Genomic DNA, 58,603 nt, shown 5'->3' with positions numbered 1-58,603 from the left:
GTAGGGGGAAGATTCATAGCATGGAAAAGGTGGCAATTGCCTGCTACTGAGTCCAGAATTTAGCTCTTTAGCATTTCTCTTCTACATTTACCCTGTCCTGCAGGCAGGAGTAGAACACTCATTCTGGTAGTCATCAGGGCTGAACAAGAAAAACAACCATATCTTTATGTCAGCCAGAGCAAAATAAGTGGCTTTTCTCAGGAGACAATATAAAAATGAAATCTAGTAAAAGTTAAGATCAGCAAGGACGTTGTGTTACATGTGACGAGGTAGTGGAGAAACAGTAAGAAATATAGCCAGCACTGTGGAACAGGAATAAAGGGAGGAAAGCCAGAGAAAGGGAATTAGAGTAGTAAAACAGCTGGGAACTAAAATAAATGAAGATAACCCTTTGTCCAACAAGTACTGATTGAAATGGAACAGCTCTACTCTTTCCGTTAGTGCAAAATTTGAAAACTAAGAGTCTTCAATGAAAATTAAACTTTGGAGAGGGCATTGTATAGAAGGTTCTATTTTACTGTTCATGCTGGAGTTGAGGTTGATAAGTGAATTTATTTAATTTTTTAATCTGAAATATTTTGCGCAACTTGGAATTTCCAGAATTTCTAACTTGTTCCAATGTGATCCAAACACTTTTTCAAAACATATGTAGGCTCATTCTGTGAACTCCCATTAAGAACAGAAAAACCTTCACATTTCTGAGTATCAATTTTGACAAACAAATACTAGTCCATTAACCCAGTTTTGGTTATGAACATGATGCATGCAAAAACGTGCCTACAAAGTCCATTTTTCTTGCCTGGCGGTCTCAGCTCCACAAGACTAGTGGGTGTGTGTAGGGGGAAGATTCATAGCATGGAAAAGGTTCTTACCTGGCTAGTAGACTATCCTCTGCAAATACAGGAATGTTCCATGAAGTAGATAGTTTTTGTCAAATCTAAAATTACCTTTCTCAGACAATAAAGCCCTGAGACATCACGTAAAGCAATTGGACATATTTAATAATCTGGAAGTCTTGGCTAATATTATTTTCCAGCCATCCATAATTTTAGCTTGCCTAATTGTCCCAATTTCGCTTTAATAATTTCTTTTCTTCTGTATGAATACACTCCCTGTACTTTTTTGACAGTCTTCTTATCTCTAGGGTATCTAGCTTCCGTATGCATATATTCAGATTTATCCACCATCACCTCGTTTGTAGTAGTTTGGAGCATGTGTTTGTTTAACTGCACACATTTCCTGTGGTGGCATGGGCAGACTATAGAATCTAGGACTCCTAGGCTTGGTTCAGTGCATGTGGTATGAAGGCAGATGTTCTTTCCATCATGCATTTCAAAAACATCCATAGATTTCATGTGTAGGGATGTCTTCTCTCTACATCTCAGTTCTTTCCCACCCCAGATAAAAAGCATTGACATTTGGAGGTACGTTCAGCTGGGCATTATTTATCTTTAAACTTTTTTTCATGCTGTCTGGTTCCTGTTGTGCCTTTGTCAACTTTCTGACCTGCTTTTTTTAAGTCTTGCCTGCCTTGAAGTATCAAATCCTCTGCTGTAGGATGAGGTAGACTCATATAGCCCTGTAATGGATTTGTGTCACCTTCCATCAGCAGCGAATCCAACCTGTTCAGTCTAAAATTGTGTCCAGGTTGAGTATTTCAATTACAATCTCCCCAGAGAGGCACAATCTGGAAATAGCTCCTGCCAGATTTATTACATGATGCCACAAATAATGGCCAAATTTTGAGCAGCTTTTATGGCTTTCACAGCATATTGCAGACTTGTAACTTGATGTCTGAAAGACATAGATATTTATAGAAGCTTGCAAGGCGTTTCTGGGGAATACAGCAAGGTTTTGCACAAGTTATGAAGAAGTTTTCAAACCCTATCTCCTTAAATATCTTAACACATCTTCTGATGACAAGCTAGTCATACAACCCTAAGAGAACCAGTGAAAAAGCATATTACACAACAACCTTTTTTTAGTCCCAAGAGCAGAGACTTCTGGTAAAACCACTGGGAGACCAACAGAGATGTTATTTACCCCAATGAAGTAGGTATTTTTCATGTATTTTCTATGGTACTGATAATATATGTTTAAATAAACACGGAATTTGAGATTATCATGTTATTCTTCTGCTGCTTTGTAAAGCAAGGCTCTTAACAGTATTGTGTTAAGCTGTAAGAACCTTTTATTCTCTAGTCTTTAAGTTAGAGTATGGGAAGGGGTCAGTGTCTTGGAATTTCCTTTTAGAAGGTTAGAAATTTCCAGTGAAAAAATACTGTTACCTTTGTTAATCAGGGCAAAGGGGGAATTAAGTCATGATTAAATAATGACAATATGCTGAGGAAATGATTGCTCGGGCCTGTAAAACTAAAAGACAGAAGTTGGATTTTTTGGTTTGTTTGTTGTTGGGGGTATTTTGCCACAATTTCATAATGCAGTTGTAAACCACCTGTAATGAGGGTGCCTGGTGGTTAATTAGTAAAAGAATCACATTCAGTTTCCAGCTGGTTTCTTGCTCATTAGGTGGAAGAAGCTGAAAGCCTTTATAAGGTGATGCATGAATCTCCTGTGGGAGACACAAATAGGAAAGAACAGTCTTATGAAATGCAACTTACTTTGCCAGTAACCCAGTGAATCTCCAGGAGTAATAATACAGTCTGGTTTTGTTTTACTATATGAGTTTTCTGTCTCTCGGAGCACACCTCAGCACCATGGTGTTAGTTGTGATTAGTAAGTGAAACTGAAATATGCTGTCCTGGGTCAGATTTAATGCCCCAGATTTTCTGTTACAGGAGTCTGCTGCATACAGAGTAGGTGGCAAGTGTAAAAAGATATTTGCTTAAAGGATATTTTGGTGGTATGATCTTGTGCAGAGTGCTCCTTCACCTAAAATGCTGTCAGGGGATAGCTGGCCCTCCAGGACAGCCTGTGTTCTGCACTATCTTCCTCTGCTACAAAGAACAACTAGAGGCCTCAGCTGGTTTGAAGCTAGGTAAAGGGAGTAATACTTAGTGTCAAATGCTCTAACATATCCAGGGCGAAACCAACAGTATGTAGGGATGCATGACAGCTATGGGAAAAGGGCTGACTTCTGTACAGTAAATAAAAAAAAACCCACCAACCAAAAAATCCAACCAACTCAGCCCAGGTATGTTTTTAGCATCAGAGGTTTAAAATACAGTGGAAAAAGTACTAAGTTGAGAGAAAAATATGCCCAACTGCATATTCTGTATCTTTTCAATGATTTAAAGGTTGTGATATGTCATGACAGACAGTCCACCCTCTCCCAAAAATCATACTCTGCAAGCTAAGAACTGCTGCATACATATCTATTTAGTTATCTATATGCCACTATATGACACAAAAATGTTGATCGCTGCAGTATGATCTGGCCATGACCTTAATAATTAAAAACATAAAGTTTAACTCAAAGTTAAATAAAAATAGTTTAAACCTATTAAGTCTGGGAGAATGTTGTTGCCTGTCCTAGCTAAGACAAGCTGTGCTCTATCCATGCTGTACTCTCCAGTCAAGGGAGGAAGCAAAGAATTGTACAATGATTTCATTCTGAGCAAGTGGTGATAAGGCAGTTGCTACCATCTGAGCCTGTAATGATATCACTTGCACGCTCCCATCATGTCACCCTTCCCCTTTCTGAAGTAATTTATTTAGACTTCTAGAGTTTATTTGCATTTTACTAAAACAGTGGATATTTTTGACCACTAAAAGGTGGTCAAAAAACCTTCTTCGAAATCTTATAATTAGTTTAAACTTCAGTAATTTTAAAAGGACGCTCCAACAAGTATTTAGAATCATAGAATGGCATAGGCTGGAAGAGACCTTAGAGATGATCTAGTCCAACCTCCCTGTTTTGGGCAGGGATGCCACCTCTCAACTGTGACCTCTACTCCCTTCATCAACCTTCCTAACTGTGCATGATGTTTTACTGAAGATTTGGCTTTTAAGGCAGGCATTCACAGGGTACTAAACATTTCCCCCGTATATCAGAGCAACCATCCTCATTTGCACTGTTAAAAATTCCCACTTTCTTTATGCCTTTATATTCAGCAGCCATGCACATTTACAATCTGCGTAGCAAATACACAATCCAACTATGTGGTTTCTTCAGGGTTCCCATCGGATTTTAAGATACAGTTTTACCCAACTTTTTGAGTGTATTTTAAAACCAAGAAAAAATATTTTACCAAATCTTTAGCATATTGGTTGAAACCCAGGGCAATTTGCAGGGCAGCCATGAAAAAGCCACAGTGGCCACAATAAGACCCAGCCTTCCTCATCATGGCCAAGAGGCAAAGAGCAGCAGAGCCCCTGAACTTCCTCATGTGCAGCCAGCACAGGGGTTGCCACTGGTGTCATAAACAACAGGTCACCACCAGTGCTACAAGGACTGGAAAGGCAGGGCATGAAGCAAGCAAATGTTTCTGAAGTCAGCAGTTCAATCACCACAGTTGTCTGGGAAAAGTTTCCTGTTTTCTGTCTCTTTTCACAGCTGTGGTACATGCAACATTGGAAGCTTTCACAGGTTGTCTTGAAGGTAGTCAGGTTTAGTGGAGGTTCTGGAAACAGGAGTTGTAATGCTCCTCTGCTGTCTGCAGTTACATAAACCAGGGCTAAGGAGATATTAGAATAGTTATGTTAATGATGGCATTTAAAAACCATTTTGCACCATTTAATATTAGCACTTAGATGCTATGCAGAAAGAAATTGTTCCTCAATAAGAATTACCTTGTGTGGGTAATACTCATCTTACTTTGAAGAAGAGTAGAGAAACACATTTATACCTGTAAAAAAAATTGCAGTGTAACTGTACTTACTGCAAATGCTTTTCAACATTGAAGTCTGCAGGTACAGTGCAAACCAAGTGGGTAATAAGAAAAGCCACACCTGATTATGTGGGATCATTCAAGTGGTGATAGGTGTGACTCTCGTTCAGTGGTTTGGAAGCGCTTGTACTGAATTTTAGCACTGCTTCTTTGGAGCAGTATGCAATAACTCATCCTAGTAGAGATGAAGAGAAACTTCATGGCTGCTCTCATTCCTTTGGTCAGTCTGTGCCAAACTCATTGTACCCACAGGACAGTGGTGTCTGGAGGAGCTGGTGCTCCTGGGAGTACCCCTGGCCTAGGCAAACCTCCAGAGGAAGCAGCCTAGAAGAGCTCTCTGTCACAGCTGTCATTTTCTTCTCCCAGCTCTCCCCTCTCCTATAATCATTCAGTTATTTAGGTTGGAAAAGACATTTGAGATCATTGAGTCCAACCATTAACCTAGCAATGTCAGGTCTACCACCAGAGCATGTCCCTAAGCACAACATCAACACATCTTTTCAATTCCTCCAGGGACAGCGACTCCACCACTCCCCTGGGCAGCCTGTTCCAGTGCCTAGCAAACCATTTGGTGAAGAAATTTTCCCTAATATCCAATCTAAGCCTCCCCCTGCACAACTTGAGGCTGTTTCATCTTCTCCTAAAAGGTTCAGGATAAGTTTGCCATCCAGCTCGCTCTCCCTCATGCGAGACAGGAATGTACCAAAAATCAGAAATAAGAGGCAGAAAGCAGGAGGAGTGGAAATTGTTCAACGTTCCAGAATAATTGGTCTAAAAATAGTCACTTTCTACATGAAGGGAGGAAGAAGGAGAATAAGGCCAGTGTTTCTGCTAGGGTTTATTTATTAAATTTGTGTCTTTTCAGCATCTGGGTAATATGGCCATACAGTCTCTCTTTTTAACTAGCCAGTCTGGTTACCAAGGCCGACTCAAGGGCTCCCACGGGCTACATAGAATGACACCCTTCTCTAGAGGGGCGAATCAAAGAGCTATGTGAACTCCAATGCCCCCTTCTCAGTCTTCCTGTGCCCTGGTTTTAAGACACACAGGCAAAGTCCCAGATGGTTGTTGATTCAGTTAATGTGAATATTTGATTATTCTCTTTGAATATGTCATTAAATGGAAGCTTCAAAATTAATAAATAACAAAACCAAAAGGGATTAAATAGTATTAATAATATATAGATAAATAGACTACAGATGATAGGCAGCTGGACCATCATATGGTTTAAGGAGAATTGGATTTTCAACTGCTACTGCAGAATGCAACTCCTTATCCCACTAAATATTTATATATTTAGCTTCTTACTAGAAACTCTTAATATTTCTTCACACAGAAAAGCTCTGAATGGTCAAACTGTTAAAAGGAGGTATTACATTTAGTCATTTTGTGCTCATCATCCCTAACTCATTGATTTTCTGGTGTACACAGTGTACATGGTCTGCTTGAAAATAGGATTTCATGTATATACTTTTAAATATTATGAAATATTTAATATTATCTCATCCTTACCCTTGCTTGAATTTTTGGTAATTTCAGACTTCTTTTATTTGTTTTCTTATTTAAGTTTCTTTAATAATGTAATGTGCTCACATTTGATTTGTATTGTTTTAGTTGGAAGCATCCCAGAACTGTATCATAGAAATCACAGAATGGCATAGGCTGGAAGGCACCTTAGAGATCATCTAGTCCAACCTCCCTGTCATGGCCAGGGACGCCACCTCTCGACTAGATCAGGAAACACATGGGGACCGGGCGGGAATCGAACCCTCGACCTCGATGTTGTCATTGTTGTCAGCACCGCGCTCAAACCACTGAGCTAATCGACCCCCGACCTGTTAATTTACCTGTTAAGCAAAATTTTCCTTTCCATTCTTATGGAAGTCATAAAACAGTTGCAGGTTTGTAGCGGACTGATTCGTGGATTTTGCCTTAAACTTTTCTTGTCATTTTTACAACCCTCTACCACCAGTTTCTGGCCCTATGTGGCAAACTGATGGAATGTTGTAGAAGGGCAATCTGATAAGGCTACAGATGCCTCAAACAGTCCTGGTGCCGAATATGTATAGGTATTAGGAAATCTTGCGGAGGCAGGATGGCCTTGTCTCTAGTATATTTTCAAAGAGATAGGGCAATCACACATGTTAATGAGAATTACTGGAAACAATGAAGTGCCTTGATCCCCTATCTGACATTCTGCACATCCACACATAAAAAAGTGTGTATAAATGTGGGACAGTTGAGCAAAAGTCGAAGCAAGAGACAGAAGAAAGCAGACTGAAGAAGCATGTAGACTGAGATGAAGACACCAAGAAGAAAAGTGCAGGAGAAGAAGAAAAGATGACAACATCCTTGAACCCTTGCTGCGTTGGTGGCCAATGCAGGAACCCAGACTGGTGATCTCTGTCTCTCTCTCCTTCCTCCCCCTCCCCTCTCTTCCCCCCTCCCATTTTCCTTTCTTCTCTCTAAGTAACACAAGGCCTATCATACTGCTTGCTTAGTTTATACTTAGTTTCTGTCTTGTAATCAGAAGTATAATGCTGCCTATTAGAAGTTGTTATGTCTTTTTTTCCTTGTGATCATTAAGCAACATCAGCTTGCTGTAGTTTATTGCATAGTTGGTCTTTTCCTGGTTATCATTAAGTCATAATTTATTATCTGCCGTAATGTGTCTTGTAGCTATAACCAATTGTCATGAGTCCGATCTATATATTGTGATAAATTAATAAATGTTTGTGTATGGGCCTTGAGACTTGTCTCAACGTTGTCCACACCACTGGTGTATTACGAATCTAAAAATCACTGTCCTTTGTCCCCCTCTCCTGGGCAGGATGTGATGAGGTTAAACAAAAATGAACTCTTGGTGCATGTGGCAGGCTTTCCCAATATACTGGTGGTTATCTCTCACAGACATCCTTTCTGAGCAGGCTTTGCTTTACCTCATCTTGTGGTGTACTGAATGGCAACAACACCCATCTGTTCATATGCTCTTAGGACGGGTGCCCATGGAAAGTAAATCCTCACAGATAAGAAACTGCACCAAATCAGAGAACAGCCAAGTGAATGGAAAATAATACTACATCTGCTTTATCTTTGTTGCAAACTAAGTCAATACAGGACTGATGCCAGTAGCTGATGTCTATTAGCAAATGAGGGACAGCACTGCATGTGAAAGAGCTCCCCTTGTCCAACACAAATGCTTTTTTCTCATTTCATTCCTTGTTTTTTTTTCCTCTGCTTCTTGACAGAAAGCTACTCAAACATGCCCACTTTAGGGATAGGGTTAAATGTAAGAAAGGCCAAGGCTCCTGATGATAGCTTTCACAATAAAATGCACCCTGGACGCTTATTTCTTAGCTGGAGGATGGTCTAATATTTCACATTCAAAACAGACCTGTTCAAAAAAATTTCTTTTGCCTATAATTCACCATAGGTGTTATATGTTTTTCATATTTCAACCAATTCTATTCAGGATCATGAAACAGAAAAGCATAGTTCATCTTCTGGCAAGCGGGAGACACCTAATAGTTACATTTCTTTATTGAAACTTCAGAGGTTTGACCCCTAAAAATCCATATGCTGTTTAGCATACACCTTTTCATTACTTTTTCCAGCACCAGTGGGAAGGATTGCAAAACATACCACTATCCAGGTATACATATTTAGGGCAAACAGCTGCCCAACAATAGGAAAGAAATTTCCCAGGATTTGGTGGGAGTCGATCTTACCCCAAGTGCAGACTGCAGCATCAGGACTTAGCAGGCCCTGTGAACCTCTGTCCCCACACTCCATTTTAAATTCCCTTTATGCATAAATTTCATCAGGAGATAATTACAGCCCTTATTTGATTAATTCTCTCATCTCTAATTGAGGCATTAGCTGCCTCAATGCCTTTCTTTGGTGTTGGTTATCGCACATGTCATTTTGGCTACCCACCTTTGTGATGCTTTCCTTCTCACTTCTCAAATACAGAGAAGACAGCTCCTAAATCTTCTCATTTCCCTTCTTATGTGATATTTATTTGCAACAGAACAGCCTGCCCTCATTAAGAGGTGCAGATGCACAGACAGATATCAATTGTTAAGAGTCAATGATTAAAAATGTTCCAAAAGCCAGTTTACCTCAGATCGGTCAGGTTCTTGATCTGCTCTGGACTTGCCACATTACACAGGAGTGTTCAGTAGTGTAAAATGTTTAACAAAGAAGTCCATATATAACTAAGTCTACAAACGTCAGTTTTAGTACAGGTGTTGCAGCGGTTGGAGAAGCACTGCCAACATCCAAAACAACTTATTTTGCATAGCTACACTCCAGTAAAGTTTATGCAGCACTGTTGAAAAAATACTTTTTTTTCTAACTGCAGCATGGCTACAAAAATAAGGGATTTTTGTGTGTTCAAAGGCCTTTTCTACTGTGTTGCAAAATTTCATTGGGGAGCAATCAATTAGCTATCTTTTGGGAATCTTCCCAGCCCAACCTCATCTGAGTTACAAAGCTGGGGATTTCTAAATCAATAAACAAATAAATAAAAATCTATGCAGGAGACACAAAACAATAACCTCTTCATTAACAGTCTGGTTTATTGTGGCCTCAGCAGGTGCTGAAAATAGCTCCTGGCAGACTCATACTCTAGTTCCCTGTGTTGTGAGTTAGATCTTTGTTGTTACTGCTACCCAGATCAAATCTAACAAAGGTGTGCTTACCCCTAACCAAAGCTTTATTCGCTGTACAAATACCTTAAGATAAAAGAAACAAACTGCAGTGCCAGGGACTGGGTAAAACAAATCCCTGCCAAGTTGAAGGACTCATAGAGGAAGCTCTTATGTGGAGATCTGGGTTTCTGCCTGCATTTTCATCCCTTTCACACCCATAGCGCTCACTTCTCTCAGGAGCTGAGATGGTTTGTGGTGTATTCCTCCAAGAGATTTCCTCCATGAATGAATCCTTCTTGTAGCTTTACAGCATGTGTCACGCCTAAAGGCATATCCACAAGACCTGTCCACACAGCAATAATTTCATAGCCTGAAGGTGTCAAGAACCAAGACAAAATAAAGCAGCACACACCAGGTTGAATGTGGTTAACTAAGTTGCTTTTAGTTTATTAATTTTACCCATATACATAGTTGATTTTGAAAACACCACGTGAAAGAGCCAGGACAAAGTGTAACAAAATGGTACGGGAAAAGATTTCAATACCCAATGTGGCAGTGTACCTACTGTGTTTTATACATACTTTACATTGAAAACCAAAAACCTCACAGTTTTCAGAGGAAGTACACATTTTATTTTTGAGCTGGCAAATTTAGTTTATTAATATGTAAAAAAAAAAAATAATCTACAGTAGCAACAGTGCAAACACATCAGAACTTGCATGGCGTACAGAACACAAATGAATAAAAATTATTATACAGAGGGCCCAACGTTTCCTGTGGTACTGGCTGTGGCGTGTACAACAAACAACAGAGTGAGGAATAAACTGACACATAAACAGGAAGATGAGCTGCATATTACTGGTTCTGTCTTGTATGGTCTCTCTATTTCAGGGGGTAAAGCTGTCATGCCTTGGATCTGCAAGTAAAATAATAAAAAAATGATCATAGTTTTGTCACATAAGATTAGAAATCTGTATTTTGCTCTATAATTAGTTGGCAGTTTGTATGAGGCTCTTGTTAGGTTTGTGCTAGGGTTGTGACTCTTCCTGTGGAGACATCAAGCTCAGGAAAAGTATCAATATATTGCATGCCAAATGATCATTCAGTGCGCACATCCACTGTTTTCAGCTCAAGAACAGCTGTACACATGGCATCCTCACTGGTAAAGCAAGATTAGGCTTTCATTGATTTGTATGACCCTATTTTTGCTTTGTGGGATTGGTTGGTTGGTTTGGGTTTTGTTTTGATCTTTCTGGCAGATAAAAATTGAAGCGCTGGATGATATTTGAGCATGTTCATTTGTACATACAAGGCTTACACTCTCACATACAAAGCAGTTAATTGCGCACACTTTATTTCAGGGAATCACAAAATCACTGAGGCTGGAAAGGATCTCTGGAGGTCATCTGGCCCAATGTGCCTGCTCAAGCAAGGTCACCTACAGCAGTGTCATATGGTTATATACTGAGCTTTTTTTACTCTCTCCTTTGAACTCAGTGCTACTTTTACAACGTTGAACATAACTACCTGTCTGTCATGGTTTTGACATGAAATTAGAGGGATTTAGGTACACTGCCAGGTTATGCTTTTCCCAAATGTACTCCCTATATGTTAAAGAAAAGAAGCTCTGCAAAAACCAACCTCCTGGGCACCAACATTTTTGAAAGTTTGAATGCCCACTTGCACAGTATGTGCTTGCTTTGGGTTTTTCCCATGTTGCAATTATCCTGCACTGCAGGAAAAAAAAATAATCTAAATTTTGTCTTGATCTTAGCAAACAGAGCACAAAGCTAAAACTGATCAAGGGACCATCTCTACAGAAGGATGAAGGTATTCCCAACTCAATTCCTCTGCTTCAAGTTTTCTTCCTCTTCTTCTAACAACTCAATAATTGTTTGGCCATTTAGGTTAAATCTGTTCTTGATTTTGATGACGATGGCCTATTTAATGTAATATCACTAATAAGGGAAAGCAAAGGAAGGAGTCCTAATCTTAGCTTTGATGATGCCCTGCTCATAGGAAACTCTGATTAAAAGGAAGAACTAAGAGCTCCCAGTTCCAGTAAGCTCATTCTTTGACTATGTTCTTTAAGTCATAAGTATTGTTCCTTCATCCTGTAAGATAAAGGGGAACAGCATTTTCCAGGAAGCATACCATTTAAAACTAAAAGAAGCCTGTCCCCTCTCGACAGAATTTCTGTGTGCTTTTCATCATCTTAACTCGTCCTCTGATAAACCATCAGGCAAAGAGTGGCTACACAGCTGCTACTGGCCAACAGCTGCAAAAGTCAAGAAGTTTAACAAAAACTGGTGAGTAGTCACATGTGCTGTCAATAACTACTTCTCACAGAAGGTCTGCAGTGGGACAAATATTAGAAAAAACCAAAACCTCTTTAATTAATTATAGCACATGGTATTTCATTGACATCCCAAGGGCAGAACAGTCTGATTGATGTTGGAAAGACCTGCAAACGCTGTTGCAGGAAGGGAAGTTTCTCCACCACTTGAAAGCACTGCAGGACCTGCTATGAGGCAGCGTGGGCTGTACTGTGGGGTAAGGAGAATGAGGAAAAAGTCCTTTCCTAGGGAGAATTTCATCAGTAGTATCTCTTATCAGCTCTGTTAGGCTGGCCTAAAATCATGGTAGGAGTTAAAGCAGTACAGTGAGACATTCTCCCCTTCTGAGCACAAATGAAGTCTTGAATTTGAACTCTGTAAAAGGAATTCAAGGAGGAGTATATATTTTTCAGCATCTCCTTCAGGGATGATACTACATACACTAGTAGTTCTTTATAACCACATATCAACACTAAAGATGCCAGCATTTCCCAGAAGTCCTGTTAAAATACAAGCAGACACTCAGAATAGATAATAACTTACTGGGGAGTTACTTTTCATTCTCATCAAGAGAATTGTAAAGGAAAACTATAGAAGATAAAATCTTCCAAAGGTGCACAAAGGAAACAAACAATCCAAATGTACTTTTTTTGGCACAGTACTATACATGTGTCTAAGACAGAAGACCAGCAAAAAAAGTGAGAGATGCTGGAAGAGTATTTGTATAACTTCAGGTAGTCTAGACACCTGAGTTAAGAACTTAGATTCTTGAGACTTCCTTATGCAGTCAATAAGCTTCCCTCTACAGAGTGACTCAGAGAAGAAAAATTATTTAGGAATTTTGAATCAGTCATCACAAGACCCTAACGTAAGTGCCTGACAGTGAAGACGGTCAAGGGAAAACAGCTTTCTATCTTCGTCACCTGGTCTGGGCACATAGTTACTCTCTGAACAGGCCCAAACACAGTGAAAGACTTCACACACCTATTACTGCTCCCAAGTGATGATCAAAGCTGCCACTTTGCTGTTCTTCTTAAATACTTCTAGAATCTGAGTTGGGTGTAAGCATTGATGAAACATTCTCATCATTTGTTATTGCATGTAAATGTAATAGAGTTGTGTAAACGTTTTGAAGACATCTAACCAACTACTTATTCATATGCAATGAAGCACAGTAAATCACATTTGTTTCATGGCATTGTTGCCTTCTTTTAGACACTTAGACTTACCGACCATTCTGCATTATCTGTTTTTGAACATCTCACATTTACTGGCAGTTTTAGCACAAGATCATTATAGGAGAGACCTTCCGATCTGGACCATTTGAATTTGTTCATTGCATCCATAAAAGATAGGTTTTTATATTGCTTAGGACTCTTGATGATGAACGGCCAAGTCCTACAGAAAAATAAATAAACAGATTTTTAAAAAATAGATAAATACCATCAAGTTGGAGCCAACAAGGAAAAGCTTTTGGAGAATATTTTGGAGAATTTTTTGACTAACCTGATTTAGTGTAGGTAGTCCAACCCCTCACATGGCAGAGGGGTTGGAGCTAGTTGGGAAAAAAAAACCCAACAGAAAAACAAATGGATTATTAATATGTATATTGTGCTTAACTCACATTCTCAGCTAAGTTCTCTACTATGGAAAACTGATGCACTTTTATCAATTTTAACAGACTTATGAAAGTTTGCCAGCAGTTTAGGACTTGCTGCCAGATGCTTTCAGAAATGAAGGACTTCAAATTAAGAAAAATTATTACATTGCTGTTCTCTGATCTGTGAACTGAATACACAGACAACACAAAACAGATCTTCTGTTGTAACTTTTCAAAAAAACCAAAACAAAATGCCACACCCTCTACTAGGCTTGGTAGAGCTGCAAAGAAATGTTTGCCATTAGAGAGCTCCTTCCAGATGGCCCTGCCAAGCTCTGGTCATAACTCAGATAATCGGTCAAAACTCAGCCTAGCACAGGAGTTGTTCTAACGTGCATTGGTCAGCAGCAGTGCCAAAAAAGATTAAATGGGATTAACTCATGTTGTGGACATTGCCTTTTGGCATGCCCCTACATGCTGGCTGCAAGATGACTTTTGGTCAGGGGTGGCAAAGATACCTGCTGCTGTTCTGTGAGAGATCTGACTATTTGCCCATGTGTGGGAATCTTGCCCATGAAAAAGTGGGACCCATCCCATTCACCACCAGCAAAGATGTGGAAAGGGAAGGAATGAGATTTCCTGTCTTCTGTTTAGTAAAGAAAACTCAAAAACAATAACAAAGGAAAACTAAAAATAAATATCCTTTTTCCACTGTTCTTGCTTTCTTCTTGACTCTGCTAGGATGAATAGAAAAAACATGGTGGACAAGTCAACTTTTTAAAAACGAAGAATGGTGGAAGAATGAAAGTAGCTAAAATTTAATCAAAATAATGCAATTTATACTTTAGTTGGAGTGTGATTTATCTTTTCAAAAGCACTTTAGACAGATCTGTGTTAGCTTGCAGCAGGGTGCCTCCCACTTGCTTTGGGTAAAGTGCTGCCTATGCCAAAGCTCTTCTCTGCTCAACATCTAGGCACGCAGGACATAATCTTAATCAAGCACCGATTTTACACTATTGTGACCCAACAGCTTTCATTGCAGCTCCTCATGATTTATACCACTGTCTGTGCCACCAGACTGAGAGAAAAAAGAGTTTTAAAGTGAGCCACAGTGCCTTGATCCTGCTTCCAGCCTGCCTTCATGTGTAAGTCAAGAGAGACTTTAGAGGAGTCAGTGAAGCAATTCCAGTGTAAGATTGACACAAGAGAGATGAGTATCAGGTCATATATCCTTAGGCTGACAGAGCTTAATGAAACAAGAATTGTGGATTAGGTCATAAATACTACAGGCATTAATAATCTCTTCTTCTCATTATTATTCCATTTGCAGCAGACAGTCTGCATACTTACTCTATTCAAAACATCTTTATTTCCCCAGGCCAAATGTGCATTTTTTCCTTAAGTACAGTTATCATGAATGAACACTCAAGAGAGCATACATTTCTTAGAATATTTTCTTTCTAAGCTGAGAAAGACTCTTTTAGCTAGGACTAATTTAGAAACTGTTCTCTCTGCATTAAAAGAGAATGTAAATAGAAACAGTGTGGAAAATGAAGTAGACATTGATTGCATTGTGGCTTTCTTGAATCTTCTGTCTTGGAAATAATTTTCAGGACTAAGACTGATAAGCCTGTACATCAAATTAGTTTGCAATAATAGTTTTATACGGTTTTGTAAAGACAACCTGTATAAGGAAAGACAAATTTTAAAATGCAAATGTGATGACACACTATTAGTCTATCCATTTTATTTTAAAGTCTTACTATTACCTTAGTTTAGTGCAACTAACACTACAAGTGTAATTCATCATTCACCACTACTAGTGCATTCTACTTTCTATTGTTTATTTTTCTGCATTTCATTCATTTGGGAACTTTAATCTAATATTTTCACTCTGTTCCACTGCTGATCTTCTACTGAGATGCTTTAATTTTAAGCACTGTAAGGAACACTTGAAACTCAAAATATGCTTTTTACTGATTTTTATATTTTCACACATATTTATCCTGTGTAAGGTTGGCTTCTACCCATCTCCTACCAAAATTTAAACATTATGTTAGATTCTGGAAATCACTCTTGCTCCTAGTGAGCAAAATCATTGTGCAAGTCATTCCACTGGTATTAGGGGGCAGAAAAGCCAAATCCAGCAGCATACTGGGGAGCATTTTGTTCTTGCCAAGGACTCTCATGATGAAGGAGGACAAGGCTTCTGCTGACTTATCAAAGGAACACTAACACCTTGTTCAAAATTCACCAGCCTGTGGTTTATCCCAGCAGTCAGACGCTAGCTGAATTACACGGACCTTAATGGTGGCTGTAATATATCCTAATTTGCCGAAATGTCCTCACCTCCCTCTATTCACAGAGGGGATATTTGATATTTAATATTTGTGAAGCACTGAAGTAGGCAGATCTTGCAACAAAAATGCTGAGCAACAGGCAAATAATCAGATTGTCGTGAGCTTGTTGTGAGATTGCCAGATTGTTGTGATGAATGAGTTAGGGCTTTTTCTTCCTAACATGGACTTTCATCTCAAAAATGTGCAGTGTCCTTCTTCCCTGAACAGTAGGAGGCCAAGACTCAGGACACAGTGTCTTTGCACAGAATTTCAAGCCTCTGAAGCACCAGTTCACTTAAAAAGCTCTTTTCTTCCTCTTGGCTAGATTCCTACCACTAGCTCCATGTTCTTCTCTATACTCACCTCATGTATGCTCCTCTGACTTGCTATTCTTCCAAAGCCTCCATTCTCTCTTTCCTCTCCATCACTGTGCTTATTTGCCATTTATCTTTAACAATGAGCAGTTTAGTGTTCTCTCAATCCCTCCATTCCCTTTCTAACTTACAACTTCTTCTGCTTGTGTGCATTTTTATCAATGTCACTGAGACAGTGTAAAGCTCTATACATGAGCGACAATTCTAGGATCTGGTTGGACTGGCTGACTTTGGCAGAATTGCTGACAACAAATCTACACAGAGTAGTGTGCTCCCAAACTCCTTTTTCAAAATTACCTCTATATATGTGAAACACCAATATGTTTTAATAATCTAATATATTTGAAACATTGATATGACATTGATACATAATCTTTTTACAGATTGTTATGGTAAAAAAAAAGGTGCTGTGAGAAATATTAGTTCTTTAACAGAAGAAACTACTTCATTACAAAAAAAAAAAAAGATGTACAATAATTTCACAGGAGAAATAAGTAGCAGCATAGCATATTGACCAAAAGAAGTGGAATGCGTGAGCCTGCAACATGTTACACTAATAGAAAGAAATAAAGGTCATATAAAAATGACTCTGTAATGCCACAGACAGAAATAGAGGTGCTACACACATTCATAAATATTTTACTTGCCTGACTGGTCTATAGATTTCCTTAACACCGATGAACTGGAGCTGTTCCATTATATCTGGAATACTTGCACACCGGGTAAGGTTGATTCTTGGGTAATAGAGCAGATACGACAGGCACATTTCATTCCTGGTGCTCAGACCACCCTGAAAATGGGGTTTTTCTTTTAATCAAGAGAGCATTGGAATCCCACAGATAAAACTACTGATTAGCATTTATATGCTAATGAAACGTGTATCAGGAGGCCCAATTCAACACGTTTATCTTGCACATTTGGTTATGAAGTAGCAAAAAGCTATTACATAATTAATTATGAAATACGCTGCAAGCCCAAGCAATAGCTCCCGAGCTTAAAAGATGTCAGAAAGAACAACTATCAAAAAAACAAGACATCTATTATTAATAATCTGAGAAGTTCAGACTTATATTCAGCTGTCTCCATGGTGCTTATGTCTACCATGTTTTGGAAAAAGGGCCTCAAAGTCAATGAGAAAAAATCTGGCAGGATAAGTAGCATGCTTAATAAGAAACAAAATGAGCTCTGCCTAGTAAAAATGGAGGCCAGGATGGAATATGTATCTATATAGACTCTCCTTGCATGTACATAGGCAGATAAAGCGTAGAAGAGTTATTTAAGTTAATAGATAATGTTGACTCAAGAACAAAAGGGCATTAACTATGAAATAATTAATCAAGAGCAAGATTTTTAGCTACCAGAAGAAACAGACTCTTAAACAGTCTCCCATTAAGAACCATGGGGCAAACAACTAATGTAACATTAATCTTGGTAAACATGGACAAGATTATGAGTTGCACATTCCTAAGTCCTGTGTGGTAACAGTTCCCCAAACCTCTCAGAACCACAGGAATAGGAATGGAGAAGACAAAACATACAAATCATGGGCCAAGAACCAATGTGGTCACCACACAGGACAAAAACTCAAAAGCCTTCAGTCTCACTGTTTTGCTTTTCGTTATATCCCTACTGCATGTGCCTACATGCAAGCCGTGACTCGGGGAAGGGTGTCCCTGTGCTCTCTGGATGCCAGGAACAGGACTTCCTTGCAGAACAGAAACCTCTCAGGTCTCACTTCCTGGAGGTCTGGATCCAACCCCTCCCAAGGAAGTGGGATCAGCCCCTGGGAAAGGCTGGGTGCTGGCAGCTATGTCCCTCCCATAAACAGAGCGGGTCTGGCATCACTTTCTGGTTTAAAGGCCAGCTGGCACAGTCCAGATCCTGTTCCCAACAACCAGATTTTTTTCACCTCCAAAACCAAATGGCCACAAAGCAATGGCTGGTGTCCAGCTTCTGCTAATCTAAAAATGCTGCATTTGGGAGACCATGTGCTGCCATGTGCCAAACCCGAGCCTGACCTCCTGGATCCCCTAAGGTGATGCTCATCCTCAGGTCATGGCCCACTGCTCTTTGTGTCTTGGCTACAAGGGTGCACTGGTACAGCAAGGGCTCAGCCCCGGGGGCAGCAGTTCTCTAGGAGGATTCCTGTTGCTGGAAAAGTTATTGCCCCATAAGAAAGATAATCCATAGAGGAGGTGACTGCTCCTGGATTCTACATTAGGCACAAAAGCAAGTGGTCCCATCTTCATCACAGCATGAGTGAAAATCAATACGTAAGAACTGGCAATTACAACTTTGGGGAAAAATGTGTAACAAGATCATAGAAGTAATGCATTGGAATATGTGGAATTTGCATGTTAAAACATGTTATGAAGAAAGCACTCTTTATACTAACAAAGTCTGATTTTTAAAGATTGTTTATGAGCTGGCTTGCTTATTTTTATAAACTAGTCATATGAATGCCTTATGCAAAAGATAAGACTATGATCATAATAGTCCTGCTGACTTTAAAACTTAAGAAACTATGAACGGAAATATAATACATAATAACATGCATGCAGGCATTAGCAGGTAAGTTCACACTTTTTAATAGGATTTTACGAAAAATATTTTATTCCCCAATATTATGTACTTATGTTTACCCACTAGAAATTTTCTTACCCATGTCATACGATTTCGGTCCACAGTACTGTAGTGACATTCTGTGATTAAGTTATCCCCCTGAAACACATGATTGAGGAAATTCACAGGTCTGAATTTTATCAACACCAGCTTCAGGTAACCACAGATGACAGCAGACACTTAACAAATAAAGATCTCAGCAGTGGATATGACTTTCTGAAAGACCAAAGGATTAGGTAATTGGCGTGTGCTACGGCCTTGACACTTGGCATTCATATTATCCCAGATCCTCAGGGATCCCTCATTGATTTAAATGGAGCCTTATTAAGTGTCTTATCTGTTTTGTTGGATTTTTTTTAAAGAGCAGTGGAGGTCCCAGTTATAATCCTATTTTCAGGAAAATTATATATGTAGACAATGTATACACATGATTCTTCCTCCAAAACTCATCCACTGCTACTTTGGATAGCTTTCTCCAGGCTAATTTATCTTGCCAACTTCAGGAGGAATACTTGCCAAATCAGGAAAAGAAGGCTTTCCACATCACAATAACAACTATTTATCTGCCAAGCCTGGAGTAGAGGAGTGGCAGGCAAAGACTTAACTATATTGACAGATATGTATGGGAAAGAATGAATACTTGTCTTCTCAAGTACATACAGTTAACACTTTGCTGTCTTGACAAACTGATCTACAGTTTGATAGTACCTCTATTCCCTGTACCTAATCAAATACAAATCTCAAAATTACCATGATAATCCAGTGGAAATTAAAATATTAAAGAAGATAGCCAGGTGTCAAAAATATAGTATTTTCTGGGCAGTGTCGTACCACAAGGATGACAGAGGTTTATTTGCTTTGCTTCACTTTTTCTAGCTGTCTCATTGCCAGACCAATGCCAGCACCTGCTGTCCTCCAGGCTGCTGGAAGAAGGTGTGTCAGCCTCATGTCAGCCAAATGGGGATGAAGGTTTCTGAAGCAGCATGAACTGGCACCGCTTTGCTTCTCCCAGCAGGAATATGCTGGTTCCCACCAGCCAGGTCTCTGGCTTTCATGGCTTATGGACTGGATAACATTCACTGAAAGTGTCCTTTCTTTGATCTTTTGCTTCTGAATTCAGAAGACCATGCTAGTATGCAAAGAGAGCAAATAATCTGGGCTCCACAAACTAAAAGACGGGTACACACTTAGAAAGGTTTGCAGAAGGAGAGAATAACAAGAGCTTATATGAAAATTTTTAATATTACGAGTTAATTGATTAGACTGTGGTCTGAATTACACCAGATGATATATGTAAAGTTGAACTGGCAGTTTTGCATAAAATGAAAATAATAAAAGGCATGAAAAAAGGCTCACTTCAGAGAATTTCAGCTTCTACTTGAACTGTCTTTTTAAAGTTGCTGATACTATCAAATACCTCATTTAGTCTTTTTGCTGTCTACTTTCTTCTGTTCTTGACTTTTAAGAGGCCTTTCTCTATAATCTGCATGGATTTTCCTAAAAATATTACAGGCTTTCTCTGCAAACCTGTCATCTTCTGCCAGACCTCTTCCTAAACCCTTCAACACTTCTTTCCTGGAGGAGGTAACACCAGTTTGTCTTTGAAGTCCCTGTGGAGTAAAAGCAGTTGGACTTCAAAGATTAAATGCTGCACCTGAATATCCAGGTTTTGCTGTAGAAATTCAATTAGAAAGTTTGCATTTTAGTTTCTTGCCTTTAACGGACAAATATCCAAGTCTCCAGTGTGGGAGAAGAGGCATAAGAGAGAAAGGGACATGAAAAGAAGACTAGAAGTCTGAACTACGGGGCTCCTGACCATACTCAAAGTTCAGTCACTGCAATGGTGTTTTCACCTCCGTTTTCTTTACTGGCTTCAATGGTAAACAAAATCCAGCTGTGTGATACTTTGCATCTGACGGGCTTGTTCACACGCACCAGGACAAGCACATCTCCAGCTGCTCTGCTAGCCAGGTCTGGAGAAACCAGCCTCTGCAGCACTAAACTTTCTGTTCTCAGGCCAAAGCTTCAAAAACAGATGCCGTCTGGAACTAACAAAAGATGAGTGAATAATTTTTAAATGAGTGACTCATCCAAAAAAACACAGGCTCTTTTCATGCAATACCTATGGATAGCTACACTTTATAATATAACTGTAGCTGGGATTTTTCTTAAGGTTATATTATATTATTCTCCTAAGAACAGCAGGATTCTTCTTCCAAAGAACATCAGCAAGGAGTTTTACTCCCAACAATAAATAAAAATTTGAAAGAAACGGAAGACTTAGATGATTTGTAAACATGTTTGCAAGGCTGGATACTTGCTGTACGTAAATACTCAGGATGGGCTGCTTGGTTCCAACACGGAGACTTTAATTCTTCAGCTGGCTGGATGCACAAAGATGGCACAACCACCCACACATTTGATTTTATAATCTGCTTTGTTCAAACTTTTGCGGTAGTAAAGATCAAGTTGAATAACTGTAAACATGAAACACACCTAAAGAATAGTTGAATTGATGGCCCAAGCCATTTCTGTAGCAAACCGGATGGACATTCCTGAGACACTGCAACTTTAATGCATTAGTGTCTCTGCAATAAGTGGAAAAATTAATAACACATTCAAGAATTCTATGATTCTATGGTAAGAAAATCTGTAGCAAAATTAATCCTAAATGTGAGTAAATGTTAAGCATGCAATCTCTTAAACACTTTCAGGGAAAGAACTAAGAGTATTGTACCGGCAAGATGGTTCGTTCTTCTTTCAGATACTGAAACTCCTGGAAGTTGAAGTCAAACTCATCATCATAAGCAAGCAGCTTTTGCTCCTCGCCGTTGTGGAAGTGGCGCATCCTGATAGCTCTGCCAGCAAGATGAGCATGAAGAAGTACCGCAAACACATGAATCCCAGCAGGTCTCTCAGCACCTAGAGCCTGGCCAGGAGAAACTAGCAGCATCAGCATGCCCAGATGCAATGTTATGCACAAACAGAGTGCAAATAAATTAATAAATACACTTTATATTCCTCCAGTTTACCACAAAATTGCAGTCTAGACCAAAAACAAATCTGTATGTGAAATCAAGGTTTCATATACAAAAATGTTTTTTTTTTCTTTTATGCAAATCAACTGGACTGCCAATAATTCTCAATAGACTAAGACTTTCAAGGGAATAATACAAAAATCTGCACATTATTTTGGTGGTAACAGTTGATACTCATGAATGTGGATGTTTATTTTGATAAAATCTATATGCAGTTATGAATGAAATATTCATCGATATCATGCCAAGAGAAGCAATTTAAATTAAGAGGATGCAATTGTAATATGCTCTACTTCCCATTTTCAAGTCAACTGGTAGTGAAATACTCTAAGTACACATTTGAAACTTTTTCCAGGTCGGAAACATTTTAAAATAAACTTTTTCAAATCTACACAAATCTGACATCAATCCTATTGTACCCGAGATCTACAGATCCAAACTTCTGGTATGCTAAACCGTGATTTCTTGTTTAGAGTCCAAGCTAGAAATAACCTGTTATCACAATACCTTTCAAGTGCAGCCTTAAGGTCAGAAACTTCACAATAATAGACTACTCAAGTGGTTTTAAGCTGAAAAATGCTATGACAATATATGACATTTAACACCACCAAGAACAAATCTGAATTCCGTATCTAATTTGCCCTTCACTCTAAACTGCATCGTAACAAGCATTCATTCAACCAATCTTTGTAAATGACAGACAAAGTTTATGAGAACCTCCTGCAATACATTAATCACAGATTTTAGATAACACTTCCATTATCTGTAGAGATGTTTAAATTATCTTAATGAAGTCAAGCGTTTAATGAATGCATAATTGGGCCATACAACAAAACCTGTTCAGGTCTTTAATTTCTGTGGTTGGTCTAAGAACACCGTTCAGGCTTTCACTTCTCTGTTAGGAGCCTTTTGCACGTGCACAGTTCTTAATTAGTCTCTCTCAACACTTCTTCTGGGACAGCTATTCCAGGCTTTTAATAGCTTTACCACAGAAAGCAACATATACTTATAGACTGAACACACAATTAAAACATCGCAAGCCCTGTGTCATCCAGTATTACGCACATCAGTAAAGAGGCCTGAATACTGAGCACCCCAAATACCCAGATCAAAAAGACTTAACATTCTGAAGGGCAACATGTAGCAGATGTCTTTGTTCACTTGTCTTTAACTAGTAACTATCAATCTTCCCAAGAAGACAAAGTGGCTGTCCAAAACTATTTCTCAGAATGAAAACCAATGGATTCAGGCAGGAGACATACCTCTTCTAGACATTCCAGCGTGCAGTGACCCTCTGACACAAATTCAGGCATGCCCGGTGGAATATTGTGGAAGAGGCTGACCCAAAGACCGGCTTCAATAACCCCAGCATCGTATTTCCTTAAAACTGGAGTATAAATTAGCCTCAGACCAGAGTTATCTATCAAGCCTGCAACAAAAGAACACAGTCAGCCATGGCTGTAAATCAGTATTTTAAAGGAAAAAAAGAAAAAAAATTCCAATTGTTTCACACTTTTAAGGCTTGTTGTAAGTTTTCTACATGAAAATTGAGGAGTCAACCTCAGTAACCCGGAAATGAGTCACATATGCAGGAAGTAATAAATAGGGGCAGTCCACAGGACAGTAGTTAAACATCTGATATCTGCGGTGTTTAGATGTGAACAAGAAATATGTGCTGTTCATAACCTTCATGTCCCTTCTGCTAAGTTATCCAATATGGACCTCAGAGAAAAGAAGTTAGAAGAGAACTACAGAGGATTTTAATGCTGCACTCACTTCTGTTGCTTTCAAAAAAGTAGTTTAAAGAACCAAAGCTTGCTGTGAAATGGTTGAGTTGTTAGGAGTCAAAATTACATGAATGTATTTTGTTCACCTACATATTTAGCCATATGTGCTTGTTTGTGTTTCTGTTCACAATTTGTCTCTATCATCTAAGTGCTTATAATTATTTCTCTTCCATTAACTATTTTTATTAGGCAACATATAAGTAAAACCCAAAGATTGTGTTGCAAAAGCACTACACAGTTAATTCATTTGTTACTTCCTTCTTTGTTGTCCCTTTTCAAATTCCAGTTTTAAAAATTAAAAACACAGAAAACACATCAAGTGTCTCAGAGAAGGTAAGAGTCTTCCTCGTAACCCATATCAGTCTTCTAAAAAACGTAACTGACATAGCAGTGCCTGAAACCAAATTTTACATCAATATGAAATCAGCAGGCAATTTTAAGATAAGCAAATGACAAAGGGACAGAGCAGGAACTAAGCTACCTTGTCACTAAAAGACCTAAGAGTAGTATATAATTATTAAGGAACAAACAACATGAGCTATGCAAACTAAAATATGCATAGCAATAAAATATGAGATGTGTTGCAATATACAAAACATGACGTGTCAGGTGATGTCCCACAACATCCCAACTTTAAAGTGGCTGGGAATCCATACTCATTCCCTTTCTGAAGCTCTTTGTCCTCCAGATCACAATGTGAGGCTCACAGAGCAGCCTTCAACCACAGGACCTAAGCTAGGAAAACGCAGTTGCCAAAAGGCAAAGAGAAGATGACCCAGTATCCCATGCAAGCGTGCATGTTGAAGGGAGACAGTCTGTCATTAAAAAAACAATTTTGTGATAGTTCATCTAACAGAATGAAAAGAGATGGATTCCCAGTAAGACAGAACACCATAACCCACACAGAGGATTTTAATTTAGCAATGGGAGTGTAAAGAAAGGCCAACACACTGTGCTGCGCTGGATTTTATTCAGTTCAGATATATGGCAATCACCCGAATATTTGCAGGTGCAGTAGCTCAATAAACTTTTGTTTCAGAACAAAAAAATATATCTTTCTAAAAGTCAACTTCAAAGTTCCCTAGTTTTTCTGGGGCTCCCTAGTTGCTCCTTTCTGCTTCTTCTAAATAAAAATTAATCTTAGAAAAAGTATTAAAAAAACATAATTATAAATTAGAAGCTTATATTTTACAATAAACTGCTTTTACCCAGTGAATGGTCTAGCAACCTGAATCTTTACCTTCAGAAACTGTCCACAGTTCAGGTAGATGTCTTTAAAAAAATACTAAAAAAAATAAATTAATAAAAGGCTCATTCACTGTGCTCCTCTCTCTCAGTCTGACTGAATTTCCCAGCAAAATGAAAAGAAGAATGTAGTGATGGACATGTATTCATCTGGAGATATATTCTTTACGTATCTGAACCTCCCACTGACTTCAGGTTAAGCTTTTGAATGCAGCAAAAATAACACTGGGAACCAAGAACTATTGAGCAAGGAAAAATAAGCTCCAGCTTTATATTTGCTCTGATTGCCACGTGATGCAATGAGAAGCACTCGTGGCTAGTACATTTTCTAATCTTGCCCATTTTAAAGAGTATGAGGGTACAAACCTTCCGTGTATGATGGATTGTCATAATGCACCTCCATAAGAACGAACTGAGGGTCAGCTGCTGTGCCAATGGATAAGCCAACGTGAGGAGGATAGGTGAAGCCCTGGAAATGAACACACACACATACAGAGTTAAGGTATTTTTGACATGGTTAGGAGTTTAATTCTTTGTATTATATATAATTTATATTTTTTTTTGCAATGATACAATCATACTAATGAAAAAATTTACAGTGGTAACTTCTTTTTAAACTTTCTGAACATGGTATTATGAAGGAATAAATTTATTCTATACTCGAAGCACTAATTAATTATGTCAGTACACAATAGTAGGTCCAATGCTTGCTAGAGGATAAAGCCCTGAGCAAACTAGACGGACCTCACTGCTGACCCTGCTTTGAGTAGGAGGCTGGACTAGAGACTTCCTGAAATCCCTTCCAACCTGCATTATCCTATGATCTTATGATTATTAATTCTGTATTTATTGCTTGAGCGGAAAAAGAAAATTCCATTTAAATGTATAAAATTTGCATCATCAAGCAGTTTGTCCAGCAATAAAACCCTTATGAAAAAGTGAATCTGCATTTTAAATGTCCCCAGTTTCTAACAGCAGTAATTTCCAAGGAATACTGAAGTTGTCTGTTATTAGATTGTTTTTCCTGTACAAAATCACTGTATTCTAGGTAAAATTACTTGATCAGTAAAGATGATCTTCATGGCTACATTTACATTAGCAAGACATATACTGCAAAAGAAATAGCTCTGTACAGTGCAACAGCTTGTGCTGGAACCTCTGTCCCCAAATCATGTTCCTTTGGACATGCACTAAACCCCATTAATTGCTGGGAGGTGCTGGGTTTACTCCTGCACATTCAGTTTAGCTTCATCCCAAAGGGGGCTGTGCAAGTTCTCAAACCATTCATGATGATAAACAGAGCTTGATAAGTGGGGATGACTGGGAGATTTACTTCAAAAGCTTACTTCCGATTCAAACCAAAATAGCAGTATCTTCTAAGTGAATTCATTTACCAAATTCATTTTTATAGGAATTAATCTATATAATTTTAGAGTATATAGCTAATATTTTAATATGCAAATTGAAAATCTAACTTTCTGAAATGTGCTATTTGAGATCCCAACTTTCTGATGTTTGATGAACATTAACAAATAAATTATAGTATATAGCAATAAATATTATTACTTCAATTCTATCTAAGGGTACACTGAAGTAACCGAGTACTCCAGTGAACTTGAATGTAGCCCAAATGTGTCAGATTCCTCTCTGCAGATCTTTAACAACGGGATCATCCTTGCAAAAGCCTCCACAGTGCTTGTCAAATGATAACTTATTTATATGAAATTTTTATTTCACTTAGATTAGGACAGTTGAAAGTACAAATACTAGGTCAGAGCATAGCTGATGGCGAAAATTCACAAAGCATACATCAGCGATAATGTTCATAGTGGATTAAAATTCTTTTTATGGGTCTGTGTAGCAGTTCTGGCTTCCTCACACTGCAGCACTCAAAGAGGGTTTTGGACTGCAGGCTCCAGAAACTACTATCACCTCGGTCTCACTCTGTGCCCGCACCATCATTTGGTTGGGCACAAAGACAATCAAGGGAGTAAAGAAGAGAAGGGATTCTTTTAGCAGTAATGCTACCTCTTGTCAGCTGAAAGCACTAACTTCAGCCTAAATTAACATATGAAATAAACCGAAAACCCAGCCTGGGGTCAATATGGCATCAGAGACTGTCTTCTATAGATATGCCCCATTTCCACGAGCATAGAGGTCCTTATGCCAGCTCTGCACTGATATAGGATCACTCCTACACAAAAATGATGTCACTGAGCTGGGTAGAAAACTAGAACAGGGCTATGCTGTAACCAGGTCCTGGTGAGGCACAGAATTAATTAAACCTGTGTCTAACTTAGTTTGGAAAGTCTTGCCGCTCTGTCTTTTATGCAGTCACCTACAGAGACGGCTTTCCTTTCTTTCATTCTCTACAGGTAGCAATATCGGTCATTGCTGGAGGCAAAGTATTTTGCTATCAGATGGGACAAACCGATACAGTGACAGGCTTCCATGCTCCTAAGCCATGTTTCTACCCCTGAGGCATCAACTCTCTCTCTATTACTTTCATTACTTTTAGCTCATCACTCAGGATGATCATGGCATTTCATTCTTGAGATGACAACAAGAAGTTGAGGGCTTACTGGTGAGACATTTAGGGACTGTGACTGTGTACCCTTAAAACCAGCCAGATTAAGTAATCACTAATATACTAGGAAGAAGCTTCATTATGGTACACACCCTTCTAAAGCCCCATTGATGAGCCAGGCATGACAGCCATTCATCCTACCTCTCCTCCAATGGCCCAAGCAAAAATGACCGTCTCACATGTGAGGAAAGAGTCTGGCATGTTCGGGTGGTAGCATTCATGTCCATAGTCCAGTACACTGTCATTCAAATTGCTACTGCACTGGTAGAGCAGGATATGGTGCACCAGATTCTCATGGCCTTTCTGGATCAAGGGCTCAACCTGTCAATGTTAAAAAGAAAGAAAAAAACATTTCAGATGTGACTATTTCAATGCAGGTATGCAGGCAGAACTAAAAATTATGTGGCGCATTTATTTCTAAAGAGGAGACTGGGAACTAGACTGTAGCTAGGTTGAGATGTTACTTCAGCACTCTGCAACCCCAGGTATTGAAAACTTTATGGCCCAAGCGCATCAGCAGGAGACAGGAAAAAAATTCTGGGTCTCGACAGAACCACTGTTTCCATCTGTCTTGTTCTCTCTTCTCAGTCTTGCACTGTCACTTGTCTTTCTCCCTACCCAATCTTGTTTTGCTGCATTCCAGCATGAAGGGTACGTAAACCAGCTGAAAGCCTGTTCAGCTAAACTAGCTTGGTCTCCAAGCTACTCAGAACTTTTCACCCCTGTTTCTGCTTCTTTTGCACTACTTCAAACTAGAACTGCCCATATATCTAGGGTGAGCCTGGAGGTATATCCCACATTCCTCAACAGCTCAAAATGGCCTTTCAAATTTTTTTTGACATATACAAGAAACTAGAATTATTTTACAATCTGCTCAGTTGTAAAGACTTTATTAACATGAAGTCATTCCTGAGAGGTCGAGTGCTCCAGTCTGTTTATGGCAGTATGAGCTAGAGGGCTCCTGGGAGTGCCTGGGTGCCCCCAGCGTAGTTTGACAACCAAACTTCAGGGTAGGCTGAAATTATTTAATTCCCATATAACAGTGTTCACTCTCTATTTGGACGGATGATGTTAAATCATCTCTGTCAGAGATGACATCCCTGAGGCAAACATGAATACTTCTGAAAAAAAATATTTTGCTTTTCAGAAAGATCATATTCCACAAAATACCAGCATATAGAAAACTGTTAAAATGAAAGACTTTTCCCCTGCTTTTGCTTTCAAAGACTGTATCTTATTCTATCATACCTACTTTCAAACTGAATAAGACAAACATTAACATTTTCACAAGAGAAGTAAAGCTTCGGCAATTAAACTCTTAATATATAGGGTACTCTTCAATATTGTCTTTTAATATTAGGAAAGAGAAAACATTTTAAACAGGCAAAAGATGTGTGTGTGTATATATATCTCCTAAATTTGAATCTATTTGTTTTGCAAGCACATGAACCCCAGATACCAGAGGACCAGAACAGGGTAAGCAAGAACAGTTTATTACATTATTAAAATATTTTCAGCACAATATTGTTACCAGGAATTTATCTCTCTGCACTTTGTTCAAGCCGCTAAACCAATTACACAAGAGGCAGGGAAGGAAGAAGCAACCAGAGCCTGTGCATATCAAGACCACCCTGGTTGATATGAATCTGCAAAACACCATTGAAGTTGGGCTCTCGAGGAGTCCAGCTGCTGTTGAGTACCTGCATGTCTGTCCAAGAAGTGCACATCCCAAAACCACCCACTTCACTGCTCTTAGAAGTCAATGGAAGGATGCCAATTTACATGGATACACCAAAGTTTTCTTCTGATGGTAAGACTAAAATACTTCACAAGAGATCTTCTGTACTGTTCTCAGTAATCCCTATTTCACTTAATGATACCACCATCACCCATTACTCTATTATGGAAGTAAAAGCTATTATTGAAAGAGCTAAGAGTCAGTTTTCCTATCAGATAAGAATTTATTCCCAAACATATCAGACTGACTGAAAAAGATTTAGTAATCCATTTCAGCTTGATGTTGCTTCTTCCCTCTAATCCATCATATACCTGTATATTTAACTAAATACTGCAGAACTGAAAGACACTCAAATCATGGTAGGCTTATACATTAAATAGCAGCATATATCTCAAGAATTCTGGAGCTCCACATAATTTATAGGTTAGTCAAGGAAATGGTTATGGGAATATTATCCCTCTATCCACCAAGAAAAAAGACTATTTTTGTCCCAACATGTGATAGTTCTGCCTGCTGCTACAAGATGCCAGCACCTGCTGTGCTTACAAGCACTACTTCAAAACCAACTTCCCCTCAAAACAATGGGACATCACCAGAATTAGAAACTCACATCCTGTCATCAGTTTTCAGTGCCGGTAACCTAAACAATAACAGCACTTCAAAAAGTAGTTGTGCTCAGCTTTCTTCAGTGAAGAAAAACAAAAGTAGAACAAACCCTTAAGCATCTTTCCGATGCATCTTGTAGGACAACATATATTCTTCAGATGCACAAATTAAGAATGGAAAATATCAGTGAAGTAACACTTTTCACACATTTTCATTACAACTTGGTTAAAGAAGTGCCACCTTTCTCTCTCCCCTTTTAAACAAACAGAGAAAGAAAAAAACTATTAGGAGTGGTCACATTGATTAACAAAAATCTTAGGATATATTCTTAATCACAAATCGTTCATTTCATTTCCCAGAAAAGTATAAAAAATATTTTAATGGCCAGCTCCCTAAGTCTCTCAGCATCATTTCTGATTGAAACGAGAGAAGGAAGATAAGTAGATCCCCTAGACACATTGTGTTCCCTCTCTGTGGACCAACGAATAGTTAACTGTATTCATTTAGTGGAATAACTTCAACAGAAAAGAAAGTTAAAAAATACAATCTCATTCTCTACCATGGCAATTACCTGTAACACAGATTTAAACATGTCACTCTACATCCCAGGTGAGTGTCACCCTATTTACTCAGCCATTTGTTATTTTAGCTTATGGAATAAGTCAGTTATTTAGGCTGCCTCTCCCACTTTCCACAAAGAGCATGTGTGCAGCTTAGTTTGCTCCAAGCTGAAAAGAAATTCCAAAACCTCATTTCTCCTTTTTTTTTTTCAAATAAACAAACTTCTTGTTTTCTGGCCAGCCTTACAAACAATGATGAACAATGACTGAGTTTCTCAAATATGAGGCCAAATTTGGCAAATCACTAATGCATTTAAAAGTGCATATAAGTAGTCCCAGGTGCAAAATTAGTTGATACAGCAGGTAGCTACAATTCAAAATCTGAATCAGGGTGGCCTGGTTTCCAGACTATCTGCAGCCTGGGACAATAATACGACAATTTACAGGGCTCATCTCCTAGAAGGTTTACTTTAACAGATCTTTATCAGTCTTGATCCCTAACTATAGATACTCATTTTTAAAGCATAGACTGTTTAATGCAAAAGTTTCCAGTCTGTTTTTCAAATTTTTTGAGCATAAAGTTTTTGGCTGCTTGATAGTTTTTAATCCTTAGATCATGTCACAGAAAGCTAAGGTAAGATAAGATATACGTTTGCAGGCCTCCATTTGCAATAATAGCAGACCAACCCTGCAAAGTCACCACGTCTGTCTTGTTACTTTGTCTCAAGAAATAGTGAAACTTTTAGAATATTTATGAAAATACAATAACTTACTGCGGTAATTTAGAGCAAATGAATGAAATACAGAAAAAAAAGGCATAAAAAATAAGTGTATTACATAATAGTCAATAAACTCTGCAGCTTTAAGTGAACAACTCATTTTTATTTGGATTCTTATTATACAGAGCCTTTTTTACTCTGTTCTTGTAGTGTAAGGAGACTCTCAAACGGCACTTTCAGCCACCGATAACTGAGTAATTTAGATGGACTGCAGTGAAAACGGGAATCCACCTTTCAAGTCAAAACTTATGAGGAAATCTTGGACTTTCAAGTATAGTTCCTTCCCCTTTACTTGCTAATTCCTACTCAGCCCTTGCTAGCCAAGGGAGCCGAGAAACAGGCTGAGAGGAGACTGAAAGCCCATGTGCATATAACAGCCTATTTCACCCATTTTACCTCATCCTTTGAGGCTCATCTGTGGTGCTTCTGCTGTTGCTGCCATGCAAGGAAGACCCAGCTGTCAGGGCTCATCTCTTTGCCATGTTGTGAATAAGCCTGCAGAGATATTGCACTGCCAGGGCACCTCCGTGGCTTCTTCCCCTGCAGGCAAAGTGCATTTTCTGCTTGACATTTCCCAACTGCCAGAGGCTTGGAGAACAAAAGCCCTACACCCACCCTACATCAAAATGCTGAAAGCGTTTGGGATTGCAAAAATTAAGTGCATGCAACAAGACACAATCTCTCCTGCTTCTCATGAAACCTGCGGAAAGAAGCTCCTGTTTTATTATTCATGATGATTTTGCCTTCTGCATCCTCTCTACCTTTCTTGAAAGCTTGGGCAAAAGATCTTCCCAACTGAGACCACTGGCATATATGAACCTACCTGACTCCCACTAACAGAGCTAAAAATAATAGATGTGTGATAATTCCTCACCACATCAAATCAGGGTTTCCAAGGAAAGAATCTGCATCAGATGCAAAATGAAGAGACTGTTTTCTGCAACTAAAAGTACAGGTTACGGTTACAGTGTTTGCTCAGCATGACTTGTACTCATCGGGCCAGTTAAGAGGTTTTACAGAGCTCCTTTCATCACATTGAATCTCTTAGCACTTCTGAAAATACTGGCTTTCAAAGAGCATAAAGTAACAACTTTTCAATGTATTGTCAAGTTAAAACAGATAAGACATGTGCTTTCCACCTGTTAATTTAACAGAAGCCCTTTTCTAGTCAACAGGCTGACAATACATGAACAAAGAAATTGCTTGCATCTACCATTGCCAGATTACTCATCTTCAATTTTTCTTCCTCTCTTCTTTATTTCCTGTTACCTACTGCACAAATTGAATGTATCACATGTCATTGTTTCTTAAAAAAAACCAAGCCAAAACTGTAGCAAAATAGAGCCACACATCTCAAGCTGCTGATAAGCAGGGTCAAGATACTAATGTGCAATGTATTAAACAGGACGCAAATGCACAGTTCAAATGGTCTGAGAAGTTAGATTCCCTACAAGAGAAAAATATCTCCAGAAACCCAGAAGTCTTTCTTGCTTATTTCTGTTTTCCTCCCTTTTTATTTGCTTTGCTTTCTTTGATGTTAGCAGCTGTGGTTTGCTCTTCATGTCCTCTTGTGTGAATGATGGAAGTTAGTAAACTATATCCATAGTCTCCCCATACTGTCCCTGTTAGAAAATATAGCCCCTTGAATGGCAGAAAACAAAAAGCTGACTTTATTTTTATGCATGAAAATAGCAACATCTGATCTTGTTGCAGTGATGCTTCTACACTGAAATGTCAAGGAAAAACCATTTTTCTTCTGGCTCAAAAGATAGCTTCAACTTAATCTTACAATTTAAAGACACTATAGGATGCTATATTGCCATATAAATGACTCTCAATAAGGTCACAGCTTTACTAAACAACTTGTGTATGTAGCCAGTGGTGACACAGGGTAAAAACATTATTCTATAGTCTCAAAATTGTGAGTAAAAATCTGACACAAGATTTTTGTCCTGGCACTGCTGCATCTAAGAGAGTTTCTAGCTTGTGGTTGGTTATTTTATTTATGTGAACTTGCCATGTGTCTGATTAACTTAGACCAGAAACTGATGGTTGTGAATCTGAGTATTGGCTGAGTTCACCTGGGAAAACTTTTGCAACAGAAAACAAAGTTATAGGGTCGCTGCTTTCTATATTCATGCTTAGGAAGAACTATTACCTTCTTACTGATTACTCTGGTCTCTGTACTTCTTTCACAAATGTGTATCACGTACATACATTGAAAGATTTGTCTAACTTAAAGCTCTTCAAAGGTAGACATGATGTCTTATTAGGAATCACTGATTTTTTCTCTGCTTTTTTTTTTTCGCTTTTCAAAAGTGTAGTTGTGGAATGAAAAAATATTTATATAAAACATCACTTTTAAGGTTTTAGATTTTTCTTCAGAAAAGTAAATACTTAAATACTTGGCTTAATAAAGTTGGGTCTTTTTCAGCAAATAACTCCATGTATTCCAGAAAAAAACTTAGCAATAATATGGCTTTATTTTCATATAAAAGTTCTGACAGAAAAACACCACTCATTTGCTACCAAACTTTGTTTCTTGCACACAACCCAGAGGTGTGCTGAGCAAAAACTCAACAGCTGGAAATGCATCTCTGAGCTGGGGTAGATGCTTAAGCCCATGACTCTGGGACTGACCGGGAGTTTAACCCTAACAACCTAACAGCTATCTCATGTCAGTAGAAAAGCCTGCCTAGGCCAGCATCCTAGCTGGGACACTAATCTCCTGCAGACTTTCAGCCCCAGAGTTCACGCATCCTGGGGTCAGGCAGGGACCACTCTCCCAGTGCCCCCACCCCATCCGTCAGAAAGCATTAAATTAATGCCACAGAACAGCTGGAGCTGAAAGGCATACTTCCAATGTTCAACTGGCTGCAGCCTAGCACGGACTAGGTGCTGCAATCTTTCCTGAGGTCAGCGGTATCATTTGCATGCACACAGCTAAGAGCCCATTTCTGTTTTGCTCATTGTACGATCCAGACCCTGAGTTCAGCCATCGTTGCTAACAAAGCCCCTTAAATCATTTTCTGTCCCAAGCACTTCGGAGTTTATAGTCTGGCACCTACACAGAAAGGTGTGTATTTTGGTGAGTGAATTGCAAGAGGCAGAGGAAAGCCACTGTTTCTGGTTCACTGATGGTCATCTATGTACCTCAGGGAGCAATATTGCTTAACGGGAATTGCCCTTCAAATACATTCACCCAAATTATTTTCATATACATTTTACATATTTTTCACATATTCCAGCTGGAGGAAAATAGAACTTGCCTAGTTAGTGACATATCTTGATTCTTGTATTTTAATAAAAAAGAGATGGAACATGAGAAAAAAGTCCAGGCAACAGCAACCATCCTCGCCCTCAGCCTCATAATGTGATTAGGTAGGGTTTCCTTGGAGGATGGAAATTTTCCAGAACAAAAATAGAGGTTCCATACAGCTTAAGGCATTTAAATTTGCATGATTTGTCCTTAATATGCATGGAGGGTTTTTTTCCAAAGGAAGACTCATATACAGGACATAATCCCAAACTGAAATAACAGTGCTGACTTATTTGTTTATTTAAGAAATATTGGGATTTGGGTTGAACTGATTTTGCATATACTTTAAAACACGTAACAAAAACTCTAACATCACTGTGGAGGAAAAGTCTTCACCACACGAATGGAAAACCTTATCCAAAGCACAGATATTTCCTGTTCTTGGTGTAGAGAAGAAAGGATTTATTTACTCAGTGACTACATTGCCCAATGAAGGCTCTTATTTAAATTTTATTAGTATACTGCATTAAGAAGTAATTACTATATTTCCATTTAAAGCTGCAGAATTTTTACTAGAAAACAACACATACTTTCAGGTAAAAGTTACTGTTGCTGTACTGTTAGTTTGGGTAGGAGGCTATATATCTAAATTCACACAAATCCTTCTGTCTCCATATAGGGCTGCTGAAGATTACACTGTACATCTAGAATTTCTATAGGTCATCGTACAGAACAACTTAAATATTTGAATTACAAAAGAGGAATCAAACAATACAAGAAGCAATAAAACCAAACACTTAAAAATGAGAGCTTGAGGTGGGTTTAGTGCTTCTTATTCTCTCTGCCATCAAGTCTACTCCTAAATAATGACCTGGAACTCCTCTGCTCATAAATAGTTTCAGACTTTAAAGGCATGCAGTAATTTAGACAAAATCCAAAACAAGTATACCTCAAAGAAATATTCATAAAACATTGTCTCTGACTGAAGTATGTCTAAAGATTTAAGACAAGGCATTTAGTAACAGTTAGAAAGTATAACCCTGAGGAGCAATGTGATAAAAAGCTCAAGTCAAGAAAAAACATGTTTCACTCAGTTACACTTCCTGGCAATATGCTCATCACAGTCTTAAGCAGCAGAAACACGGGAAGTTGTTGCTGCAGTCAGAACAGCCAAAGTGTTTGCGTGCAGGTGACACACTCCAAGCAGAATTAATCGGCAATGAATCGGTGACATTATTACTTTCTTGTGGAAAAAATCTCATATTAAAGTAATAGGTAACCAAGTATGTTTCAGAACTAAAGCCAACATGGGTAGTCCATAAAGAGTTTATATTTATTCAAGAGGAACATATAATTTGAATAGTATAAATTATGAAGTCAACAAAGGCACTCCCTTTCGGTCATGAAATCACCATTGACATGCAGCATTGTCTATTTCTCTGAGATGGCAGTGGAAGAGATTTTAATTTTATCGTACAACAAAAAAACGTTCCCTTTGAGCGTGAATCATAGTAACATGATACTTTTTCTTCTGCTTGGGAGTGAACATGCAGCTTTGCCTGAAGATAGAGCACGTGAGAATTTACAGTGTCTCTGTTTCTTGTTTCACACATACTGGCGTATACTGATAAAAAATACATTTTCTGACAAGGTAATGCTGACTTCTGTGAAGAATGCACATGAGAAAGGCCTTAGGCATTCAGATACCGAGCTTTTACAAAAGCCACCAACCTGAACACTCTGGCACCTGAAATCTGCTGAAGGGAAAGCATGGGATAAAACGAGTGGAAGGGTCATGACACCTGAGCCTCCTGAGTCAGCAGAACAAATCTTGAGAACTATTGCTTATAACCCTCTAAAAATATATATTTACAAGGTTAACACAAAAACATGAGATAGCCTACAAAATAAGTTCAGTTAAGTAATGCCTACATTAATACTGTGATTTCCACATTTTCTCACCCCAAGCCAGATTGTGATATCCATGTGTAAGGCTCCAACAGCCCTCAATGATACCCACGAAGTCACACAATAAGGGTCATTTTCAGATTACACGGTTCTTTATAAGTCACTTGAAAACATCGTTTTAAAATTGTACTGTAATAACTCTCTAGAAACCAAGATTGTAATTGGCACTTCATAAAACAGAACGACACAGTTCCAGTGTAAGCAACTTAAAAGATATTAATGGAAAGGTCACTGAAGTGAGGTGACAGAGAAAGGAAACCGAGAGCATTAGTTTAAAATTTATAATAATTTGCTTAGATACTTATGTCTTCTCAAATTAGAGTATTTTGGGATTGGTTTTTTTTTTCATGTATTTCAGTTAGATCCAAGATGTAAATTGTTTTCATACCAGGTAAAACTTCACTTCTGTCCCGGTATCATCTGACTACTGTCTGTCTATTTTTGAACTGTTGTAAATGTTCTTTCTTTCCATTTTACCCCTGGGAGCCAATGAATCTGTGCTCTAGACATAGCTGCAACTCCTGTGCATTGCAAGTGGAAGCAGACAGGGAGAGGGTGTCATAACCTTAATCCCTGAACACTAACCTCAGTAGCTAATGCTGGGGTTGCAGAGTGAGACTGAAGAGAAACAGCTGGATCAGAAATGAAATTTCTTCTGCATTCAAATTACATTGGACTTGTCTGAATTAAAAAGCTGTTCTTAAGAAGCAATGTCAAGATGCTAGCAGGACCAAGGTAGGTCTGTTCTGTGATCCATCCAGACACTCGCCTCACACTGTGCAAGTCTCACAGTCAGAGTTTTACTACCTAAGAACATGTTGCTCTGGTATTTGCAAAGAAGATGCTTTAAAATTGCTCATGTAAGGCTCAATTCTACTCTGAAATATTTTATTGCCTGCTATGAAAAGAAGTGTTGATTAGTTAGCTGCAATTCCTGCAATTTCGAGACACAATTTTCTTTTTCAGTTCACTACCTAGTCACAGGCTTACTCTAAAACCATATAAAAAGCTAAGGACGAGGAAGAAGAAACAAAGATATGTTACAAGACAACATGGGGTTAGTCAACAGCAAGCCTCTCCTGAAGATCGGCCCACAAATCATCTCAGAATTGGGAGGCAAAACTCAGAAATTTTCACAGAAATTGTACCCTCCCATTCTCCATGTTCATCATTTGTCATATTTTAAGTTAAAGCTCCTGTCATCTAACACTTGCATGTAACTAGAAATCACGTAACTTCTGATTTTCATTTAACCAGAAAATAATATAAAATACACATTTCCCAAACACATGCTGGCATAGTGAATACATTGCCGTCATGGATGGGTGTTTTTTAAATTTTAAAAAGAAATTTAAAATAAACTGGATTAAATAAACTAGAAATTCAAGTTTGTCAATGACAGAAATTAAGTATATTATTTTTGTACACCAAGTATGTAATAAATAAGGCAGCAGTAGCTGCATAGTTTAAGTGTTTTTATTGTAAAGATTTACAAGCAAATGAAAGAAGACCACCACAAAGTAAGAATATGTTCCACTATGAAATACAAAGTTTGGTGTGACAGCAAAATCTGTCGTCATTTGGAGTTTCATCTTTGATCACAGAATGAAACACAGGAAATAATTTTGCATCTGAAATAATCTAGCAGCATATGAGAGAAGACAGCATTTCTCTTATTTCCTGAGACACTTGCTTGGGAAATTTTTCATTTCCAGCCAGTTCAGTTATACAATTCTTTAACACTGCAAAGCCAAATGGGCCAATTCAGGCTTGCACTGCAGAGGCAGCCCTCCGGATCAAAGGGCAGATAGCTTACAAGCTCTGCAGCGTAAGATGATCGTCTGGTTGCCAATCTCATTTACCCAGGCTCAAATCGCTTTGCAGGGAAATGGGCAGGAAAATACAGAGCATTTGTTTATGTCAGGCTGCATGATGCAATTTGCTAGAGTTATCACATTTAGCAAAACGTAGAAGTTCAAGCCAGAGAACAACAGGCAGTTACTGTCTGGTATCATTCAAGTTAAAAATCAGTGCCCTCGTTTAGGTACTGAAGGCTACAAGCTGCCCTTCTGGCTTTCAATCAATCAGTCTCTTAAACTGAAGTCCCTTTGTGCTTTCACACTGGGGTCTTTGGTATTACTAAAGCATTCCACTGTCAAAAATCAGAGTTACCCTTGGCAACAAGTTTTTTTGGAGTTTTTGCTTCCTTATCAGAGATTGCCTCAAAACCGAACATGAAGATTAACTAGCAGCTGCTGGTGTGCTTTAATACAGGCCTTTCTCTAGTTGAAAAGCGGCTCCCTTTTCTAAAAAGATCCACAATGGAAAATTTTGGTGCTTATATAAAATTATGTCCAATGTAACACTTCCCCGCTAATGCTAAACAATTAGGTTTCTTCTGGTGATATGCTTGGCTTATTTACACTAGTCACAATGTAAGTACAATGCCAAAAAATTGCATAGGGTTGTGGTTGAGAAAAATCTATTTTTCCTAAAGGTAATGTTTTGTTTTGTTTTTTAAAAATATTATTTCACAATCCTTGCAATACGAGCAATTTCTTCTCCTGACCATTTTGGTGGGATATGTATCCCCTGATTCATCCGAGAGCTACATATCTAATACAGGCTGGTTGCCTGCATGCTCTCATCCATCAATAATCAGAGAAACTGAACCGTGCTTGAGCTCATGTATGAGATGATGTATTTCATCATGTTTTGATGAGCTCATGTATTTCAGATCCCTCCTCTCGGATGACACAAACAGCTATTTTTTGCCACTCTAAGGTCAGTTAAGCAGCTGCCTCAGACCTGTGGAAAAGTCAAGTTATATGAGAGGAAGCCCATCTTCATGGTTGGAAATTTGCTATTTTTAATAAGTTGCCTGAATTTAACTTACTATTCATGAGGGGAACTTAAGAGATATTGAATTTTGACTACATAGCCTAATCCCCAGCATGGGGTTTGTTCCCCATTTCAGCAGCACTAAACCTGCTCACTCCATTCTTGTAAGCAGGTTCAAATAATGCACCCAAAAGGAGTGCTTTATACAGGAACCCAAATGCTAAAGAGGTTACAAATGCAAGCTACTCTCCTCCTTTCCAGTGCCAAATGTCCTCCAAAACTCCCATGCCATTAAAAAAAGTTCTCTTACAGAATCTGAAGTATTTTATGCTGTTAAATACAGTCACATTTCAGCCTTTCTGACAGTACTTCTCTGACTATATCACTTTCAAAAATACCTGGGAAGTTTGGAACTGTAAGAAAATGGGTAATTCCTAGAGAAAAGACATGTAGATACAGCTAATGTATATACTCAATGGCATTTGTTACTTAACATAAACTCTTTTTCCTACTCTTAATAATGAAATTCAGTGTCCAACATGTTTTTGTCTATGCGATTATATACTACTGAAGCCTGGGGAACTACTTTCTTTGAAGAAAACACAGTATATTTCAAAAAAATTAAGAAAATATAGAGAGAAAGCTTCCAGAGTGTTGTAACTAGCACAGACATGCTATACACCAAAGCTGAAAAGCTTAACACAAATCGATTATGGCATGTCTGGCACATAGAATATACAAATCAGTCATTCACCAGTGTATACCGTAAATTTTCAGAAGTTCACACACAGCACTAAACAATTTGTAGGGTGTAGTAGGAGACCACGGCTATAGTGAATTCACAGAAAATCTGGAGACAGTAGAAGAAACACTGTATCTTAAGGTTTTTTAACTGAAGCAGAAAAAAACGGTGGAGCACATGGGAGATCTGCAGTTAATGTGAAGCCAAAGTAATGAATCTTTAGCACTTACGCTAATAAGCAATACATAGAATAACAGAACACATGGAGTATGGAAACTTAAGCTAAAGACAGTAGTAAAAAAAAATGCTGTTTCTGTAGAACCACAAGTAGAAAGAGCAGTAAGACCAAGTTTTGAACATAAAGCAAAAACTGTATTTACTGAAATACTGGGATGTATTTATCACAAATGTAAAACAAATATTCACTTTCATGTGACTGCTAAACATCTGCATGATGCCAGGCTACAGTAAGCAAAAAAATAGTAACAATTGCAGAAATAGGCAGAAATATACAATCATCAACAAATAATTTTACAAAGTGTCAAACTAGAGGGAGAGATGTGTCAGCACACCCACACCCATGCACATTGAAAATCATGAAAAACTGACATCTTGACGATACAAGAACCACAGAATGTTAGGGGTTGGAAGGGACCTCAAAAGATCATCTAATTAAAGGGTTTCAGAAGCTCCAGTGTATTGCTACTGAATAACTTTGGGATTTTTCCAACTGAAAGAGCAATAAGAAAGAGACTTTTAAAATGGGTGATTTATAAGAGGGAGGATGCCACAGCGTGTGTTCCTCTGGGTATGCCCCTCTTGCTCTGAGAGCCTTCGCTCCCCCAGAGCAGCGGGGACTCTGCCTGCAAGGGCTCTCCACACCCGGGGAGCTGCCCTCAGCATGGCTTCAGCAGGGAAACAGGAATATTTTCATGCTAGGATCAGAGCATGGACATGCCTCTGTGTCTGCTCTATCAGTGGGTCCCTCCTAACTTCTCTCTCTGAGAGGTCCTGCCAGAGCAGAGATCCTTCCCCAGGTCCAGTCAGTGAAGCCCGAGAACTTACTTCCTTTAGGGATGCAACCAAGAGGCACGCTCAAGACCAGTCAGAATAATGATATTGAAGGAGAACTGCAAAAATCCTAGCGAGAAATAACCTTAAACCCGTCTCCAGAAAGTCTGGGCTAGTAAGTGGAATGCTTCTTTTCCAAGAAAGCTACTTCTGAGAAAGTTCCCAGCTAACTTCTGTATGCGAGAAAAGTAAAAATCCCTCGAGCAGTAAGCCTGAGGCACATACAACTGCCTGAAGCACAAAGCAGCAAAAGAGGCCAATGCACAGGTAGCTGCACAAGGAGTTTGCAGCCAGGCAGTGATGAGCACTCTCCCACATGAAGAGCAACCAGGGTCCACCACTCCAAAACCACTGCAGAGCCACGCTGCAAACAGCTGATTCGAAGAGATTGCCTGCTGTTACTTCCAAGCAATTCCTTTCATCTGGTTTGCATATCGTTATTTTCAGAATTGACCTATTACTCTGATAATTGGTTCTGCTAACACAAAACACACAGGAAGAAAAACTTGAAGTTTAACAAATTTTCAAGCATCCATACCTCAGCCAGATAGGCTGCTGGAAGCTGAGGAGTGATGTACTCCATGACAGTCATAAAACCTCCTCTGTGCCTGGGACTGGTTGTAATCTCTGTAACTCTTATCACTTATTATGTCCAGCTACTGAGATTTTTTTTTTCCCCTAGGAGGCATAATGTTATTACGAGTTATTTCTCCAGGAGGCATCAGAGAAGAACTTGTAACAGAAGACATTTTAGGGACATGTAGGAAAACACACAATCTCTTCCCTAGAGAAGAATTTGCAAGATATATGAAACAAAGTAAGATTAAACCAGGAAGTCCTAACCCTGGCAGGTTGCTCCATGATCGCAGTGAAGCTCTGTTCTCCAATGGTAAATAAGGAGAAATAACTTATCTGTGTCCTTATTCTACCTATGAGATGAACACAAGATTACAATCTTATCTCTTGCACAATTTACATGTCACGTAGTGCAGTCTGATCACGAACAGTCAATGAAAATATGCTGTTTCTCATTACCTGAAGTTCTTGGAAAGTAGCATGAATATTATGTAAAGAGAAAGAAAAGACATTAAGTCTTACATAATTTACCTTTGACTGATTTTGAGATCTCTTATATTAGTTATGTATTTACCCTGTGCTAGCAGAAGAACCCAGGCCTTGCAATCGCTACCCAAATAAGCCCTTTCTTGATTCACTTTAAATCAAAATCTTGCTCATGCAAGCAATCAGGTGGAGGACCATGCATGGGCTACCTAAAAGGCAAAGGAAGTGTATTGGAATATCTGTTAAAAAAGGAAAAAATGTTCCCATTGCCCAGAGTCATTCAATTTGGGGGACTGCTGCTTATTTTGGTTGTTTGTTTGTTTTGTTTTGTTTTGTTTTCCCCCATGAGAAGAAAAGGCACAAAAGAGGAAAAGGCTGTGCTATGGGCATCCTAACCATGCAGTATAAGAAATGCTTTGTTTGTACAAGCACCAGTCTGGTCCCATGGACCGACGACACATTTCCACCTGGGGACTTCCACTCCTGGCACACATCCTTCCGTCGAGATTCACTCAAACAGATTCAGCTTAGGAGTTCCACGACTGCTCCATGGCAGCAACTGCACCAAAGTAAGCAAGAGTAACTGGAGATTCTCTTCAGAAGAGTGCTTCTCATCCAAACTAGAACACTACTGTAGACGCATCCTAAGCCCAAGTGCTATCACTTATTCAGCTGTGGCACCACTAGACTGCACTTACGAAATACATTTTTAAATGCTTTGAATATGTTTTGCCTGATAGTATATAGTTACTTTAAAAAAAACAATAACATGTTGTCAAGGGAAGTTAAGAAATCCTTTTAAATTCAGAATCTGGCATTCGTTAACCAGACATGAATAAAAGTCTGGGTCTCTACTTTTAAATACAGACCTAATTGTTTTCACAGTTTCCTTCATTAAATTATTATGCTTTCTTGATGAAAATTATATTTTTAAAAATACATTATTATAAAATTCTCAGAGTAATTTTCAAGAAGAAAGGAATGAGAGAGAACAGCTGAACAGTATGAAAAAAATTCTTATTGAGGCTATTGCACCTACTCAACACTCCAGATCACTGACAGATTTACACATACGCACAGCTAACCACACATATCCGTGGTGTTGATAGCACACGTTGTCCAACAAGAGCTGAACTGCACACGGTTTTCCTCCACAAAATCACACAGGAGGACAGAAATGGCCAAAGCCAGCTCATCTGGACACTACTTAACTAAATTATACCAGAGATGAATTTGTACCATTTTCTAAATTCCTTTTTTCCTGTCTTTAAAAATGCGACATGTAAGTTTGTATGAAAACGGTGCTACAGAAGGGATTCAGAATCAACATCTACATAAGTATTTAATTAACACAGACAGTTTAGCCAAGCCAAATAATTCATCTGCCCCCTCTTTGTGAAATTCAATCCTGTTTGCACAGCTAATATCCTCCTGAGTAGCAGTAAGCCCCATCCTTTGTGTATCAGTAGGCTTTAGGAAATGTTTAAACAGTTTGCAAGAGTGCATAGACACAATTCCACAACAACCTTCTGTGTGTCATCTACAAAAACATAAGCTGTCCCCCTGAAAAGAAATGGTAAGGAAGTGTTCTTACATAGTACTTCTCTTTTTCTGTAATCATTTTTCTCCCTCTAAATATTTTCTAAGTAGCAAGATGAAATTGGTTTGTTTTTCTGAGGTGGAAAATCAATGAGGATTCTACTCTGATTTTTAACTTTGAAAACCAAATCCTTACCTTCAAAGTATGTTTTCTAAAATTATAATATTTTTATACAACATCATAAAAATAAAGAATATAAAACTATTCTGTGTATTTCCTGTAGTTTCTATTTTTTTTCATAGAATGGCCTAGGCTGGAAGGGACCTTAGAGATCATCTAGTCCAACCTCCCTGTTTTGGGCAGGGACACCACCTCTCGACTAGGCCTGGTAACACATGGGGACCGAGCGGGAATCGAATCCGCGACCTCGGTGTTGGTCCTTGTTGCCAGCACCGCGCTCAAACCACCGAGCTAACCAGCTCCCATTCTGAAAAACAGTCAGTGTATTTCTGAGCTAAAATCATATTTTTAGCTTCAATCAATCACTATTTAAAAACAAAATAGTAACTGTATGTGCAGTCAGGCAGAACATTTAAAAATTCATTTCAGAAAATATAAACAAAAAATATTTCCAGAGAATTATGAATGTATCCACCAAACTTAACATGGAAAGCACAATTCTGATACAATCATTTTGAAATTCTCTCACTTGAAAGAATAAAATGAGGAATCTTGACATATATACTGTATCACAAGAAAATTCTGCTTTTCACACAGATCTGTGAAAGTAGCTGTCACAAATTTCAAATGTGATTAAAGATCATGTACCTGAAGGCAGAAACCCACAATACTTCAGAATAACTGCAGGTATTTCTCAGGCATACACTGGAGATCACACAATTAAGTTCTCAGAGTTAATTAAAATTTCAGTCTTACTAAATGCATTGGAAAAATATGATTGACAATAATCCAAAAACCGGAATGGAATTGCATACCTAAAAGCACTCACAGGTTCAATGAAAGGTAAAAAACAGGGTCAAAGCTATCTCACTGTGCTATCTTAAGCTGTTTAGAACTATAATGACAAAATGCTCTTTTAGAAGGTCTTCAGTGTATTCCTCCAGGGAAGGAATGGGAGAACCATCTTTCCCCCAGCTCTCTTAAGCTTTCATTTCCAAACTGAAAGAACAGTTAGAAAATGCGTTGTAGGAAAATATGTTTATTCATGTGGGTTTTGAAATCATTTTGTTGAACCTTTTGTGGAGAGGTTTACACATTTTCATTATTTTTTAAATAAACTACAACATCCATCTCTTTTTCATAATATATGGCTTTACACAGATGAAGATAATGCAGTCTGTGATCACGTGATGTAACATTCCGTAACTCCAGTGTGGTCATTGCAAGAGAGGTGATTGGGATCAAATAAGCACCTGTCTCTTTATTGGAGCAAACTTCACTATTTAATTATTTTTTTGATCAAAAATCACTCTCTGTTAAAAGAAATTAATTAAATTCCTATACAAAAGTAGAAAATCGACGGAACATGTTTTTAGATAACTTTATCTAGTCTTTGCCAGAAATGTTTACAGAGAAAAGTAATTTTCAAACTCATTTTCTTAAGGGAGAGAGAAGGCACGTGACGGTTGTCCAGGCGCCCCAGAATCGGCCATGGGCACACATATACTTGACCCATGTTTGCAAAGACAGACAAGAGATCTTGCTTTCACTCCACTGAGTGATGAAAAAAATTTTGAAAGGTCAAGAATTTCTTTGAAGCATAATCACTATCTGAGCTCCTCTAAATTCGTTTAGTCTAAATCACTCACCTTTGTCACATGATGCTTTTCATGTTGGACAGGAATCTTAAACATTTGGCACCAATATGTTGTATCTTTGTCTGGTACAGGCACCTGTCTTAATAAAAAGGGCAAGAACACAACACTGTAAGAGTCACGTGATCTTGTTGCATAAGTTCAAAGGTTTAGCTATCACCTCATCCCCACCCCGAAATAAACCCAAAATCAGAGTAACTTACGTCTTTGTTTGTCAAGTCAAAGTATGGCAAAGAGGCAGATAAGACTTCCTCTTTCTCAGGATTTAGTAAACGTAAACTCTTTGTACCACGATTAGACCCATGGTAATTTTGACCCGCTTCTCCCATGTCTTTGTGGTGGTAGGCCCATATTACCCGCACCGTGCTCTCCTGAAAACAAAAAGTCTTTAATGAATAGGAACAATATCTTCCTTACATAGTTCACATAATTCCCACAACAGGTATGATGTAGGCTGTTTCTGTGTCTGAACGATGACAATGTACACTGGAGGACTGGTCGTCTACTGACACAATTTTGCCTTTAAAAGTAATGTTTTTTACTCGTAGGGTTCATTTGAGATACGCAGAAGTTCATTAACGTCACAAATTTAAATCATGTCTGCAACCAGCAGAACAGACTCATAAAGAGTTAAGCAAGTAAGCGCGTGATGTTTTTTTTCTCTAGAGATGTCAGTTAAGTGGCCAGCAATCAGGTTTCCCCCAAAAACATTTCCCAGGCTCAGCTCCATAAGGATGTGAACACTTTCTGTGAACTGCTGTCTTTACATTCTAGGGAAGACAGATATTCAATTACAGAACAGATTTACATTTTAAAAATAAACCTACAGCCACAGCACAGATCAATTCTCCATAAACCATTCTCAGATTGCAATAATCACCCTTGAGACAAAGTATTCTAATAAATCCTGAAGTGGCCCAGAATGTTAAATTACACAGAGAATTTGGAGCAGGTGTGAAAACCATAGATCCATTGACTGCCTGGAAAACTGGCAGTTTATACAGCTGTGGTTTGCTTCCTGCACCTTTCAGCTCCTTGTGTTCTTATTATTGGATATATTTTGAAAACACAGATAATGAAAATAGTGTTTAACTACTACAGCAATGCTTCTAAAATAAGCAGTAAACAAGCCAAAGCATAGAAAGCCTTGCAAATCTCTCTAACCCATCTGTCATTTCCAATACAGAAGTCATCACTTCATACAACTTTAAATTATGCTTAGGATACAGTACAGCTGTCCCTAGGCAACAGAAGAATTTAACACGAAAAGTATTTTACCATGTAAAAAGTTTTACCATAAAACTCTTCAATATATTAAATCTGAAAAAAAGAAATAAAACAAATAGAAACTTTTTTAAAAGCCTATCTTTAAGATTAATTACAAGTTAATGTAAGACCTAAAAAGTGTTTCTCAAGTTGGCATCTTTTGAATGATTCTAACTGTAGGGCATGGGACTTGATGCTCTAGAGGTACTTGTTTCAATCCTGTGTTCACTTGGTGTGTTAGAAATCAGAGAACATAATGCGTTAAAGTAAAAAGAAAAACAAATCTTAAATTAGAATATAAAGCTTAATAAAACTAGCACAAGTGTTTTACCTGTTTAATTTAAGTTGACTAAATGACGTTCTGCTAAAAACCTACAATTTTCCTAATTCTGTCCTTTTACTAAGGTGAGATTTTAACAACCAGCTTCATAACTATATATACATTTGGCCTGTATTAATTACTTTAACCCTCTACTTATAGGCATAGCTTCTTACCGTTATGCTCTTGTCATTTGTGTCACAAGTGTGCAGTTCTCTGCTAAAAGCCAATACTGTATGTGTACTGTTTTCCATGGCATATTCCAAATGGTAATCCTGCTGAGGATCCTTTTTCAGTACTCTGTTTTCATCTGTAAAATAATCCTGTTAAAAAGAAAAGGTGTGTCCCATTGATAAAATCTAATACTAAATTAAAAACGAAATTTATGCCTCATACTGAAGCTGCTTAAAACACAACTCTATGTAAAATGCTGAAGCATCAGAGTTCTGTATCAAATTACAAACTTGAGGTGACACTGCACTTTTTTTTATTAAAAATCTCCAACAAGGTAAATCTCCTTGATAAGTATCTTAAAGAAGGTCTTGAGCAACTTTAACAACACACTGCCTGTACAGAACTGCAGAAATAAACCCAACAATCAATTTATTGTAGCTGGAATGTCATGAACTTTGGGAGAAATTACAGAGAGAGTGAATTTCACATAATATTCACATCAACATTGTCGCTCTCTTTTTTCCTCATTTTTTGCCTTTTCTTCCCCACAAAAAGTAAACCTCTTGAATGAATGTTAGCTGGAACCAGAAACCCTTGGGCTTAACTATCATGAGAAGTGCTCAGATCACACAAAAGGTGTGGGGTGGGAGGTTTTGTGCGGTTTATTTGGGGGGGGGGAGCTGTTTGTAGGAAAGACGCTCCCCATCTGCGAGTTCAGCAGAGTCACGGTACAATGGAGGAGCGGATGCATCTATGCCAGGTCATTAACCTCCTCACCCCGAATTCCTGCAGCCCCGCAAGCTTGGACCCATCCCTCTCTCACCTTCCACCCCAGCCACCTGGAAAAGACTGGCCACTGCCTAGGATGCACATCCCTTGGTCACCCTTCTTGGAGTTTTAGGCTGCTTCTGCTCGGTTTAGGATCTTTTCAGAGTTGTAATGTTCAACTTAGCCCCACCCTAGAAATCTGCGTGTGTGCAAGAGACCACATGCACACCAGTCAGAGTTCACTAGCTGCTCTGCTTTTTATAGAAACACAAATAACTGCATGCCCAAACATTTCATTAAGCTGTATTAATTTGGATGAAAATTTGTATAAAATTATCTCAGTCGGGATGCAGTTTCAAAGAAGAAAAAGGTAAGGAGCTGACCATTTTTTATCACTATGAAAATAATTTAATTCTGACTTTCCAAAATTACTGACATGGTTTGGATTTCTTCAGTTCTGGAACAAAGCTAAATTTCAAAAATGTTGAAAGGTACCTTCTTTTCCTGCCAGTACTTCTCATGACTACAAATGAATGAGTACATATGTTAAAGAATACACACATGGAAAAATAATCAACAAAGAGCAAAAGAGAGGTCTGTTACCTGAAGTTGTTTGCTGAAAGAAAGAGAACTGATGGGTTATATTTGTTTAGAGAAAGAATTTTTTATTTGCTTTTCCAGAAGGAAATAATGAGCCTGTTCTGGGATGGTACTTGAAGAGGGGTATTTTATAGGATCAAATTGTCCCACTTTAACCCTGCACCACAGCTTGGAAAGAGGTGGTGTATGTCTATACATTTTTGCTCTGAAGAAGCTCCTCTGTGGAATCTCCACTTCCATCTTAACGATAGTAAGGGCTTGTCTGGACAAGAAATGTAACCTTGTGAACATCAGCTTATATTCAAGTGTGATATCTTTGCTGAAATGTTACATTAAACTGGAAAAAGACTCCCTTGTATGAGATTAAGCACCCACACATTGAACTATTGAGGAATACAAGCTCAAGACCAGCTTCTCCTTGTGTGAAGATGTTGAAAGTCTTTGCCTGAAACTGCTGTGATGGAAAGCTCAGAAATGTGAAGCAAAGTTAGATATGCACACTCAGATAATCTGCTGGTGAACTTCACCATTTCTTAACAAGCCTAGAGGACACAGCTGCAAGAAAAAAAAAACTTTTGCAATACAGCCTTGACTTTCATGAGCCTGCGGGAAGAATGCAAAAATAACTTAAAGAAGTTGTGTAATTAAGGTATTAGCTCAGATGTGCCTTGATAATTTGATTGTCAGTGTAATTATTTCCTTTCCCTGGATGACAGTCAAACACGGGTCATGGCTCTGGCCCACCACAAGGGGCTCATTTTGCGGCTGCCAGCAAATGCTTTGGGGAAGGTGGTCCCACAGCCCCAGGCCCAGGAGAGGAGGGAAAGGTGCCCTGGGTGCTTTCAGCACTGCCTGCCCCGGTGCTTTCTCCCTGCCCCTGCTATTGACGCTGAACAGCACCTCGCTCCGTGACTCGCCTTAAATTATTTTGTGGGTAGATGCTAATCTGACCGACTAACATTGATCTTTCCCATGTGAAAATTTCTGTGAAGTAATGAATTCCTCACCTCTACTTACTTGCCCTGCCTGATACGTGCCACCTTGAAACAGCCCTCGAGTATCAGGCTGCTGAAAATACCCGGGCAGCAAATTTACGTCATGCCCCGGAAGACAGAGATGTCCATTTATTCCCCAAATCCCACAACTCCACTGAGTGCAGTGGGACTGCCCTAGGGTAATAAAGTGTGAATACACTTGCCAGGAGTTATTTAGGAGTTATTGAACTGCCTCTCTTACTACTTTTATTTCCTTTGCAGAAAATTACCCAGACGTTCATCACAAAAAATAAAATGATGTAACAAAAAGAATCCTTAACAGCTCAGAACTTGATTGCTCAACTTCTCACATGAAAATGGTTTGTTTACCAGCTTTAAAATAAATGAGGCCACTGTCCTGGTTTTAGGCTAAACAGAACCAATGGAATACTCTTCTTGGTCACTTTTCCTGTCTGTAACTCCCCACAGGTGCAACCTTTTACTTCCTTGTGACCCCTCTCACTACCCGGCACCCCCAGCGTGGCACACGAGAGCCAGCAGTGGCCTTGATCACTATAGGAACAAGTATCAGTAAGAGCCTTTCTGCATCCCAGTCCCAGGCAGTAACTACAAACATCAGGTGTTATCACTGCCAGTAGCACACACTGTCTGCAAAAACATATTGCAGAACATAACTTCAGAAAGTGCAGCCTTTTAGACGAGACTGAACTGAGAAACAAAAATCACTGAATAGAATTAGTTCTGTTTAGCTCAAACCAGAACAGCCACATTGCCAAGGAAACATACACGTCTCCTTCTGTTCGTAGAGAAGATTGTAAATGTAAACTGTGCAGACTTTGCTCAATTTACACATCAGAGCTTAAAAGCCTTTAAGATGTGTTTGCATACAAAACATAATGAATGAAAGAAAGTTACCAAAAATGAAGACACACTGACAAACTCTGGTGCCACATCCTTTTCAGAAGCATCTTGGAAAAGTAAGGGGAAGCTAATTGTAGATATATCTATACATATATAGAGATATGTAATATATAATATATATATGTCTGTATTATATGCTTCTTTTCAGAGCAGAAAAAAAAAATTAAACTCTTGCTCTTACAGTACAGATACGACCAAACCCACCACGTTTGGACAACCTATACTCCATTTAAGTCCTTGTGTCCCATCAAAGAAGAAAGCTGGTTACACCAGTGACAGCACAGAGGATGGATCCACCAGATGCCAAAGAGGAGTCATGAGGCATATGGGCTTCAGTCGAACTGAGGATATCTAAACACTGTTGAAAACTCTCTCAGGGCGAGGCTACGGTAACACAGAACTCATCTAAATTCACAAGTTTCACTCATTTAATTCTGTAGAGAAAGGAGTGTAACATTTTCATCAGAAGAATTACAGTGCAATGGTATCTGTCAAAGATGGTCTGAAATGTGCTTTGTATGGAACAGTTTATTATTCCTACCAGGCAGGAAAAGGCTTTAATGTGGTGATCTCTTTACACAGATTTCATTTTGTCACCTCCTGCACTTAGCTAAAAAAATGTATCCTTTATAGGATAGATTATACTGTTACAAATCCCTCTGAATTTCACAGAGTCCCAGCAGAGCTACAGTAATTATCAAGTCCTTAAAAATTAATTTCTGAAACAGCACAAACCTGACAACATGGATTTATGATTCTCCAGTTTCTTATACACATAAAAGTATAATTTATAAGTTAAATGAGGATAAAGTTTTCAAATTTCACATCAGCTTTACAGAAGTATCACAGGAGAAGATAAGGGTGAAATGACTATACTTTTCTAGTACGCATATTTCGGTTATTTAATAGTGTTTAAATTAAAGTTTCAGAAGTGTTATTGGTCATGCTACATAACAAAGATGTTATTTTTATTTCAGAATTTGCTCATGTAAAATGTTTACATGTGAAACATTTCTGTACTCCCTTAGACAATGTTGCACAAAACCACATTTTAAACTCTGGACTAAGTTGTGCAATCAGTCAAATAATTAAGTATCTCCTTCCTCACATTACCTAAAAGTGGACACAACATACGGAAAATGAAAAAAATCTTCCTGACAGCACAAATTATTTTATGTTCCTTTCCAGATGAGAAGCCGATCATGTTATACTGTTTTTCAGATCCCATTAACCTCTCCCTTTCTTAAAAAAATATTTTGTGGCATATATGGTTTCTGATAGCTGCTCCAGAGTCAGGGATAATGATTCCTGAAGGAAAAAAGGCTGGTTTCTCCTTCGAGAATGCAAGCACAGCTGCAGAAGGAAGCCTGACCCCAAAAGCACCACCAGCTGTCATGGCAGGCTCAAGCAGGTGTTTATTGGACCCCCCTCCCCAGACCTTTACAATTTACGAGATTGTTTTGTTTATGATATCCATTTCCCATCCTAAATTACATACAGCACCTTTCAACCCTGAGCAGCATAAAATAACTCTAAAACTGTGGCCCCGTCCAGCAACCACCTTGTGGGCTCAGCTTGCGAGCAGCTCTGCCGCTGTGATTTATACCAGCTGCCCTTCTCTAATCAGGAGATTGCTGCCATTTCAGCAGCAATTTAACACTTACGAGCAAGTAAAGGGAAAAACAGGAAGGGGAAAGGACAGAAAAATAAGCTATGTTGCAACTAGTCCTCACCTCTGTAGCCAACCCACGGAGATCTCAGCATCCCCAAACTACCCAAATTGACGTCTAAGACCAGGGCTGGAGACAAATTTGGCACTAGAATCAGGAAGCCAACAGCAGTTGGCGCAGAAGAGGCTCTATCTGAGTATAAATAGGATGGATAAATTGCTACAGTGCGCAAAAGAACTGACCAAAACGTGTGTTTGAAATAAGCATCAAGCTATGTCTTGCTGGGTTTCCAAAAAAATAACTGTGGTTAACATTTCTTTTTTTATTGTTGCATTCAATTCAGATGGAATCCTGCTGCTCATGGTTCCAGCACACACTGGATGTTACCACCAAAAAGAAGCTGGTTTTACATTTTATTTGGCAAGAAGTAAATAGAGCATGAGTTTACAAATAAGCAAACCAAACCTTTTTGCAACCTCAAATAAATTTCAGCTTGAGTTTCAGGCTAAGATCTTACTATGCTCTTACGTGAGGGAAAAGCAGAGTACACCCATAGAAAATGAACACAAAGCAGGAGTCTGAAAGCATCACTGCTCTGTATAAGAACACCTTGAGAGCATTCTAGTTGACTGATCCAATCTTGGGATTGACCCCAAATGAAAAAATACCCACAGCAAGGATAAAATGACAGCAATAAAGCAGTTGCAAGAAGTTCCTAAAGTAACTGTGATCAGTAAGTTCAGCTGCTGCCCTATAAGCAGTCTGTTTGTAATTAATCTACTGACTAAAAAAAAAAATAAAATATTATCTACACAGCAGATTAGCATGCAGTGATTCAGTCCTTGCTAGGAAGCCTGGATCTCACTCACAAGGGTAGTTCCGAGAAGCTGCTCACAACTCCTGGTGCAATTCCAATTAAACTGGCTGAAGTACACTGGAGCAAATGTGGATTATTTACTTCAGGTGTACTACTAACTTTGACAAGGACAGAAAATGTTCATCTGTAACAAAAAATTGTGGGTGTGTTTGTATTTTTAAGGCAGACATATACATACAAAGACATATTTTCCACTTGTGTATTTATAGACACACACAATGCATCTATGTGTGTGTACATGTACATGTATTTGCAAAAAGAGCATGTGTATTTTTCACACATGAAACATGATGATTTACTTAGAGACACATCTTTCCTCATTCACGCTGTAAGTCATTTGAACACACTTCAGTGTATCTCTTCTATCTTTAATGCTGCCTGGGGCGGCTTCCTGGTAGCCTAATGCCGGCAGTGACACCCTTTGGCTTCTGTGGCATTCCTGAGAGAGATAAAAATACCGCTTTCTAAACAGATAAATGAAAAACACTGAAATGTAGAGAGCTCTGTAACTTAACACACAAAGGTGTAAGAAACACGAGTAGTTAAACTTGAAATACGATTTTGCTTACCAGCGTGGTTAATTTGACTTTGCAGCAGAATCCCAAGGACCTATCTGAGTCTTTACATCAAGAATAAATGTTAAGAGTTATATTCCAGTTATATCAGAAGCTATAAAGCTAGATTAAAGGCTGTCCTAACACAAATGGACTAGACAAAACACATAACAAAGTGTTTTATGGGAAAGCAAATCTAAGTTGGAGAGGCTGTGTGATCCAATCTTAAAATCGCACTTTATCACAAGGAACATTCCTTACACTGCAGCAGCATTTAACCAGTACAAGTTTTCTTGGTCTAATTACTTTAATTACTTCAATTACGAGGAAGTTTTCAAAATACTTAAGGGATTTTGAAGCACAGCTACATTCCCATCCTGCCCCAGGTGCTTATTTTCAGAGAGTTGTAAGAAAACTCCCATCTTCTTGGCGTTTCCAAAATCCAAAGGACAAGGCGAAAAATACCATAAGGACAAAAAAAACCTTGCAAAACAGCCCCCCCAAAGCCTGCAAAATCCAAGAGCTAGAGAGCTCTTCTCATCTTTTGTTCACCAACTGTTTCTTCCTTGTCCTAACTATTGTACCTCTGAAAGGGAACTACAAAGCACCCAGCCAGTGGAGATGTACACTGGAGCGTCTCTTTATGCCCCAAATCGAAGCCAAGAGGGACTCATTAGTCATCTGGAGATTTTGCCCCAATGCCCAAAGGCATGAAATACCTCCAACAAAGCCCCAACTGAGATATGTCAGTGTGGCACTCTGCATCTCTCTCTTGCTGCCTTTCAAGTTGTTTTCTAAACACTTCTTTTGTTGCTGTTGGCATGAGTGCACTTAAAAGCAGCATATCGTTAAGTACAGAGAATGCTTGCTGTTTTCTGGCCTTTAAAATCTCTTCCAAGTACTTCCCTATGAGCAATTAAGCTAACTCTATGGGATACATTTGATAACAGATATTCTTTAGTTTGGGTGACAGTTAACAAGCAAGGCTGTAATGAATAATAAAGTGCTTTTTAGCGACACACTGTCCCTATTCACCCTGAGTAGGGACTATTTTTGTGCAAGTTCAACAGAAGATTCTAACAATGCAACCCTCTTGTATAACTTGCACAAAATAGGCATTCATCAAGGAGGATTACTCTCCCCAAAATGGGGCTCTCAGCAGCTACGTGCTGTGGGTGGGGATGCACAATTCCAGACAGGGGTGGAGACCAAGGAAAAGGCATGAGTCTAGCATGAAAATGCATGCTGTGTCAATTCATAAGCACAAAGGAGATGCACTTAAAAAAAAAAAATAGGAAAGAAAACTAGACGCAAAAGCTAAGGCTGTCCCAAGAACTTTTAGAGAGTAACACACACTGCAAGTGACCATGACAATATTTCAAGGTAACATTTTGCTAAGCATGAACTCTCCTTCCAAGTCCACTCCCTCCCTATAGAGACGAAGGCAGCTCCCAGCCCTCCAATACCAGCCCCCGCCGCTGTCTTCCACGTTTTCTCAAATGCGCTCACCCAAACCCCACATAATCTACCGCTCTGTCACCACAGGGCTATCAGTAACTTGTAAGAATAATTTGTTTACTGATCTCCTTCTTTTTCTCCTCCTGCTTATTAGAGGTGCCTCCCTTAGGACAATACAGTAAAGCTATGCATGCATGTCTATATGTATGCATGGTATGTCCTCTACATGCTCCAAAAATATGTCTAGATTCCCATTCCAAAACACCAAACTTTAAAAATGTTAGGGTAGTAAATGTATAATTGTCTGATCCTTCAAATGCTCTCCAGAAAATTAGTTTTTCCTTCCTTCATGACATTGTAACATTTTTCAACCCGATATATTTAGAGAGAACTAAACTTCAGGCTTTCAAATCATTCTAGTCTTTGCTTATGCCTTTTAGTTTAAATACAGCTCAAAGGTGGAAAAGCAAACCAAAACCACTTTCTCATTACACCCAAATAGGATATACAAAAACAAAAAAAGAAAGAGAAAGTAAATCCCAATTTTGTATATCCAGATCTTTGAGTCAAGAGATTTTTTCCAAGGTAAGTACTGCCTGTCAACGGTGGGAATAGCATTGACTTGCTCTGAGAGGATGAAGAATAAAGGCCAGAGGAAAAGTTTTCTATCTTTTCTGAAAACTATCTGAAAGTTTTCCTCTACCTCAATACTTGAGTCTTTCATAGACTAAGGATTATCTGGTTTTACTTTTACTGAAAGCTGTAGTCTAACCACATTTTTATGTTCGCTCCCAAAAGATGATTCTTCCCTCTAAGAACAGTTTCTATGTCTAAAGGAGAGAGAATTTAAGGGGGAAAAGAGGCTAAATTATCCCAAGAGACTACCAAATTCAATGCCCACTTGAAAGGCTGTAAAGGTGTTTCAGAACACCTTCTGAAAATCAGGCCACTAACAAGCATCTCAAAACTATCAAAAAAACCCAAAAATGACCCTTCTAAGAGTTTAGACCATGATGCACATTTTCCGACTGATGATCATGGAATAAAAACATATTTCTAAAACCAAAAAGAAAAATAAGTTCTTTCATTATAGGGCGTACATATTTTATAGAGTGCAGCTAGGCATAAAACCACACACTTTCAAGGGTACTATCTACAAAAAATTCTTTTTCAGTGGTAAATAATGTAAATAATGATGATATACACTTAAAACAGAATATGGTTTTAAAATATTAACTGTATCTCTGTGTCCAGTAAAGGGAAGAATTAGTTATTATTGAAATAGCATTCTAGAGCAAGATATTAATTTTATAGTAATCCTACCAATTGGCCAGAAAAAGCCTTTGGACAAAATCTGATTCTTCATTGCCTTTGTTTCTGGCCTTTCCTTGTTGGTGCAAGTTCAGAAATACTTTGAGCACCCTTTTAAAAGACCTCAGACCAGTTTAAAAAGAAACCTTGCTGCCCAGAACTGCAGGAATGAGGATGGAGAAAAGGTCATGCGGCAATCAAGTTTAACAGAAGTGTTTCTTCTGTGCCTTACCTATTCAAAAAGTGCAACTCACAGCACTTAGCACAGCAGATGTTTATGTGCTGAAGTAGTGCTTCAGGACAATTATCAGATATTCCGTAACAGGAGGCACTTGCTACAGCCCTTCCCTCTTCTGTCTCCCTTGTTTTTGTCATGGGATGCCAGTGAATAAAATCTTTGGAAGAAGAATAGAATTTGTATGGGGCCATTTTTAAAGGATGCTGAAAACCTGTGAGGGCTGCTGAAAAGAGCCACAAAAGTGCTTTGAGTGCTGGAGAAAATGTCCTGCAGTGGGATGCTTAAAGAGCTCAATCCATTTATTTTACACAAAAGTAAACTGAAGAGTGACTTGGTTACAGCATATAAATAACTTTATGGAGGCGATATGCAGGAGGAGTAGAGTTTTAAATATTGTAGAGAAAACACAAAGCTGGGACCTGAACCCAGACAAACTAATACTGGAAATCAGGAAAAGCAGAGACTTGCTATTGCCACAAACTATCAAGGGAAGTGATGGATCCTCCAGCAATGGATGTTCTTACAAAGGGTTTGGATGCTTTTCTAAAAAAGCTGTGCTTTAACCTAACAGGATCTCTGAACTAACCAAACACAAAGTTTGGTTTTCTTTTAATGGTTAATAGGTGTATCTTGTGAAGGGTAAGGCTCCTGAAAGCCTTACATTCTGTGAGCTAAGAGCATATCGCTTGATGACCAGAACACAGAGTTTGGGGGTTTTTATTATTACGGTTTTTTTCAGACTGAGGTTTTCAGGAAAACAATTTCATTTTGAAATATAGAGGAAAAAATATTCTGAAAATCATCAGTCTGGACTTGGATAAGACAAATATTTGCCTAAATTTCATATAGCAAACTAGCAGGGGAGGAGGGGAGGGAAATTAAAATATTTTTGCTAAAAGCTCCCTTTCTCTGGAAAAGTTTTGATTTTATAGAATCTTGACAAACAGTAGGGAGAGCATACAAAGCATTTGGTTTTCCTTTGGTGAAATGTTAACAAAAATTCATATTCTTAAAGAAAAAGCTTTAAAAATTTAAGCAGCAGCTTCAACGATCAATTAGCTCAAACATAATGAAGAAAAGACAGACAGCTTCTACTAAACCATATTCTAACAACTGGGTGTGACTCTCCTCTTAAATTGCCTCTTTAAAAGTTATTGTTCAGACAACTGGGAGCAACAAGATGTCATGCTGGGCCCTTTCACTCACCCATGGGACAAACTGTCCCAGCTCCCCCCTGCCCCAGAGCAATTCCTCCAGAATAGATCTCAGGTTGTTCAGAGAGGACCGAAGGTGTGCATCCCTACTCCTCTCATGGCTCCCACCCCACCAGCACCTCTCAGAGGGTGCTGGAAGCACCAGCCTATATCCCACATTCCTGTCTCCTGCCATAGCCCTGGCAACATCTAGACAACTACACATTCTTAGAGGGTTATGCCAATAGAGCTGGGCTCCTCTGAGGTTGCTTTACCAAACCAAGGACAAGCAGCTACTCTGTAAGTCTTTTTCAGCATCTGGGTCAGAAGACCTGCAGGTGAGGAAAGAAGGAACACCAAGCACAGGAGCGGCACTGGCTGTGTCCCAGCAGATGAGGACATCAGCAGGCTGGGAAGCCGGTCCCTGCCGATGAGGAAGCTCAGGCGGCACCAAGGCGGCCAAGCTCCGTCTCTTGTTGGCTGGGTTGAGGGGAGAGGGTCTGCCGTCCCTCCCCTTTCCTCTCCAAGTCCAAGCTCAGAGGGCCGGCTGGGAGAAAGTGCCCAAGGGGAGAAGAAAGGGCTGTTGCGGTTTTTTGGGTAAGGGGGAAGGAAACCTGACACCTTTGACGAAACCCAGGTAGAAGTTTAGAGGGAAGGTTGGCAGGGAGCGGACCGAAAAGGAAGAGCTGCTCCGGGGGGGAGAGCTACAGGCAGAACAATAGGAATAACCACAAAGCTGGAAGGAAGAAGCGAAGAGGTAACGGAGGAGGCTGCAAATGAAAGAGGGGCAGAGAAAGAGAGACGTCCCGAGAAAGAAATAGCAGCGGG

At 38.8% G+C, this 58,603-nt stretch overlaps 1 protein-coding gene across 1 annotated transcript; it reads right to left on the bottom strand.

The window, feature by feature from the left end:
* Positions 1-10,117: 10,117 nt before the first annotated feature.
* MOXD1 (monooxygenase, DBH-like 1) lies at positions 10,118-47,339 on the bottom strand (the record flags this gene model as incomplete). Its single annotated transcript, XM_009872609.1, has 11 exons — positions 10,118-10,418; positions 13,068-13,236; positions 16,799-16,941; positions 18,813-18,872; positions 21,511-21,702; positions 23,074-23,240; positions 25,210-25,312; positions 27,572-27,751; positions 45,426-45,509; positions 45,635-45,802; positions 47,193-47,339. Coding segments are annotated over 11 exons (1,578 nt in total), but the record flags the coding sequence as incomplete, so codon positions are not given.
* Between the last annotated feature and the right edge of the window lie 11,264 nt (positions 47,340-58,603).

This window comes from Apaloderma vittatum, unplaced genomic scaffold (genome assembly GCF_000703405.1).
Source record: "Apaloderma vittatum isolate BGI_N311 unplaced genomic scaffold, ASM70340v1 scaffold12737, whole genome shotgun sequence".
In the NCBI taxonomy this organism is placed as follows: Eukaryota; Metazoa; Chordata; class Aves; order Trogoniformes; family Trogonidae; genus Apaloderma; species Apaloderma vittatum.
The sequence above is the reverse complement of the archived record's forward strand: the minus strand, read 5'-3'. Positions and strand labels throughout refer to the sequence as shown.